Source organism: Parasteatoda tepidariorum, chromosome 9, assembly GCF_982258835.1.
Source record: "Parasteatoda tepidariorum strain Cologne lab strain chromosome 9, Ptep-v5.0, whole genome shotgun sequence".
NCBI lineage: Eukaryota > Metazoa > Arthropoda > Arachnida > Araneae > Theridiidae > Parasteatoda > Parasteatoda tepidariorum.
Window position 1 is genome coordinate 23,016,610 of NC_141763.1, and position 55,310 is coordinate 23,071,919.

The 55,310-nt window shown below is 29.2% G+C and overlaps 2 protein-coding genes across 6 annotated transcripts; one reads left to right on the forward strand and one right to left on the reverse strand.

Annotated features, from left to right (window-relative positions):
* Positions 1-13,268: 13,268 nt before the first annotated feature.
* LOC107442633 (uncharacterized) lies at positions 13,269-26,846 on the reverse strand. 2 transcript variants are annotated; one of them, XM_016056249.4, is made up of 3 exons: positions 25,955-26,844; positions 22,179-22,313; positions 13,269-17,694 (listed from the first exon to the last, which is right to left on the reverse strand). In XM_016056249.4, exon 3 carries the CDS (start codon positions 17,677-17,679, stop codon positions 16,423-16,425), a length of 1,257 nt encoding a protein of 418 aa, XP_015911735.3. In that variant the 5' UTR covers positions 17,680-17,694; positions 22,179-22,313; positions 25,955-26,844; the 3' UTR covers positions 13,269-16,422. The 2 variants fall into 2 exon arrangements, with proteins under 2 accessions (XP_015911735.3, XP_071043041.2); XM_071186940.2 differs by lacking the exon at positions 22,179-22,313 and having other exon boundaries at positions 25,955-26,846.
* Positions 26,847-42,898: 16,052 nt separating this feature from the next.
* Positions 42,899-51,452, forward strand: LOC107442632 (uncharacterized). 4 transcript variants are annotated; one of them, XM_043042305.2, is made up of 3 exons: positions 42,899-43,037; positions 46,371-46,517; positions 48,020-51,452. In XM_043042305.2, the coding sequence occupies exons 2-3, from the start codon at positions 46,395-46,397 to the stop codon at positions 49,190-49,192; spliced, it is 1,296 nt and encodes a 431-aa protein (XP_042898239.2). In that variant the 5' UTR covers positions 42,899-43,037; positions 46,371-46,394; the 3' UTR covers positions 49,193-51,452. The 4 variants fall into 4 exon arrangements, with proteins under 4 accessions (XP_042898239.2, XP_042898238.2, XP_015911734.3 ...); XM_043042304.3 differs by having other exon boundaries at positions 42,968-43,123; XM_016056248.4 differs by lacking the exon at positions 42,899-43,037 and adding an exon at positions 43,048-43,160.
* Positions 51,453-55,310: the final 3,858 nt, after the last annotated feature.

The window sequence follows — 55,310 nt, forward strand, 5'->3', positions numbered from 1 at the left end:
AATTCGAATCATTGATCCAAACGACATGATTTGAATGACAAATCTGAATCAACTCGAAAATTGATTCAAATCACATGATGCGAATCACTGATCTGAATCACTTGATTCGAATATTGATCCTAATCAAATTATTCGAATAGCGATCCAAATCTCGTGATTCGAATCAGTGATCTAAATCACTTATTCAAATCAAGTCGGTTATTCAAATCATTTGATTTGAATCTTTAATTTTAGTAAATTAATTCGAATCATTGACCAAAATGGCATGATTCGCATCACTGATCTGAATCACATGCTTTGAATCCTTGATCCGAATCACTTGATTAGAATACTGATCCCAATCACGTGATTCAAATCATTGATCTGAATCGCATAATTCGAATCACTGATCAGAATCTATTAATTCAAATTACGATCAAAATAGCGTGATTCGAATCGCGTGATTTGAATCACTGATCTCAACATCTTGCTTTGAATAGAGATTCAAATCGCATGATTCTAATCAGTAATCCGAATCATTGATCCAAATCACGTGATTCGAATCCATAATTTGAATAAATATTCGAATGATATGACTTTGATCAATATTCCAATCAAGTGATTGAAATCACTGATTCAAATCATGTGATTCAAATCATGTGATTCAGATAAATAATTCGAATCATGCAATTTGGATCAATATTCAAATATAGTGGTTCAAATTATGCAGTTCTGATCAATGATTCGAATCATGCCATTTGAATCACTGATTTCTAAAATGTGACCCAGTTCACTGATTTGAATTATGCGATTTGGATCACAATCCCAATCAAGCGGTTCATATCAACGATTCAGATCAAGTGATTCAAATCACTGTTTCAATTCTTGTAATTCGGATCACTTTTCGAATCAAATGTTTCAGATCAGTGATTCGAATCATGCCAGTTTAATCAATGATTAGAATTAAGTCATTCAAATCACTGATTCAAATCATATGATTCGAATAAAGTAGTGATTCACATCAATGATACGAATCATTCCATTCGGATCAGTATTTGAATCATGTGATTCAAATGACTGATTCGAATCATGTGATTCGGATCAGTGATTCAGATCTCATTTCGAATATAGTATTTTTGGGTCACTGATTCGAATAACATGACTAAAACGGCTTAATTTCAAATCACGTGAATCGAGTCAAATGCTTCAAAAAAAATTTGAAATTGCAAAAAAGTTGATAAAAGTTTACCTACCACTATTTTTCTTTTAACTATTCTCATTAGAAATTTTTTTTATCATTAATGAATTCTATTAAGTTAATAAATATTCTTATTATATCTTTCGTAATGTGTATTATAAGTATATTATGTATGTTGCTAATAGCTATGAAGACTTTTAGCTGTGGTAAATTTTAAGAAACTACAAAAAAAAAATGTTTTTTCTTTCTTCTGAAATCATCGAATTTTACAATTGGAAAATCTTAAGTCCTTAATAATGAATGCGTTATAATAGGACATAGCATCACTCTAAATCAAAACTACGTGAAATTTAAGAAACAATTATTCATTATAATTTAAATTTATTTCGATAAAAAAAACTTATTCGAATAATTGATTCATACCCACCAAAATAAAATGTTCCATTTATTTGAATTGCTTTAATGATTCGTTTTGCCCAACTCTATCCTGTTTCAGTTTCTTCCATTAACACTAGGTTTAAGGCCCGCGTCATTTTGACGCATTTCGAATTTTATAAGGAAAAGTGTTGAAATATTGAAATTCTCTTTGTGGTATACCTATCTCTACGGATATGCGTCAATTTGACGCGATCGTAATTTATTCAAAATTTTGAGTAAACATACAAACATCACATCAATAATAAATAGGAATGTACTGACAATACTTCGATCCGATATCGTTATCTCAAATGAAACAAGCTATAAATAACTGTTACTAATAAGCAATAATAGAAAGAACAAACGCAGAAAGTCACTTGATGTCAGATTTTGAAGGTTTCAGTTGCTTAGTTCTAGTAATGAAAAAATAAAATACTAGTGTATTTCATAAATATATGTCTGATATTTTCAATTTTTTTCTTATAGTGTATAATTACATTAATTTTTAAATGCAGAGATGCTAACTGCTCCATACACGCCAAAAAGTATTAAAAATTAAGGTATTTAACTATTAAGTAAATTTACCAATTAGAAATATTTAGAAATAGTAGTGGATAAAAATACACTAAATTTAATTTATTAAATCGAGAATCACAATTGATAAACTACCACTTTAAAATATATATTTTCAGTCTGAAGCAAAGTTGCAATCTTTGTAAGTGCTGTCATATGTATTCGTTCATGCTAGAGATGAGTCGAAAGTAACGTAACAGTGACTTGTCACAGTGACTGGAGCAGTCACTGTGACAGCCTGTTCCAACCAAAAAGTTGTCACAGTGACTGGAGCAGTCACTGTGACAAGTCACTGTTACTGTCACTGTGACAAAAATCACTGCTACTGTGACTGTGACAAAAATCACTGCTACTGTTACTGTGACAGATTTCACTGCTACTGTCACAGTGACAAATTTCACTGCTACTGTCACTGTGACAATTATCACTGCTACTCTAGCTGTTCCAAATGCCACAGGTATATTCACTGCTCCAAAAAACATACTGAAATACCAGTGAATATTGCCGGCCGATGCTCCAGCTCGTACCCTGCGAATGGAAGCATTTTCGTCGCTTCTAAATTCAAGCTGCTCCACTCTGAAAAATTTTGCTGTTATTTTTGATCAAATATCATAACGGAGTTCAGTCTCTATTTTAGTTTGAAGAAAAAAAGAAATTAAAAAAAGCCATGATTTCTATTTTTATTTTGATAATTTTTATAATTTAGTATTAGATAAATTGTTCGATAATAGAAAAATCTTAATAGTAATCTTAATACAATATTATATATTTGAACAAGATATAATTCGAATATATAATATTTTTGTATATATTCAACCGTAGCTTAGTTTATATTCATACTTGAAATCTAAAACAAATTATTATTTTTATTGATTTTTCTTCTTTAAAGGGAACTGAATTTTCGGTCATAAATATCAATTATGCAGCATATAAAAAAGTAGAAGAAGAAACAGATATTGTTTAAAGATTAGAATTTTTTACATCAAGTTTCCAGACATAGCAAACATTTTTATTTATATCTTAAGTCGTGAAAAAAAAAGGAAAAATGTTATCTTCTTTTTTCCCCCCTAAATCGAAAAATTAGTACAAGTTACTAAATATCAACAATGTAACAATTAACAATAAGTAAAAATTTCAAGAAATATCTATAAATATTTGAAAGTACGTAATAATAATTTAATTTTTATAAGCAATCTTTTATTCAGACGTAAAGTGTATAGTGGGTACAGTGCCGCGCTAGTGTATGAAAGGTCTGTGGTTCGATGCCTCGGGAAAGCAAGTGTCAATTTTTATTTATAGATTTATACCTATCAAAATTTTGCGGCTAATATTTTCTATTAAATTTATTCAAGCAACTAAATACAAGTCGATATCAGTTGCATATATAAAATTTTAATTTAAATATTTTTTTAATAAATTATTTTATGATTTTTTAAAAAATAAATGGTAAAATGTCAGGTTTAAGAAATCTTTTAAAATGTCTACTTTAATGGATGAAAAGTTTGTTTGAATATTATAAAAGAAAAAATAGATATCATTTCCGAAATTCTGCCAATAATTGTGCGTAGTTAGTTAATTTCTGTGAAATTTTGATCATAATTTTTTTTCCCATTTAAATTATTGTAATTCTGCCACAACTGGGTGAGAAAGACTGATGACATTTACTTTTTATCTTAATTTTTGTTTAATTTAAGAACTGTACAAATCGTGAAGAGAATAAAGACTGCTATCAATAAATGTCAAATTAAAAAATTAATCAACCTCTTTGAAAACAACTAAGTAAATTTAAATAAATTAAATTAAATTTATTTATTTCTATAATATTTGTTAAAAAGTTATTGAAATTTTAAGTAATTTTTTTAAATAATAAAATTTAAAAAAATAAATTCCGTTCTCGCCCATTTTGTAGAGAGAAAGTCTAAGATCGATATTTATAGCGATTAGAGCCATGGCAACGAAAAAAGCCAAAATATAAATTCAGTTAAGTTTTGGAGTTTTTAACGCTTTGGTGATAATTCACTTTTGAACTATTTTATTTGATTTTCTTATCCTTTTTTCTAGGGTATTCGTCTATAATACTCTAGTAGAGTTCAATTATTACTCATAGATTCTTAATCACACATCTATGCATGCCTAGAAACATATTGATAAATTGTAATTTACTGAAATAAATATAAATAACAATTGCATAAAGCAGTTGAATTTTTTATATCTATTAGAAAAATTAAAGCATAGTGTTTATTTCTCCTTTCCAAACAGCAAAATTTAAAAAAAAAAATGCTTAGTGGCGCCATCTGTTGGCTCTTATAACAGATCCTGGTGTACGAAATTAATGCTACCAGCCAAGGATAAAATAAACGCAAAATTATGAAAATATCTAAATTCATAACAATAATCATAACAAAAAAATTAAATAAATTTTTGTTTTCATACTACGCATTCTTTTCTTTTATAAAGGAGAAAAAATCTTCATAAAAGTTTGAAAAGCTATGAAGAATTTCATTAATACGGTGATATTTTTTGTTTGACAACATTACTAAAAATTTACTTGCGATTAAGTTTTCATTTTACTGTATATTTAATGAAGAAATCAGTATTCTATAATATAAAATATTGAATTAATCTCATCATTCATCGTTTTTAAATGCCAATAACTCAACTACAAAAATTTTGAGATCAGATTTTCACTGTAATATCATTATGAAAATATTAGTAACGAGAAGAATTATGAGTTTTAATTTAATATCTTATCTGAGATAAAAGCTTTGATTTTGTTATTTTAACATTTTACAAGAATTAAATAAGGTCCCATATTAGTTATTAAAAACCATACTACTAAATTGCGTACTGCGATATACATTATTAAAAATTATCTCTTTCCATAAGAATGACTCAGTATAAAGATTAATTTTTTTAATTGACTACATTAAAAATTGATGATATAGATTAATTTTACTAAAAACTAATTACAGCGATTAATTTTACAATAAAAATATTATATCGATTAAATTAACTAAAAACTAATCATATCGATTATTAACTAAAGCACTTATTCGATTAATTTATACCAAGTTTTTATGAATAAAAACGATTAATCGATATAAAATATCGATTAAATCGATATCGAAATAATAACAGTCACTGCTATTTGTCACTGTTACTTTTGGGTCCCAGTAGCAGAAGTAACAGTGACTGAAAAGTAGCAGTTTTGCCCATCTCTAGTTCATGCGTCAAACTGACGCGTGTTACATAGGATACGTCCATTAATCAAACATTGCAGTTTATAACATTTTCTTTATATTTCAGAAACTCTCACTTATTCTATAATCAAGAGTTTCCACAATCTATAATAAGTTCCTCGGAGGACTACAGAAGATAGTTAAACACAAAGTAAAATTAATCCTTAAATATTTACTTTTTAAAATAAAACGGTAGTTTAATTAAATAAACAGATTGAATTAATTTAAATCTTGCTTTGTGGCTGGGTGGCGCAGTTGGTTTGTCGTCGGCCTTTTGAGCCCAAGTCTGCGGGTTCGATCATGCAATTTGGATCAAAAAGTTTCAAGAGTGGTGACCTAGTTCATTTACTTATACCTGACTCTAACAACAAGCTTTATGCCTTCGAGTGGTCCTGGAAAAATCGTGAGTCTTATCCGGAGCCTGACCCGGAGAAAATAATAACTATGAACTGTCGAGGTCAATGCAGACTTAGTTGGACAACTTGTGTTAAAATTTATTTTATGACATATATTTTTTTTTATTAGAGACTCTAAGTGTTTATATGTTAATATTGAAATCTACTTGTGGATAAATTTAAAATAACAGATATGTGAGGTAGGTCAAATAGTAGGGCTGGGTACGGGCTTGTGGTCAAAAAAGACTGTACCACAGTGCCGACGGCCTCCACTAGAATTTCTGATAATGCTAGTGTCTTCCTGGCGGAGTTGATGGCTATTCGTGACGCATTTACATGGTTGCCAATAATAATTACCCGGATGAGGCTGTATTCACTGATTCGGATCCCTAACCGAAATATGACGTCGTTGAACACATAAAAAGATTATGGCGGAATAACATCCACTGTTTTTGTGTGAAAGCGCATATCGGCATTGCAGGTAATGAGGAGGCGGATCAAGCTGCAAAATCGGCCATCGATCTCCGTCAGGTTTCTGAGGTCCCGAGCTCCAAAAAAACAAATTAAGACAATCATTAGGGAGATAATTATGAAGAGCTGGAGGTCTGAGTGGCACGGTTCAGAGAAGGGTCGACAAACATTTCAATTTTTTAAGGACCCAAGTACTACAGGACTGCAAGCCAGATTTTACCTCAATCAATTTTTAACCGGGCACGGAGTGTTTGGTGTTTTTCAACAAAAAATGCTTGGGAAAAATCCAAATTGTAGATACTGTGGGAAAATCCAGACAATTGATCACCTTATTAAATTTTGCCCCCACTTCCAAACACTCCGTCAAACACACTTTATTAATCTAAGTCAACACCAATGCTTTTCCAAACTGGCCTGTAGAAATATTATCAAATTTATTATAAAAACCACCCTGGAGGACTTGATGTCAGACCTTTAGGCCCCGATCTGGACCTGACACTCATGTCGTCGACATGTTGCCGTTTTTTCTCTTTTATCCATTTTGACTTTTAGTTTTTTGATTATACCTATTTAAGATTGTTCTGACAGTGTTGTCAGGTGCTGATAACCGTTTACCCCCAGATGGCGTTGTAAAATCCCCTAAAAAATTTTTAAAAACTCTCAAAATTTTTAACTTAATGTATAAGTATTAAAAAATAGTACAAAAGTTAAATAATATATAGAAAACGTTGCTTTAATACTTTTTAATATTTTATTATCAACAAATTAATCTTTTTTACATTTCAATCGTTACATTATCTTTAATTTCTACTAAAATATTTAAGATATTTTCTTCAATGCTTTTTGACTTGGAAATTTTTTCATAAATATTTTATCGTCAACGATATAGTCTTTTTTAATATTTTAATTCTAACATTATGCTTAAATTTTTGATAAAATATCCAACATATTTTCGCCAATACTTTATGATTTGTATATCTTTTCGCCATTAAACATTTTTAACATAGAAGAAGTAGATACAAAATCCTTTACCCTTAAACCTTTAAACTGCTTTTCGTATTCCCAACCTTTCTTGTGCTTTTGTACGTACTTCTTTCTTTTTTTATCCTTTGGCATTATTTTTAAACCATGCACATTAAAAATTTTAAATAATTTGAATTCAAATTCTCCAAACGTACTGATTGATCGAGCTAAGTAATAACCTAGTACATTCAACATAGGGGTAAAGGTCTAAAATAATATCTTAATCTTTTTGTTTTGGTTTAACATATTGAATTTCATATTACCATCTCACACATTCAGTTATAGAATTTGACATTAGAAGGTAACCAAAATGAAACTAGTAAAATTCACAAATAACCCTAAAACAAACCCCTAAAAATCAATTCCTCTAAAATACCCACTGAAGATAAAAAAATCCCCCTAAATTTGGGGGGAAAACCCCTAATCTGGCATCACTGTAGTTCTGACTGCTTTTACATTTTGACCTTTTATTTATTTAGCTTCGTTCTTATCTTTGGGTTTTTATGTACTTTTGCTCTTGGATTTTAACTATTCTACGTGTTTTTTTTTTAATGTATTGTGTCGACTTTGTTTTATTTTAGTTTTTTCAATTTACCATTTCATACTTTTTCTTGAGATTGGTAATGTATTACTGCACTATACCTCTTTTTTTTTTAACTTGTATTATTTTACTTGCGTTCTGCTTTACTTTTGTCTTTCTTTTTGCTTTACTATTTTTATAAGGGTCAGTTGGCCTGATTTGTCATAATCTTCTGTTTTATTTTTTGTATCAGTTAGTTGTGTCACTACCATATTATATTAGCACTGGTTTAAATTTTTTATGGAATTTTTATAATTCTGTTTTTGTTTCCACCTCCTATTCTGATTTTTATTCTAGTTGTTTTTTTTAGTTTTATGTGTGTATAATGTATTATTTATGTATGTATAATGTTTCTATCTTCCCTCGTATGCCCTTAAATAGGGCGATTCGAGATCCAAATAAACATATGTAGTCGTAAAATCATACTCCCAAAGAAGGGAAATGATGAAGTTTAACATTTTTAGCCTGTTAAGTATTTTTTAAACATAAAAAATCTTGATCCTAGACATAGTGTTAGTTGAGGTAACAAATTTTAAAAGAAATGAAAGCTTGCATTATAATCGGCACCAATTACAACTAAGATTAAAATTTCTAAAAATAATATAAAAAAACCGCTAAAGATTGCTAGATTGCAAATTACCCAGGAAGTAAAGCACACCTAGTTATATACCTAGATTTTGCAATGAGATCTTGAATATAAATTTAAACTTTTCTACCACTTCTGCTATTCTCTCACACGACCAATCACACTTGCTACTTACTGCCATTATTTCAGTCACTCAAGGACACAAACACAGATTAAGAAGTGAGGTATACACTTCGTGGACAGGCACTTTGAATCCGAGTCAAAGCAAGGAAGATATAGTATTAATCTTAAAATAAAGTGAAATATGAAAATTAGATGTTTTGTTAGGTTTAAGTTAAAGGAAACTGTATGCTCGTTAGTTTAAATTATATTGGAAACCACTTTTTGATTTTCATATTACGTTGCGACCACTAAAACAGTTATAACCCAGAGATAGGAACTCTTTATGAGGGGAAGAAAAGAGCAGCAGAAAGAGTAGACCGCAACATTCTCAGTAATTATTTGACTTCTTTACGAATACTCTTTGTAATATCCTTTTTTTTTATAGTTATAAGAATAAAAGAGTTTGGAGAACGATACAAATACTATATAATTTATTTAGGCCGGGATAGTCTGGTTGGTAGAGCACTGAACCCATGTCCAAGACCATGAATTAGGTATTTTATGACCTAATTCAAGTAATTCTACTATTACCCTATATGTTTCGAACAAATGAGCAATTTATATTTCCTACCAATTAACACAGTGACTAGAAATTAAAATATTTTATATTCATCTTTTCGTGATAGCAAGCATGAACAAAAGCAATAGAGAGCTATAATTCTCGAATTGTTCCAGTTCTTAAAATTTTAACTATTTATAATTAGTAAATATTGTACAGTTTTCTGAAAAAATTAAATTCTATTTATTTCCACGAGCTGACTCACGTAATTCTACCATTACCATGTTATGTCACAATGTACCGTGTTGTATGAAATACAGTGCAAGGTTAAGTAGAAAGTAGGCGTTACTTTTCATCGCATACCCGATGCCAGATTTCGGCAGAGAAAAATGTTCACCGCATATACACACCCATGGTGTTTTTCATACAAGATGCTCCGCAATCTTCGTCCATAGCTCCATAATCATCGCTCTCAAAAATGCAATCAGCTTACAATTTAATATTTGAGCTAACAAAAAGCAAGAAGGTTATCGAATCTCTAATCAGGCAAGTAGGCCGAAATACGCCAAAGACAGTTTTAATTACCAGAAGTGACAGAGAGGAGCTGACAGGCGATTAATCAAACAAATCAAGAGATTTATCCAGGCAATCAAACTATTTTTGATATTGACTACTTCGCCTTCCTCAATGGCGATTCGATAAATTTTTGTAACGTTTTTGTTCCTTCCTCACTGACATGTTTATATATTTCCTTCCCTCCACTGTGCCTACCGTTTTTACTTTATTCTCGACAAGCATTTCAAAAATGTATATTAAGAGATGGGCTTACGAAACAGCTTTTACATAGTTTGTGAAAAGACTAACAGCACATCTTTAATGAGACTGTGGAACAATTTTTTGTCGCATTTATACAAGTACTAGATCTGACCTGATATGGTGTGGGAATTTCAAATCTTAAATTAGTTTTGTTCGGATAATTACAGATTTTTTTCAAGATCATATTTTTAGTTACTTTATTTTCTGTCTGGAGTTACAAGTTTATGAAAAACGTATGTGTATCTATGCACTTGCCTGTTCCTTTTAAAATAGCAGTTAAGAAAAAAAAACATAAGACAAGACTAGAGCGTATTACATCATAAACTCAAATGTATTATCGCCTTTCTACCACTCCCTAAGTTGCAGAAAAGTGGCAACATGTAGTAGTCACTCGCGTGAATTTTTAAAAAATCCGGGCTATGAATATATTAGTAAATTGCTCAAGTACTGTAACGTGTAGAGAGAAACCGATTGCAGATTTAAAATCAGCGAAGCAAAAATATTTAAGCCCGTACATAAATCTCATGCAATATATATATATATATATATATATATATATATATATATATATATATATATATATATATATATATATATATATATATATTCACAGTATACCGGCTCCAATGCTTAATACAGAAAATTCGCTGCGCGCAGTCGCGAGCTATTTCAAAAGCTGCATAATCATAATCGAACATATTCGTATTTTCAGTTACAGAACTTATACAGAAACTGTTCATCTGTAAAAAAAAGAGCAAGCTAATTATGTCAATACTTAAAACTAACATAAATTCATAAAGAAAATGAGTTATTGGATTCTTTCATTTTTTTCGGAAATTTGGCATCGTGTTTGAAAGTTAAACTCGAATATCAAAACTTGCTCCTTTTTTTAAACTTTTTTTGCAGCATAAGTGCAAAATAAAAATTAGAATTTCTTATAATTGTACATATAATTTTAAAAAAAAATCTGGAATCTCAACGAAACTTGCACTTTTGTTCTTACAGTAACTGTCAGATATAGCAGCTCTTAAATAAATGAAGCTTCTTCAATTAAAGCAATCTCTGACAGCTCAGCAACATCTTTTAACAATTAGATTTATATTACGCTTGCGCATACGCACATCATTGCAAATGAAGGCATCATAAACCGAGTCTTTCCTTTGTGGTTCTTTCTTCTCTTCCATTCACCAAAAGCTGAGTAAATATACCATTGCTTTCAGCGAATGTTTTATAAGACATTACGCATGCGCAAGTGAACAAAAGAATTGTATAAAAATTAAAAACTATATATTAAATTAATAGTGGTAGTGTTGTTCATTTACTAAATTTATATTAGATGTGTGATGTTTTGGTGCCTTTTATTGCCTATAAATGCATTCTAAGTTTTCACTTTTATAACCTGTATTTTAAATTATTTCTTTTATATATTTAAAAGGTAAAAATTTTTATAATAAACTCATTATAGTTTATTATAGTAAAAAACCAGTTAGTTTTGTAGTTACGCCTACCTTTGTAGAAATTACTCTTAGATGTTATGAGGAACTTCATATTTCATAATAATACATCTGAAGCAACTGCAACCACGATTAGTATGCACATTGCACATGAGGCATCATACCAGTGACCTTAATTGGTTCTTTTATTTTCTAATGTTCATTTACCAAAAGCAGAGAAAAAGTACTGTTTCTTTCAGCTAATATTTTTCAAGACTTTAAGCTGGGAAAAATAATTATAATAAACTCATCACAGATTTAGTTACGCCAGATGGCTTTGAAGTTACGCCTACTTTTATAGAAGCTTTCCTAAGAGCTTTATGGAAGAAAACACCAAGAAGAAAAAGAAGTGAGAAAACACCAAGAAGAAGAAGAAGTGAGAAAACGCCAAGAAGAAAGAGTAGAAAGAAAACGCCAAGAAGAAAATATATATATATATAATTAATTGATTTTAATTGGGCATTTGTGTAATTCCAGAACTTAAAATGATAAAAGGGCAGCTTAAAAAACGAAATTCTTGCTAGCATTAGCGTAAATTTACTATCACTGAAAAACTCTGTTAATATTGACCGGTGCATAGCCCCTAAGAGTAATTAGTTCGTTTAAACTCATTGTTGATTAAGTAAAGAAAGGTATATCTAAAGTGACTATTGTTGGGTTTACAAATTAGTTTGGTCTGTTTTCTTTTGTGGTCGAAAATACAGTTATTTCAGAACAAATGTATGAACAGATTAATCAAAGTATTGTCCATCGCTGGCTACTACTTTTTCTTATCTCTCGGGAAATTTTCAAATTCCATCTCGAAAAAATGTCTCGTCTTTTGAGGCGATCCAAGTTAGGAGTCAATTTTCGATTTATGCGAAAGAAGTGACCCAGTGATTTGCAAAATCATGCTGCATCCGTCGGAACAACCAGTAATCAGAAGGAGCAATGTCCGGTGAATACAGCGGGTGCGGTAAAATATCCCATTTGAGCATTTCCAAATGATTTTTTACGACTTTTGTGACATGAGGCCGACAGTTATCACGCAGATTAACTTTGTCATGTCTTTGCTCGGATTCCGGCCGTTTTTCACGTAATGCACGGCTCAAACGAATCAATTGTAGCCTATACCGATCGCCCGTAATGGAATCGCCAGGTTGTAGCAGCTCATAGTATGCAGCACCACTCTCCATTCTTAAAACCATTCCCTACATGATTTATCAGTTGGAGCATTGTCACCATAAACTTCTACAAGCATTCGATGCGCTTCAGCTGCACTTTTCTCAAAATTAAAGCAGAAACGTAAAACCTCCCGCAAATGCTGCTTAGTTACCACAAAATTTGACATATTCAACAAATTAAAATACAGTTGTATGAAAATCAAAGCGATATAAACTGAATATTATTGACAGATGTTTAACCTCTCTGAAACCACCTGTCACTATGAAATATTCATAACAGTCAGAGCTATTTTTTGAAAACGGACCGAACTAATTCGTACTCCAAATATGTAATAAGCGTTTTCATTCATGATGCAATATTTCCTTTTGTTTAAATGTCAAAAAATAGTAATTCATGCGAACAAAGTCTATCAAACATTTCAGATTTTTTTAAAATGTTTTCTGGTCCAAGACACATCATGGTATAAATTGGAAGTTAGGTAGGCCTCCATTGGCTTAGCCTAGCTCATAAGGCTTGAACCCATTAGAAGTCACTCCTTAATACCTTCGATAACATACATAATAATTTAATTTCATCAAAACTTGTAAGTTGATTGAATATGGATATTCCCACAATGTAAACTTATTTTTCTTGTAACTTGCATGAGATAAATAAATCGAATCAATCATAAACGTAATACCAAAAAATAATTTTATTGAAATATTTTGAAATTGCATAGTTTTAATAAGAAAATAATTTTAAGTTGCTATGAAGTTCTCCACTACTGAGGTTCACTACCACTATGTATATGCTGCCAAGACCTGTTGCACACACACACTTGAATGGACTGAAGTTACAATACGGAGATTGGTTCAATATAAAAACAAACTCACATTTATTTTAGGCTATACTAGATGCAGGATGATACGAAACATCTGTGGTCGCTAAGAGACACTCCACTTCTTCATCCCAGAAATGAGACCCACAGGCGAGCGGTTACGAAATGATGTTATAGGGAGCCCTAGGGTTCCATGGAAGGGTTAAAAAGGTTCCAAGAGCAATCGCTTTGTTTTTTTTTAAACTAGTACTAATTTTTGAAACTTGTACTTATAATTAGAGATGCAATCCATTATTTATTTAATACTTTGGTTGACTTTATAAAATAACTTAAATGAAAAATGCTAATTATAAAGATATTGAATTATGAAAAGAACAAGTCCGTCACGTTTTTAAAATTAAAAATAAATAAATTCGTTAGTAAAAATGTTTTCCAGGAAATTATTTTCAATGTTTACAGCAGCTCTTTTTTTTCTTTTTTTTGCCGTCATTTCAACGGAAGCTACATTCGGCTTGTTTCATTTACAGTCTATATGTCTACTCCAAAAACAAATTTCAGAACTTAAGTAAGATACAGCTTTAGGAGTACGAATTCATCTATCAGACATAAAACCCAATTTAATGTCATTACAGATAAAAAAGATGTAAAAATTTCATTCCTCTAATTAAATAATTAGTAATCTTTTATAGATAATACCCTCCCGATTGTCTTTATAAACTTTATTCAAAAGGTCATTGGTTCCACCGAAAGAAGACTTCCTTATGTAGAGTTCCTTAACCATTAAAAAAAAAAATTAGGATTGCTACCTTAGGCAACTAAAATAAGAAAACGTGTAAAGAGACTTAAAATTGTTAAATTCCACAGTAGAGCTGTTGTTTGCCTAGAGGGTAGAATGCTTATTTAATTTCGTAAAGTCTAAGGAAAAAAAATTTTTTTATAGAAAATGGTACTTTATTTTATAAAGAATGAAATTCTGGTACTTATCTACTAGACTTTACTTTCCAAAAATTTACTCAGCAACTGAGAAATCTCAAAAACGCAACTAAATAAGAAAACGTGTAAAGAGACTTAAAATTGTTAAATTCCACAGTAGAGCTGTTGTTTGCCTAGAGGGTAGAATGCTTATTTAATTTTGTTAAGTCTAAGGGAAAAAAATTTTTTTTATAGAAAATGGTACTTTATTTTATAAAGAATGAAATTCTGGTACTTATCTACTAGACTTTACATTCCAAAAATTTACTCAGCAACTGAGAAATCTCAAAAACGCAACTAAATAAGAAAACGTGTAAAGAGATTTAAAATTGTTAAATTCCACAGTAGAGCTGTTGTTTGCCTAGAGGGTAGAATGCTTATTTAATTTTGTTAAGTCTAAGGAAAAACAAATTTTTTATAGAAAATGGTACTTTATTTTATAAAGAATGAAATTCTGGTACTTATCTACTAGATTTTACTTTCCAAAAATCTACTCAGCAACTGAGAAATCTCAAAAACGTTCTCTAGCACGTGCTTGGAAAACGTGAAATTAGAGCCCCTGATTTAGACAGGCCGACTTATCAACTATTTTTGGAGCAAAGAGGTAACATAAGCACGATGCTAACATAACGTTAACTTGCGAACTTGTTTGCTCCAGTATTGCTTGATAGGTCAGCTCTGATAGTATAGGAGCCTTACGTGAAATGGTCACCAACACAGCCAATAGTATCTGACGTCACACATATTAACTACATATGATGAATGTAAAATTCTCCACTGGGTGGCGCAATTGATAACACTTGTCCAAGGTACAACTATCTTTCTTTACTAAGTTCAATGCAGGACTGTAGAGCTTTTTTTATTTGTAACAGAGTTAAAAAGCCTGATTTGCAAAGAGAAGTCGACACAGATAAAAGAAAAGGGGGGGGGCATTATAGCTCCTTCGTTCATTCTTGGATAAGATGTGCACATAAGATCAAAATTGTGTGACTCCTCCACCCCCCAAATATATACTTAGTTTGAGAATCTATTTCCGGTTCAAAAATTTTATCTTGCAAAGCATCGAAATATTCTTCAACTAACAAAATTAGTTTAATAAAAAACATATCTCTTCATCAGAGTATTAAATTGAGTATCCCATCGAATTTGATTTTCTTACAATATTGGCAAGTCCGTAGCAGAAAGCAGCTGCAATCAGACTGACCTCTTTGTTATTACACTGTTAACATGGAGAAGAGTGAGCACAAGCCCCTCTTAAGAAATAAAAAGTTTAAAAATAAATCATTTTCTAAAATACACTAGATCTAACACTGTTTGATAACCCACGATTTTGACAATATATAACTTAGGCGATATTAGACATATTCCGAATTTATACGATCCAATTCTTACGAAATAAAACTTGACAATAATTATGTACCCAAGTTATTATTTAAGTGTTAGATGACAAAAGATTTTTTTTTTTAAATTAGGCTATTTACTGTTTATTATAATTAGAACATTTGATTAGGTAATTAATAGATCCATGTCGCTGTAGATCAGCGGCAATGATTGAAAATCTAGAATATCAGGAGCCAACATCGAATGAAAAGCATTGGTCCTAGTATATAATTTGAAAAATGCCATTATACGTCCGTATTCCTACATATTGCCGTGTCATAGGTAAGCTTGGAGAAACTAAAAGATTGCAGAATTTTGTTAGCGAAGCTGTTTTTAACAACCTATTTTTTAAATAATTCCTTTTACATGGCTAACGCTTACAATTAAATAACACATAAATAAATTTATGCTGCATGATCTATTGTTGCTGCCGTGTCCAGGTACTGCAGAGGAATCAAATAGCATTCAAGGTATCCAAAACAGTCCAGGGAAATAAAATACCTTTCACGGATCAACAGGGTAGAAATCCAACCTTTTTGGTTCAGGCAAATCACAATTGCATGGATAGTGCAATTTTAGAATCGAGTTACGGCCTATTAATTTCTTAATTTAATTCTTAAATATGGACAAAAGGAACAAAACTAGTTCCACAAAATATTTACAAACTAAACAGTTTCCACTTTCCATTCTCATCTCGCTCATACATTTTATTCCCATTAGTATGCATATACATTGATATAGCAGTGTTCCCAAAGTGCTGATAGGCTCCAGCAGATGTAGCATCATCCGTTTTGTAGTATATGCAACACGTGAAAAAGAGGGTATTACGAATCATATCTGCCGCTCTTTTTACACTCATCTTGTCTCTGTAATCTCTAGTGTAACAACAAGTAACTCCTGTTGATGAAGCATATTCCGCATATCGACGGGAGAAATTCGTTGAACATTTAGCACTAATAATATCAATGTTATTAGGGTCTGTTACAATAGATTTTATTTTTTCCCAGGCTCTATCATGAACAGATAACTTATCAATAGAATTAATTTCAGTGTCGTTAAATAAAAGCCACTTTCCCACTGTGGTAGATGTCTTCCATCTTAGACGAGGAACTGATCCATACTCTGAATCACTTTCAGACTCATCTGAGTCAAAAGGTTCATGAGGACGTGCATTAGATGACACAGAATCTTCAACCGAAGAAGTCTTTGAGCTATCAGACGGTTCAAATGAGTCATCCTCAAATATTTTGCTTAATGTTTCTTGTGAAATATGGATTGAAGCATCTTCAGAAGTTTTTGCTGAAATTTGGATCGATGCATCTTTAAAATTTTCTGGTGAAATTTGGAGTGAAGTATATTCAAAAGTATCATTCCTTGGCTCTACTGAATTGCGCCTTCTCTTGGAAGGTTGAGATGGCAAAGTTTCTTCGAAAGTTTCGAATGAAGGATCTTCAAAAATTTTACTGATTGTTTCTTGAGAATACTGACTTGAAGTATATTGAGGAGATTTGTGAACTAGATCTTGCGAAAACTGACTTGAGGTTTCATCAAAAATTTGATCGATTGTTTCTTCTAAATATTGGCTTGGATCATTGTAAATAACTTCGTTAGTTTTTTCTTGTAAACACTTACTTGAATTACCTTGAGTGGTTTTATTAATTTTCTCTTGCGAATAACCCTTACGTGTGGCATTTTGGGAAGCTTTGTTAACTGTTTTTGGTTTTCGTTGCCTTGATTCATCTTCGGCAGTTTGGTTAAATGAATCTTTTGAGGACTCGCTAGAAACACAATGAGAGATTTTATTGACGAATTCTCCAGCTATACTATTTGTTGTATTCACTAGATTAGAAGACGTGACATGCAACCATCGTAGGTTGTCTACTCGGGATGGTACACCTGCATCACAAGCAAACATGATTGGTATTAAATCCTAAAGAAAAATAAACAATGCTATGAATAAAAGAGTATTGAAATGTGAAAATAAAATTTATAATCTAAATTGAAAAAACTTGTTTATCTAAAACTATTATAATCCTAAAGAATAATCAAATGATGATTAAATAAAAATTTTGAATAATTACAAAAACACTAATTATTCAATATTTTCTATTTTATATGGGGTTTTTTAAATCAGAGATTAAAGAATTTTAAAATAATTTTTGTCTATGAATATGAAAAATTAAAGAAAATAAAAGTTAGGTTATAATATTTAGTTAGGTAGTAGAGTATCTTATTCAATATAATTCCATTTTTGAGGTGATAAAAATTATACTTTACAATCATAAAACATATCACAAAAAAATTCTATAAGTCAAAAAAGTAATATTGCTAGAAAGTTTTGAAGTACTTGTAATAATGCAAACGTAAGCATGCATGTCAATTAAAAATATGCACATTTTCCATGCCACATATTCGTCACAGGTATGACAAATCCAACCCCATCATGAAATATATCTCATTAATACACATAACAAATATCAGTAGGCAATTTTCTTGGGAACTAGGTCATACATGGATATAAAAGCCAAAATTGTTCTTCATTATTAATTTGCTTAAAAAAATTATAAAAGTTATAAGTCATTTTTGAAACAGATAAACAACTTTTTAAGTTTTACTTAACACACTTTACCTATTTCAGCATCATTTTGCAAATGTGTATTAATTACCGTATCGTATTGTAATAAAAAATATAAGATATCGAATAGTAAATAATATTTAGTTATGTAATAAAAGACTACACCAATGCCAACTGCTCAAGACATGCCAAAATAATTTTTAAAAAAATGGTATATAACTACAAAGTAAATTTTGCAAATATTAGACTATTTTTGATTGCTTTTTAAAAGGTAGGGTGACCCGGGGTAATTCCCGATCACTCTGTTTCTGGGGTAAATAATAATCCCCTAAGTTTTATTTAAAAAAAAATTTTTTTTTTTTTTAAATTTGAGACATGGACAAGAATGCTTGTACACTTTACTAAAGTATAACTACATTTACTTAATAATAATTTTTTGTTTAATCTAACAAAATAAGTATCTTTTAAACTGCTTTCTGTATTTTCCATTTCAAAGATGGGTTTCAAAATGTGCATATTTCTGCAAAGATCCCCCTCATTCTCTTAATAATAAATATTTTGAGTTACTTTCTTTTTCTTTGATATAAAAGTAGTGTAAGCTTCTGTTTAATTGTTTCACATCAACTGTAAACATTATAATTGATTATAGGAAACTGTATCAAATGTTGCCCCCTACAGATGGGGCAATTATTGATCACTGGGGTAATTCCTAATCATTGTAATTTCTTCTTATAAATAGTATATAAAATAGCTTATAAATAGCTAATTGTCTTTTCTTAAATAACAGTTCATATTTATTAAGTGGAATTTTTGTTTTGAACAAAATTTGTTTTTAACTGTATACAAGACTATATTTTTGCACCAGTTCTGGTTTGTCTTACCTTGCTTCTATCTTAATTTTATGTGTGTACATCGTTATAATAATTTTTAAGTTTATAAATTAGCCTAGTATAAATATAGTGAGAAATTATAAGCCTAAAAAGGATACTAAGCTTCTAGAAAACAAAATTAGTGAATTTCTTTTAATGATTGAAAATTAAAATTTCAGTGTGAGAGCTGCTGCCAGAGCTGTTGGCAAACCTTACTTAACTTTACACTTTCCCTTAATGAAGTTAAAAAATCCAGCAAAAGTAACCCATGTGGGAACTCTCTTATATTTCAGAAGAATATGAGAATGAGTTGGCTGATTGCCTAAAATGTATGGCAAAATGCAAAGATTTTTGAAAATTTAAAGCGTTAATCGTTCTTCATGCTTTTAAATAAATTATTTTATTAGCTGCTTAAAGATATTTTTTTGGTTTATTTTTTTTATCTTGATGTCTAATTTGTTAATTACCATTATATAATTATTTTCAAACAGCCCCTTTACAATAAAAACTGGTGATCAGTTATTACCCCAGAAGTGATCAGGAATTTCCTCAGAAATGATCAAGACCAGGGGTAATTCCTGATCACTAAAAATTTAAAATATTTTAAATTCTAATTAGATTTTCAAACAAAAGAAGCTGGCATAGGACTCATCTCATATACCCTCAAACTTCCAGAAAATATTAAAATTCTATTTTGAATAGTTTTTTCATAAAATAGATGTTTGCGTTTTTTGATCAGGAATTACCCCAGGTCACCCTATAGCATGACAGTACACTAATACAATAAAGTGGTGAATTATATAAGCCTACGAATTATTTAGAAATAGTGGTGGATAAAAATCTACTAAATTGAATTTATTAAAGCAAGAATCACAATTGATAAACTACCACTTTAAAATATATATTTGCTGCCCGGAGCAAGTTGGCATCTCTGAGACTATTACCATTGGGTTTAATCTCAATTATCACTAAAAGTAGGATTTCTTTCTGCTTTATAAAATTTATTACAACAAAAGAAAAAAATAACAAATTTTACACTTGTTACTCTAAGAATTCAAGAACACATAAAAAGTACAATGAAAATGTAATCACTTCTAACAATTGTTACATGGTTTATTAAAAAAAAAAATTTTGTTGAAGTATTTTTCCTTATTTAGTTGTACCACTTCAATGTTGCAATGAATGAGTTTTTAATCTTTTTAAAGGCAAAACCATGAAAAAATTGCATTTTACAATTTTAAAATTAATAATTCTTCGAAATCAATTAGAGAATAAAGAGTTCAGTTAATAAATTTTTAATTACAAGTATTACCTTTGAACCAAAGTTAAATAATGAATTGGATCAACAAACAATTATTGAATTCTAGTGATAAGTATTTGAATTAAATTATTTCCGAAACTATTTGTAAGGAAAGGAATTTAATGTTACATGAAATTAACAAATGAATTTATGTAATAAGTCTTAATTTAATAAAAAGAATTTCTCATTTTCCAATAATTTTAGCACCCAAAAAATTGTACTGTACCTGATAGCAATTATACTGTATATTGTAATTGTTCAATTTACAATATACAGGGTATCCGCTACATTTTAGATTTTCAAATGCATGACTTTCCATGACTAATTCCAAAAATTTTTCATGACTTAACAAAGTTACTATTTTCTCTGACAAAAACACAACAATAAATTTAAAAAAGTATTATAATAACATTCATTGAAATGATAGGTATAACCTAAACTGTTATACTCTTCATCTTCATATTTAAAGATTTTAAATTTAAAAAACAGAGTTAAGAAAGATTTGTAGCAATAAAATAGCTGAAAAAAATACAAAGGCAAATAATTTTTTTTTCTGCCGAATTACATTCTACAGATACTTTTCGTGTTCATCGGAAAGGAAAGAAATACTCCTGTTCTTTCTGTTCTCATTTCGGAATTAAAAAGTTCGCCAATGACTGACTTGCTTCAGCTAAAATTTTAATTTGATAAAATAAAAAATAAATAAATAATAATAAAAATTCTGAAATCACAGAAGTTTCATTTTTCCATTAATCAAATATGACTGTGACTGGGGATTTTGTTACAAATTCAGATATTCTGAACACTATGAAATTGGGGGGGGGAGGGGGTAAATTCCATTTTAAAAAATAGTTAAAATCACAACATTTCATAAAAATTTTTGTTCCATACACAAATTCATGACTTTCCAGGTGCGCAGATACCCTGAATATAAGTTATAAAAGTAAAATTATTTAAAATATTTAAAGAATTAGTGCAACATTAAAAATCCATTTCATTTATTAAAATAAACAAAAGTTATAAATCAACAAGAGTCCATTTAGATTTTGTGTCTCTTTCATATAACTGACTATCCAGTGAATGTTTGTACATTGAAACAGCTTTGTTGCCTTGATTTCTGTACGCACCAGCATATGTAGCTTCATCGGTTTTATAAAACATATTACACGGATATGAATAAACTTTACGAATAGCATCAGCAGCTCTCTTAACACTTGCCTTGTCTCTGTAATCAGCTGTATAGCAGCAGATAACTCCATTGGGAGTGGCGCCACCTGCATAACTACCTTGCCAATTTGTAGAAGACTTAGCACTAATAATATCTGTATTAGAAGGATCTATAACCAAAGCTTGTATACTTTGCCAAGCTTTATCATGAGGTGATAATTTCTCACCAACTTCAACTTGAGTTTTATGAAATAATAACCATTTCCCAACTGTATCTAAGTCACACACTGTTTTGTCATCAGAATCGCTACTAGATTTATGTGGAGTTGACACATAAAGCCATGGATGAGTTAGAACTTCAGAAGGAACTAATTTACTGTTCTGTAGCATTATGAATGATTTCTTAAGAGTTATGTTCGGCTAAAGAATCAATCCAACTATTTAATCAGATTCTATTTTTTAGTTTTATTAAAACAGTACTAAACTTTCTGTAATACACAAACCTCAATGTCCTTCAGCAAAGTTAATAGAAATATCTGCCTTCAGTCACAGGACTTGGGAGAGAATTGGAAAAGGAATCTTTACAAAAGAACCAAATATCAAGTTGCAAGTTTTTATCACTTTACACAATTTTTAATCTATAAAAAAAAATAGACAAGTTGACATAAAATGGCATATAAAAATCAGGATTGGCTTTTTGCCGGCAGAAACTGGTTATAATCGGTAAAAACTGGCAGAAACTAAAAAAACGTTTATACTAGTTCTAGTAATTGCTTAATGACATTGTGTTTAAGTAAACTGAAAAATGTAACTCCAAGTAACTGTAACAAACTTTTTAATTCATTGTTTGTAAATACATATTATTTTGTTTATATTAAATTTAAAGAGTGCAGTATATCAAATATTTATATGAAATAAAGAATAAAGTAATGTAATAATAAATATAAATACTAGATTTTAGTTTATTACATTAAACTCTGAAATTCAATAATTATTATCATTTAACTCATAACATAACTGAATAGAGCTATTTTCAAATATTTTTTTTTTCTTTTCAAGACATAATTTGCATGGCAACAATCCAATTATTATAACAGTAACAGTTTTAGTCTTTGCTGAATGTAAGAGGCAATATTATTGGTTAGACTGCTACATGGTGGTCCAGTTTTAAAAAATATGCAATAGATGAAAGTTTCATAAATCTTGCTGGTTCCTTGATGGCAATGCCTGCTAGTTCTGCTGAACTTGAGAGAATCTTCTCAAATTTCTCGTTTGTGCATAGCAAATTGAGAAATTGTTTAGGTTTAGAAACTGCATAAAAACTTGTCTTTTGTTATAGATTACTGCAGAGTGCAAACAATGTAATACAGTAGGGAACCGATTATCCGGAATGATCAGGACCATCGCTATTCCGGATAACTGATTTTTCCGGTTTTCTGAATCGCTACAAAAAGCCGTTTTTTTATTGTTAAACCCAACTAAAGAAAAAAAAATATTTGGAAATAATCTTGAAAAAACAAAGTAATACACTAATGATTATTTCCAAAATGATGGTAAGGTAAACATCTTTCAAAAACGAAAGAAAAATCCTAAAATCTTATGAGGAAACAAACATTTTTTTAAAAAAAAAATGGCGGGAAAATTTAACGAATTTCGTTCCGGTTTTTTGGTTTTCCGGTTTACTGATTTCCGGGTAACGGGTTCTGTACTGTATTTGATTTTGAATGGTGATAATTTTTTAAATAAATTGAACTTTGTATAACATTTAATTGTTTTTTCTATGAATTATACATTGTATGTCAATCCACAAATGTGGCAGAAATGGGTTTCTCCCATGCCAGTTCTAACCGGTTTCTACCAGTGGTTTTAACCACCTCGGCAGAAACTTGCCAACCTTGATAAAAATACAGTGCAATGAAGTAATTTTAGGAAAATTGAAACAACTAGTAATAGCAAAATTACAACATTAGTCAAAAATACATTTTTGAATTTTTCAAAATACAAATGAAAAACAAAGTAAAAATTGATTATTGCGCATTGATTTTCTCTTCTTTTTGTGTGCCAAGAACATGATTATAATTAAAATCCCTTCTGGGTTAAAAATGCAATTTTAGAAACAAAATTTTATTTTAATGATCCAAATGCATTCCTAAATCTTAAAATATGTACAGTTTTAATAGAAAATTTACACAAAATAAAAAAAAAGTAGTTTAAAGATAAATTCTGATTGCCATTTCATAGAGTTTGATTTATTTTTAATAAGCGGGTAATTTAAGTTATTGCATGTTTAAATATTTGTGAAGTTACAATTGATGTTTAAGGCTTTAGATAATTTATTTCATCATTTCAATATAATTTTGAAGAAAAGATTTGCAAAATTAATTTTGTAAATTCATTTTAGCCTGTTGACAGTACTTAATAACGATAAATTTCTACTCCGTTTTCATTAATTTTGAAGCCTGCATTTGCATGCATTATGCATAACTGTTTTCTACAAAAAAAAATTTTTCACCGTAATATAGCTTCAAATGTATTGTTGTGATTCATTTTTAATAATATTTTAAATATAATTATGAATGTAAAATTTAACTAATTACAAAATTTCTTGAATTATCTTTAAAATAATTTTTAAAAAATTGATTTAAATAAATCTGATTTAAATCAAAGTAATCAGTTATTTTACTTATTTTTTTCTTAGAAAAATACATATAAAAAAATTAACCCTGATCCCTATGACCATGTATTACTGCTTGAAATAAGATTTATATTAGGTTAAAAAAGAACTTTTTTTTCAGATATTATTAACTAAGTTGACAAATTTTTGACATGTGTCAGTTGAGAGATTTAACCATGGGAGGCCTCATAGTGAGACAGAGAAAAAATCAAAACATATTAACAGTTCACATATCGCAGACTACTTTTAAAAAGGGAAAATGACAAACTAAAAAAAATAAATATTTGCTGCCTATAAGTATAATAAAGGAAAAATTTATTGCAAAATAATTATAAAGTATAGGTACTGTTTCTAATTTCAGAATTATTTAGTTTATTAATGAAAGTTGTGATAGTTACCAGAGATGACTATTTGCTTTGGATAGCGGATAAATATTTTCAAGTTGTGGTCTTTTAAAGTCTGATCCTTGATTAAATGAACTCGATTTATAGGGCTTTTACTCACAACTACCTACTTCTAAATAATTTAAAGTCTTATATAAAACACCTCTCTTTTTCAGTTAAGCCATGTTGAGCCTTGTATAAAGTTGGCAAAAGTAACTGAAAATATGAAAATGCTAGTCTATTATTCTCGACCGTTTTTTGAAATATTTTGTCCAATCTGAAGCAGTAGGCATCTATGAGTTATCAGTACAATTTTAATATAGAACTCCTGAATTCATAATAGTATGAGAACAATTATGAGAAAACCTATATATAACTTTTGCATTAAAAAAATTACCTCTATCAATAAGTCATTAATCTCGAAACAAAACATGGTAAATATAATGTACCACTTATCATTTTTGTATTAAAGTACAAAAGTGGATTATCTCTCAATTCACCATTTATAAAATTAAATGGTAGGTATAAGTGGTATATTGACTTTTGCTTGTTGTGTGGAATTGGATCATTTTTCAAATCAGATGAATGTCTGCTACAGTTGAACTTTAAGCACTATAGATCAGCGGTCCAGATTCAGGGAACTCTATGGTTCTGTTGAAGGGCAAAGCCTTGGGGTGCCTACAAGTTATACCCTTCTAGATGGCCCTTTCTGTGATTTAAAAAAAAAAAATTAAGATTCTTGCAGGCGCTGCCCAGAAGTTGCCATGACTTGGCAATTCTTCTGCCACAGATCACGATACAGGAATCTTCCCTTTAAAGGAATAGTTCCATATCCAATTGCCAAGATGCAAAAGAGATTACAAACTTTGATTAATAGAAATTATGTCAACTATCATCTATCAAAAGGTACCTCATGAGAGAATCAAGTTAACATGTGTTATATACTAGGGAATTGGTATTTAACATTTATAGTGGTAGTTACGCCACAAATTTAGACATAGCTTGTGAAAATTAAAAATTATATTAAAAAATCAACACAAAAATATGATACAAATATTAATTTATCGTTTCTTAAGGTATACAAAACTAAAATTTTAAGAAAAAGTTTTTTGTGAAACTACCGTTTTCCTAAAGTTGAATTTGCGAAGATACCACTGAACGGTAGTAAATTTGGCCTGGACAGACCCCTATAGGATCACAAAATATTGTCATATCAACTTACTTGAAGACACAATGTAGTTACTGGTCCCCAGTCATTTGCAAATCACTTTTTTACTAAATGATTAGTGTTTATTTTGATAATAGAGACTTTGAAATTTGAAAGGTAGTGTATAGCGTGAGGATGCCTGTGAATCCTCAGGAAACAGGATGACCCTTCCAGGCATGTTTTCAAGCATGCGCAGTATACTAATCATAATGAGTAACGCCTCCTCCCTGTCCTTCTTACAGACGTCTACAGAACAGAAAATGGCGCGCTCATTTCCAGAATCAAAGCTCATTTCAAATCAAAGCTTATCAAGAAATAATAAAAGATTATTAAAAGGGTATGTAATTATATTTTATTCGAAGTATTGATTTTCTGCCTTTTCATTAGAAATATGTATTTCCTTAATTGTTGAATGATCATCTTTTTTAATTAATTAATGAACGTTGAATAAATAAAAAGCTTTGCAAGAATCTATGTTCAGTTTCTTTCCTATTTTCTTTATTTGATGTTAAATGTACAATGTAATGACTGGTGATTAAGACGTTAAAATGCAAAAATTGCGAACAGAAATCCGAATAAATTATTTATAGTTTGTAAGTGCAAATATATTTATACAATCCTTAGTATTTAACGATCATTCAATGTAAAGAAAAGGCAGCATTTCATGTATTGAATAAAATATATTTACTGCTCATAATAAGATCTCTTTTGTTCACTCGTTTTTCATTGACTCAAGAGTCTTCACATGATTATTTAATAAAAAATACAAAAGAAATATTTCATAATCATAACAAAATGTGACCCAAGCATACTCGTGATACAATTGGTGTGACTAATATAAAGCATGTTTCCTTAATTAGACTAAGCAATAATGTAAAATTTGAGGCACTTATTTATTGAGTGTAGGTAAATTTGAGGGGAGTATGAGTTCATGACAAAGTAATGAATTTAAAAAGTTTGGGCCAATATTTTTAACTTCAATGCGAAATAGAATAGACTTGATTAAAATCATCGACAAAATAAGGAAATTTTTGCATTAAATTGACTAACATAATTCGAATTAATTAGCACATAATTTTTGTATTCTTTTCCCAAACTCAATGTATTTAATTACAAATTTACACAAATCATTTTAAAAATTTCTTATATTTCAATAACGCTTCTGTAGATGGCACCACCACTATCTTTCTATCTAAACTTTTTTTTAACTGATGCTTCCCTTCCCTTCACCAACCTTTTGAGAAAGGATACGCATGAACGAAAAACTTACAAAATAGGCTGTTTACTCGACAGCTGGTAGCAATAAATTATGAAAGATAAGATGATTGAGAGGATCCTAAATATTTCAGATTAGAGTTAAAAAAATTAAACTTATAAGCATTCAAAAATGAAAAGTATTTAGGTGCACCTAAAAAAAGCAATCACAGGACGTAGCATAAATAATTTATGTAGTTTCATTATAAATATGTTTTGTGATAAAAAATTTTTAAGATTTTTGCCCTATTGTTCAAGTAAACAGCTGAGTTTGAAAATTGAAATGAAATACATGAACAGTAAGAATAATTAATAAGTTCGAAAATAGGTACAACAGTTGCAGTTGAAATATCAATATTAAGTTTTATTGTGATAAAAATGTTGTTCGACTAACATATTTATTCTTTAAACTAGATTGTATTTAATAATTATTTGCATTTTTTTCCACGTTTTATTCATTAAAAGTGATTAATTCTTACACAGTTGAAAATTCAAATGTAACGTAATCTTTAAAAAAAAAAAATTCCAATACAAATTTCACAATTTGTTTGAACCTTCAGAAATTCCATTTCCATCCATCTGTACACATGCCACATTTATATCAAAAATAATTTTTCCATTAAGTTTTGTTTTACTGATCAAAAAAAAATTCCTATTGTCCATATTTTCTTGCTTCTCAATTACATTCATTATTTTAAAGTTTTGATGTGAAAAAATTCAAAATTGATATACTTTTCTAACAGGTATTTTTGTAATGGAAATGTTTACATCCTGGCTTAAAGACTGAGAATTAATATTATTTGATTATGCTTTAGACTTAGGTGCGCCCCCCCCCCCACAGCAAAAATTATAAATGCACTCAATCTTAGACTAAACACAATTTTTTGAAAAATATATTATATGAGACAAGAACACTGTGAAGAGATAATCGGGAATTTATAGTCATTCATTTTATTTTTAATTTATAATCATTCATTTTATTCTAATTTATAAAAATTTATAGATTTTAATTTAAATTATTTTTATATGAATTAGCAAAGAATTAATAATCGCGACGAAAAGGCGAAATTTAGAAAAGTACATTGTTACTGAGTAACAACATTGAATTCATCTATAGTAGAGTGCACTACCATTCTGAATGAAGGGCTACGTTCCAAGTATTTGAATAGATTAGATATAATTTTAATGTAAACATAAGTGTTTTACACACAGCTCTTTTCATCAGTCACTAAGTGATAAATTTCTATTAAATTAAATTCTTTTAAATAATTATAATTCTTTTTTATTATCTTAATTCATTCAACTAATTCTTTCTTTTTTATCAGTTAGCTTTGTAATATATTTGCATAAAATTAAATTCTCTTAAGCATTAACAACTGAAGAAAACCAAAATAATACTCTCATAAATAAAAATATTTCCTTTTTATCAAAAATAAATGAATAAATAGATAGATTTATCGAAAAATATAAAGATGGGGAAAAAGTGACGGTTTTATATCGCATCAAGTAACATAAAAGTATAATTTAAAATCAATTAACTGTAATGTTCTTGAATGAAAGTAAAAAATAAAGAGATAAATATTTTTTGAGAACATAACTGCAAAGTAAATATTTTAAGTAAAGAAATCGTATGGGGTAATTTAAATTTTAAAATAAAATTTAAAAAAAAAAACACGCATAATTGCTCAAAATAAGATTTAATATTAATTTAGGATTAAGTTCTATATATTCTTAACCTTAGGACATTGCTAATTAGTGAATTATAAGAGATTTCATGAATATTAAATCATAAAAGTTTTTTCTTCTTATTTTTTAAACTACCAAAAATTAGAAATTAAGCTCAAAAAATTAAAAACGCATTAAATCCTACAGTCGAATTTTGCGTTTTGTAATAATGTTATTGTATTGAAAAAATCAAAAAAGGGAAATAATGGCTATTTTAAAAGAAAAAAAAAAGATTGTAAAATAACATGCTGGATGGACGATGAAATCGGCAGTAGTAAAACACATCAAAATTAATGATTAAAATGCCTCGAAAGTTGCAAGTCGTTTTATTGCCGGATTAAAAATAACAGGATTTTTGAAACCCTGTGGAGAAGCCTAGCAATAACAGTTGAAAGAACAATAAAAAATCTCTTAGATTTTTGATGAATTTGGCACAAATCAAGTGCATATTCGCGATTTAGTGTCGTGTTAATATATATTAAAAGTATGGTATTTTCAAAACCATGAGAAAATGCGTATTGCCGAAAACAAGCAATGGAAAAATAGCCTGTTTTTACGATAAGACTGACATAAATAACGTACTTCAAAAGAGATTATTACTTGCCCGATTTGAAAGTCTCGAGCCGTTATAATATTGCATTTAAGAGATCGGACAAGAAACATTTGGAAATCCGACTCAGGGGGGTGGGGTAGCTCTTGAAAATTTTACTTCCGATAAAACGCGATCGAAAATAACTTGTATTAACTTTGAAATGGACTGAAATAAAGAGCTTTAAAAGCATTACTAAAATTCGAAATTCACGCATTAATTCTGCCGAGGTAAAATTATCGGGATTTTAAAAACTATGAAAATTTGTAGTAAAAAACAACGAAAAGAGCTATAAAAAAAACTACAATGATTTAGATTTGGCGCGTTCAAAGACTCATTTGCAATTTAAAATTCCTAATCTTTTTTTCTTCCTTATTTTTTTCTTCCTTTTTTGTGAAAAAAATGTATAGTTTTTATTTTATTCATGTTTTTATTTTATTTATATGTTTAAGAAAGACCGCAGGCCGTAGAAGGCTCATCAATATAGATGAAATTTATTAATTCTGGAATCGTGCGTCCTTTAAACCTCGTGTATTCTCCCCCCCCCCCCGCACCGCGGTGGTAGATGAGGTGTTATTAGTTAAAATAATTAGTATTTAAGAACATTTGTTATTTTATTTCATTTACTGAAGTGTGTATTTGCATAAAACAAAAACGGTGGTTTATTTTTTTAAAGATTTGACAGCTGCAAAGAAAATGCCATTTAGAATGCTTTAGAATATACAAGAGCATTTCATGTACTTTTATTTCTTCTTCTTTTTTAAATTCTCTTTGGCGCCTGGGGTCCCAGGCAATCAGGGGGGGGGGGGATTAGCTCTTGAAAATTTGAGTTCCAATTAATTGTATTAAAACAAAAATCTACGAAGAAACACATTGTCTTGTAAATCTTTTAAAATAAATATATTATACTGAATAATTAGTATATAAATTTTTTTCTTTTTTCAAATTGTGATACTCAAAAAGTGACCGGAAACCAAATTCTCTACATTTCAATGAGGTGTTTAGGCACTCAACTTTCATTTCCTTTTCAATTTGCTCCCCTCTTTTCCTTTGATTGTTCGCACTTCCAAAAACATCATGAAATCCCAGGGGCGCCCTTGGGCAAGTAAAAGGAACACGGACCATAAATTTTACTAGTCTAAAAGGCTATTTATAGAAAAGCGTGTCTAATTAAAAGAGTTTTATTCGATTGGTTTCTGTTAGTTGATTTAAGACTGTTGGCATCGTGTTTAGCTATAATCTACATCCATGTTAGTTTATGGGAGAAGTAATTTTCACTTTTTCTCAAAAACTTATTACCGTCTGACATCTTAATATACGTATCATATTAAAAGATCTCATTAAAACTTAATCACCTAATGTTTCAAATTATTTTAAATTGTTATTGTAAATTTTTAGAGCAATATCCATGATGTGTTTATGAAGTTATTTTTTTAGCTATTCATGAACTTGAAAAAAAAACATAACACAAAAAAACATAAATACATAATTGATTTCTGTTGCCTACAATAAGAAAAAAAAAAAAAAACTTCTGTGACTGAAAATTACCACATGAGCACTTAGGGTGCCTTGGGTGAAGTAACTTTGGGATATCTAATTTATAGTTTTAAAATCAACTAAAATACATTCAATTCTAGAGCATAGCAAATTTTTTTGATATCAAATATAGACAAAAATTTTAAAAACATCCCTAGAGATTTCTGATAGAAATTATTTCTGAAAAAAATTTTTAGAAGGGGAATAAAAAAAATCTGAAATCAATTCTTTAGCTATACTATATAGAAATTTCTAGCTACAACTTATAATAGTCTAGCTATATTAAGTTCTAGTTATAACAGTTATAACTCAGATTCGCTGATTATTATAAAAAATGGGGACTTTAATGAGATATTTAATTCTTTTGCAGTGTCATTTTATGTATTTTTATGAAATATTTTCTTTAACATTTCTTGCAACGCAAATCATTTTAACGATAAATTTTACAATATAATAATTACTTATTTTAGTTTGGGCATTTTAATTTATCGTTTTAGTTATGTTCTAATATATTAAATGACATTAAAAATATTAAATAATGCATGAGATAATTTTAAACTATTTTGTAATAATATATTGATCAATATTTTACTTTATTCTAAATTTAATATTTGTTTTAGTTTAATTTTTATGAAATTTATTTTGCGTACAAAGTTTACTTTAGCTATAGAACGAATAGTTCAAAATTCTCAATCATGTATAAAAAAAACTACTCTTGGCGTTTACTTATTCACTCTTTTTGCTTCGCTATATAGGGGCTATCTGAAGACATTAGATACATTTTTCGATCTAGTTTTTCATGCTTAATTGCATGAGATAAAATTCAAGTGTGTGGCATAATTGGTTTTAAAGCTGTAAGAAGTTTCTTTTAAATAAATATACTTTATAAAAAAAAACGCATTTTAAATATTAGTCCATTAGAATAAGCAAGAAAAAATGCATTGGGAACAATATTTATAATTAAATACGATTAGGAATAAGCAATGTAAAATGCATGAATAAAAACTTAAAACCCTCTATTCGATTCCTGTTACATATCTCATTCTATTCAACACACATAGGAGGGGACATCCTTTTTTTTTCTTAGAAAACTGTTAGTTTATTTTAAGTATTTATGCATATACGTATGCATACGCATTCATATTTGTATATCTATACACATGTATACATATTTATGGATACGTAATATGTTTACGAACGTAATATGTATACGTATGTATATTTATATATAAATGTATTTATAAAACTTAAAGTAGACAAACAGTTTTCTAGAAACAAAAAGTGTGTAAAAATTTCTTTAAAAAAAAGGTCGATAGATTACTTTAACAATTACATTTTTACCTTTTACAATTAATATTTTCGGAGATATCAATAGTTCCTTCTCAATGTAAATATTTTTTAACTTCTAAATAACTATTTTTTAATATAATTTAAAATCAAAGATCAGGAACAGATAAATTCTAAAAAAGAAAAAGCGAAACGAATGACGCCAACCGTTACCAAAAATTCTAATTAAATAGCATTACATAAGCTGAAACGTAATTTGCCTTTTTCAGGCAGACACTGCAATTGTCTATCCATCGACGTTGATCATTTATGTTTTGACGTATAATGCGGTTTTCGGAATTTTATGTTATGCAATATTTTATTTAATTATGAGCATACGATTATTTTAAGAAATTTCATATTTAAAATTTTTTATAGTATGTAATTTTTTAATATTTTAGAATTTATACAAGCAGAAATTCAAATTTGAACCATTCGAATTCGTGGCTTCAAAAATTCATCATTTTACAGCTAATATTTTCACGTTCAAAGCAAATAAAAAAATAAATTTAGAGTTAAAATAACTCTTATAAAACTTATTTCCGCATCAATAACACTTTCAGAATATTCCTGACATATTTCACTAAAATGGGCAAATTTTCCTATTTTACTATACCCTTGTTTCTCTACGGGGGCGGTGGGAGTATGCTGAGGGGCAGGGAACTTGTTTTGGGCTGTAGGGGGACGTTGGATATGTTATGGGCGGTAGGGGGGCAATGAGCATGGTTAGTCATTCAAATTTAGTTTTAAAACTCCCAAATAAAATTATTAAATTAAGATTAATTTAATAAGTAAAATAAATCTTAAATTAATATTAAATGAAAAAATAAGAATATTCGATACATCATTTGCACCAGCAATAAGACGAACTTGTACGACACCTTTTCTCCGTTTCGAAACAGTATTGCACAGCGCATGAGTCATTTATTTTTGCCTCTGACTTTTTCAAACCATTTGGCGTATGGTTCAAACTCATTTAAGCCGTTTGGCGAAAATTTGATTCATAAATTTCTTATTTCTGGGAACGGCTTATTTATTTTGAATAAAACTTTTTTTTTTTTTTTTTTTTTTTTTTTTTTTTACTATCGAGCAATAAATTTGCGGTTTTATTTTCATCAAATTTTAGACTGGCACAGACCTTCGAGAGTTACATATTCATTAGATCTATTTTTAGATTTTAGTGCGGAGTGACTACTGTGTTCTGAACTATTGGACGGATAGGCGTCAATTTGATATTCATATTTGCTTAATAACTTTAAATCGAAAGTGCTATGCTGTTTAGTTTTTTTTTAGAGTAAAATCATTATTAGAACGAGAGGAAATTATTATTATTTTTTTAAAATTCGAGTGTATTCCATTTTTGCTTTATTAGGATCCTCAAAAATATTAGGGGGGTTATTAATTCACAATTAAGATTTTGGCAGACAGCTGCCGTTACTGTTATCGGATTTTCTAAGACTGTCTCCTATAGCTCTGACTCATTCAAGCCATTTGGCGAAATTGAAGTGCATGCTCTTTTAGTAAGAATGTTTGATTTGATCAGTATTTCTTATGATCGTTTTCATTCACTCCTTTCAGTTTTTTCCCAGGTTTCAATTCGATTTCATTATTTCTTTGGCCAGGTACGTGTGTGAATTAGTTTTTCATAGTATATTATTCATTAATTTTAAGAAATAGTTTTTTTTTTTCATCGTTTGCATTTTGTTGCCGCCAACAATGTCATTTAACAAAAAGAAGTGTCGTCAATACAATGCCACTTACTGGAAGTTTGGATTTGTTTAATCACCGTCGAACTCTCAACTACCTATGTGTTTACTTTGTAACAAAGTTTTATCGAATGAGGCCATGAAACCCTCTCGTTTGCAGGAGCATTTGCAAAAAAATCACCCTGACAAACAGAATAAAGACTTGTCATTTTTAAAGAACATCAAGGACAAGTTTCTGAAGGCACCTTCGGTCTCGGACTTACTAGCAGGGTTGGGTTTTTGCCGTCAAAAACTGGTTTTTGACATGACAGTGGTAAAAACCGTGTTTTTACCGGTAAAAACTGTCAAAAACCTACTGTTTTGTTTTATTTATGGCATATGGTGGACAATATATTATTTTCACATAATTGCCTTTATAAATTAATGTTGTAAATGACTGCTATTGATTTTGCAACTACATACACGTATTCTTATGGAAGGATATACATTCATACAGAAATATTGTAATATACTTATTGAAAATAGTGATACTTACTTTTATCATTATAGCTTGATTTGCAAAGGATTCAAAATTTTGCACTTCTTAATTGTTAGAAATAAACAAACAAACAAAAAAGCTTGGAACTATTAATAAATTCAGGAACTAAAATGAAGAATTTAAAATTTGGCATTTCTTAAATATTAGAAATAAAGCTAAACAAAACTACTAACAAACTCTATGTCAAGAATTACTGCTATTTTGTCAAGTTAAAAGCTTTTATTCAGTTGAAAAAGCACATTAAACAAAACTTAATTACAAACAAAATTATATGTTCAGTAGTTGGGGTCACTGTGCCGAAGCATACGATAGCAAGTGACTAATTTTGCACATTTTTCATTGCCCAGTCGATTTCTGAGTTTAGTATGAAGGAGTCTGAAATTCAAGAATAATGAGGATTCGAGATCATTGAGGATAATGATAACAAAAGGTTATTGCAATGTTGCAAGGAAACTCTAAAAGGATTTCCCAGGCTTTTTCATGTCTCATTTCTGTGTAAAATATTGAAAACAAAAATGATAAGAAAAGTTTTTTTTTGATGAGACTTTCTTTTTATGTGTACATGTGTTTCTCACAGCAAGATTTTATGAATGAAAGTAATCAATCTTGACATTCTTCAGTAACGTAATATGCCAAACAAAATGATGCTTGGAAATGTTGAAAATTTTGATTAGTATCCTAATATTTTACTTCAAATAGTATGTTTTGATATAATCATGTTGGGGAAAATGCAGAAATCTGTTCTTAAATATCTTTTAGCAACTTTGTTTTAAATTTTATTGCCAAAAAAATGAATTAATTTTAAATTATAAGCAGTTAAACCCAAATAAAAATACAGTTTTATCCAAACTATGGGTTTTTGACAGAGGGGTTTTTGACATGACGGTAAAAACCATGGTAATAACCGGTAAAAACCGTCATGTGTCAAAAACTTGCCAACCCTGCTTACTAGCAACCTCGTCCCAAAAATGCGACGATGGTCTGATAGCCTCTTATAATATATCAAAATTAATTGCCAAATCTGGCCAAGGCTCATACCATAGGCGAAGAGTTGATACTTCCATCTATTAAGGAAGTCTTAGAAACAGTTTTACATCATCCAGCCGCATCTAATGTAATAAAAAATATCCCATTAAGCAACGATACAGTGCGGCGACGAATTGATGAGATGGCGGAAGACGTTGAGGATTCCTTATGCAAACTTTTGATATCGAATGAATTTTCCCTGCAAGTTGATGAATCAACTTTGCCAAGTAATGAGGCTTTATTGTTGGCGTATGTCCGGTTTGTTGAGGAAGGAGAATTTTTTCTAGATAGGCTCTTTGCACGAAGCTTGATTATAGATACCAAAGGAGAATCTATTTTTAACACTGTCAAAGATTATTTTAAAGAGAAAAACATTACTTTTACGAATATTATGTCTGTTGCCACTGATGGAACTCCAGCAATGGTGGGTCGACATGGTGGGTTTATCGCCTTTTTGAAGAGGGAGGTACCAGATATTTTAGCTGTTCACTGCGTGATTCACAGACAGCATTTAGTTGGAAAAAATCTCAGTGACCGCTTGCATCAGTCACTGCAATACGTTATCTCTGCTGTGAACAAAATTCGCAGTAATGATCTTAAAGATCGATTATTCAGACAGCTATGACCTGTCTCAATAGGTTTTGAAATCTTTTCGACTCTGTGCTTGAGTTCCTGGAAGACAAAGATGTTGTAGCTCTGAGAGACAGATTGCTAGAATTTAAGATAGACGTTGCCTACATGACGGATTTATTTGCAAAATTTAATGGTGTTAATTTAAAATTTCAAGGCAACGAACTCAATTTGATCACTTCAAAATCAGTTATTTCTGCCTTTCTAAAAAAACTCATTTTGTGGAAGCAGAATTTTGGTAGGAATGAGTTTAGTCAATTTCCGATCTTATCGGATCTTAAAAAGAATGGTGAAATTTCCTCTGGTGATATACAGGAATATTGTCAACATCTTGAGTCTTTTTACATGGGCTTTTCTAATCGTTTTAAAGATGTGTTGACCCTGGAAGTCCCTCAATGGGTTATGAACCCTTACGTGAATATTGAAGCAGCAGAGGTTCATATTCAGGAGGAATTGGTCGAACTTTCAACTTATGAAACTTTGAAAGCTAGCTTCCAGAATGGTGATCGTCTCACAGAATTTTGGCTTCAAGATAACATAAGTCGTCTCTACCCTGGACTGTGCTGTGACGGATCTAGTCACAAAAAAGAGAAATCGACTCGAAATCGTGCAACGAGGGGACTTGCGTCTTCACCTCGCTGAAAATATTGAACCGAATGTTAAGAAACTAGCTCTGAACCATCAAGCAAAATCATCCCACTGACATAGTTACTTGATTGCTTGGTTGATACCACGTTTCAGAGTAAAAAATTATTTTTGATGTTTTTTTAATTATCTAATTAAGTTTAAATAACTCTCTTTAGCATAGATTTCTTTGTTTGTTTTCTCATTACCGTATTTATTTTGATTATAATAAATAGATTACCTGTCGGGAGAAAAGTATCGAGTTAACGTTCACACTATTTTTTTTTAAAAAACCAAACAATGTTAACGCGTAAGAATATTGCTTAAAAATGTTACCTTTTATAATTCAGCTCACCCTATGCTCCAAATAACTGAATTTTCACAAAAGGAGCGTTTAAACTTTTTTTTTGCTCCTTATGGGGGCGGCAGCGTTAAAAAGGTTGAGAACCTATGTACTATACCATAGTTTATTGCTTTTGACATGAAGAAGAGTTAGATATTCCTCTATGGGCTGTCGCGCCACTGAGTTCAGTTTTTAGTACATCGTGTAACATATCATGTAAACAAGAAAAAGAAAAAAAACCGAGAGCAATATTATTTTTTACCAGATAACGGCCTAATTGCGAGGACGTTATGGTCATGGATATAGATCCATAATGTTCGTTGCGACTCAGTCTTCATATTTCCCTTCTACAAAACAAGCATGAATTTAATGATGGAGCCTAAGTGGAGTAATAGTTATTTAAAAAAGCAGTTAGTAAGTAAAATTATATGCAATTTTTTAAGTAATAGTAATTATTGAAAAATAATAGAGTAATAGTTAATCACAATTTAATTAAAAAGCAATAGTTAGTAGTTATTTAAAATTTTTATAGAAATATTTAAGGTTGTCAGGAAAAAAGGAGAATGTAATACATTATAAAACATCCCTTTCTGTGACCTTGCTTTTTATTGATCATAAAATGAAAATAGTGGAGATAATGATCATGAGAGTAACAATTTTCTCGCTTTTTCGCTGCATTAATTTGAATTTATTCAACCACTAACTGAAAATACTGTGGAATGACTCTTCCAGGTGACAATACTGAATACAAGCAATATCTTTGCTGTGCAATCAATATTTTGCTTACACCATAATTAACAAGCATTTTAGCTGACTAATTTATTGTGCTTATTCACATACTTTAAAAGAGCTAAATAAAATAACTTTTTTAATTCAGTTTCAATAAACGCTTTTTCGTTATATAAACATTGCTGTTCTATATTTAAATTTGCAGATTTCATTTACAATAGGAATTTTAAATTACATTTGAACAAACCAGTTATTAAAGAATAATAATGAAATTGAAAAAAAAATATTTTGCTGGAACTTTCCAAAGATATCATTCAATTTTGTAAGCAATACAAAATAGATAACAAAAGAAACACGGAAATGCAAAAGAGATAATATTCCACGGCAGATAACAATCAGGTGAAGAGTAGAAGGTTAAACCCTTTGACGCACAATTTTCATTCAAAATATTTTTTATTATTTTAAGTAATAATTAAAGTCAAAATAAGTAAAAAACTTAATATTTTGAATTATAATAATTTATGATTATGAAATAGAGAAAACTAAATGTAGATAAGGATACAAGTGTCCATTGCGAAGCATGGACTGACGGCGCACTTCCAAACAATGCCTTTCCAAATTTGCACTTATTTGTAATCATTTAAACATAAGGGAACATAAATAATTCAACATGTAAATTTCTTTAATTTTCAAAATTAATTATTGATAAATTTTTGAATGTAAATGAAAAAACATTTTTTCAAACTACTTTTTTTTGGATTTTAATAGAAATATAATTCCGATAATCTAACAGATTTTTTTAGTAACTATTAGACGGTTTCTTATGTATTTAAAAAATAAAAAGACCATGTTTCTATTAGTAATTAAACTGTCTGAAAAAATATATAAAAGGGACGTCGCTCTTTTTTTTAAACTGTGTGCATCTTTGACGACAAATGAAGAATCATAACTTAAAAAGTGTATTTAAAAACCAACAAAAAACATATTTATAACAAGATAACATGCTAGCAATTAAGTAACAAAAGATTAGCTGTAAACATCTATTAGTAAAGTCTTTATAAGGGAACATAAGTAAAGTCTGGATCGGTGAGGCAGCGCCGCTGTTCGACTGTCGTCATTGATTTGTTCAGAGCCGTTTTTATGTTTTTCGGAGCCCTGGGCCTGTCGTTATTTGGGAGTCCTTTATGATTAATTTTAGTATAAAAATTTTTTAGCTTAAATCATTTTTAAAAAATTATTTTACTTTAAGGTTGAAAAACAAATACATTATTATAAAAGCGTTAATACATAATTATGAAAGTTTAAGGTAACAGTACTTTTCATGGTTTTTGAGAGTCTTCTGTCACATCATTAAAATTCATTTCCTGCCAGACATCATATTCAATGCTCATGATTGACAAATAATTAAATATTTTTTAAATAAAAAAAAGAAGTGTATGAAGAAGAAAATATAAAGGGATAATAGCTCAATGCCCTGAAACCTTTTGTTTTCGAAGCACTACTCAAGTATTTCGTTCAAGCACTTTTTTCACATTGAAAATGAAAATTTAAAAACTAATTGTACTACTGAACTCCAAATTATCTTTTTCAGTTAAAAGTAGAGAGAGTGAGAAAGAGAAGCTAGATGATTTTTCGTGGGAAAATTAAAAAAAAAAAAATGAAGAATTTGAATCAAGATTGAAGCTTTAATTTTTTATAAAGGATAGGTTGGGATAGAATTTTTGTTGTTTACAATACAAAATTACTTCATAATTTTCTTACAAAAACTAGTTTTTCATTCACCTGTTATACCATCTATTTACATGGAAGTATTTGTTTAAAAATTTTTTTTAGTGTTTCAGTCTCATAATTCCTTCATTATTATTCTTTGAATTTACACTAGGGAGAATTTCATTTAACAATAATAATAATAATATATTTTCTAAGCAAACAATGTCATCGTAAAGGAATTTTTTTTATTTAATAATAATATATTTATTAGTAGCTATGAATTTTGATTTCATAAATGAATTTTTGCAATATAAATTTAGAATTATCGTTAATATTTTTTTATTCGCTAAATTTAAAAATTTTAAATTTATAATTACATATTCATAATAATTATTTTAATTGTACAAATAATAATTTTGTATTATTTTTATATAAAAGAAAAATATCAATTTACTAATTTCGTTTTTTAAACTTGCTTCTCAAAAAACAGGTGTGGTCAATACATTTAAGAAAACAAGTATTATTAGAAACACATAATTCAAATTTTCTGTCATATAAAAATTTTAATTTTTTAAAAATAAAAAGAAACATAAAGTATGTTCTAGTATGTATGTATAGAAAGAAACATTTGTATTGTTCTACTGTTGTTGGCTGGCATACAAAAATCCCCTTTCCAAGAATTGTATAGCTGGTGCAGTAATTGAGTAAAACAAACCACCCCTTTAGAAATCAAGTTTCGAGTCCCCTTCTACAAGAACGTATTAATTCAATCATTTGCCACATGCCTTGGGCCAGGCCCATCCTTAAAAACGGCTCTGGATTTGTTAATAATGACGGAAAGTGGCGTCGGCTGGCATCACTACAGCTTCGCCAGCGCCAGAGGGCCAGAGGGTTAATGATTTCTCTCTTGATGGGGAATTAGGGAAACAGAGAGCATCTCTGAATTATCCATATTTCAAGCAAGAACCATATTTCAAGTTTCAATATTATATGTGCAGTTGATTTTTATATATATAAAAAAATAATAAATAAATAAAACGTTATAATATAAAATTTTTTTAACAGTTTGAAATACGTTTTACTGTTAAAGTTACAATGAGTACTATAGATAATGAAAAGAGTAAGCAAAACATTTATCCAAAGTTCCTAAATCAGATTTTTTTCTCAGTTTGCATTATTATAATAGTAAAAAGTAAAATTATGGAAATAAAATCACTATAGACTATTTTAAGAAATTTTTTTCGTGACTCATCGAATTTCAGTAGAAGAAAGAACGCAAAAAAAAAAAAAAAAAACGAAAAAATAATAATAATAATAATGAATAAATAATAAATGAAAGTACTACGTGCAACATCAAATGTTTTCAATTGGAGAAAATTGTGAAATATTTTTTTAAATAAAATAAACAAAGGTTTTAACTCTACGATGAATATTTATGATACACTGATGTGAAACAAACATTTGCTGTGGGTGGACTAATTCTCATGCATGTTAATTAAAAAAGTATAACAAACATAAAGAATAATTTTATTAATAAAAGGTTCATTTTCCAGTTAATGATCCTTTACATCATTATCTATTAATTTTATAACCAAAAGATAATATGCTAGTGCTTTTATTAATGAAAAATCATAGCAAAAATCTAAGGACAGAAACATGTGAAATGAGACATCTTAAAAATTTAGATACAAAAAGTACGAGAAATCATTCTTATATCCTTGCTTAGTGTTCCGAAAGGAGTAAGAGGGAAAAACGGAGAGAAAAAAAAAGAAGAAAAAACTATTCCCACTAATTTAGGAGCATTCGTCAAACATCCCCTCCCCTCCCACTAGATTTGACAGTCCAAACAAAAAGTAAAATTTCAATGTATCTCAGTGCCATCTTTTGGCGATATACGTCTCCACTAACTAAAAAGAAACTATTATTATTTATTTTAAATAACTGGTGCAGCCATCTATTAACAGAATAAAAAATATATAATCCACACTAGCAAAGACTCTGTTTTATGATTTAATTCAACTAAATCTTTATATTGTAACATATTTTGTTATCAACTGAATGAAAGAGTATAAAAACAAAATATGAAATGAAATTGATAAATTTGAGTAAAAAACAAATGCATTATGAAGATTGAAACATTTTTAAGTACTTGAATTAAAATTTCAAATGTCTCTTAAGAAGTTATATTTTTAGATTAAGGTAAAAATAAAAGGTATTTTTTTTCAATATTTATTTGGATTTTTTGTTTTCGGAATGCTTTTAGTAATAAAGAATGGGAACGTCACCTTAATTGTAATAGCAATAAAAAAAATTGAAGTTTAAAGTAAAAATTTTAAAGACATCAATTTGCATATTTTAAAGTTTTATGAAGTAAAATTAATGAAAAAAAACCCCTATATTTTTATATATAAATATTTAATTTCAAACGAATTTTTGGGAATAAGAAATAAACTCTGAAAATTTAATGTTTTTTATAAGAAAATAAAGTATTTTTTTATAACAGTGAGTAGAAGTTCATTATTGCTTAAATAATATATTGCTTTGATGAAATGTCATTTATGGCAATCTTATGAATATTCTATTGAGTCAATGAGTGAACAAAAGGGAACACAGTATTATGAGTAGTAAATATATTTTATTCTATATATTTATTGCTGCCTTTTCTCTATATATTATTAAATGCTCGTTAAATACTATTACAAAGGATTGCCTAAACATATTTAAATTTAAAAATCATTCTCTAATCCTCTGGTAATCCACCAGTCATTGCACATTTTGACATCAAATAAAGATTTTCGTTAGTCAAATATTTTAAAGAAATGATCATTCAACTCTTAAGGAAGTATAAATTTCTAGTGAAAAGGCAGATAATAAATATTTTGAATAAAGTATAGTCACATACCCTTTATGTAATCCTTGATTAGTTTTGGATAAATTTGAAGTAGTCACATTTTTGAAATGCCATTTCTCGCCATTTTCTATCGCGTAGTCATCTGACTCTATCTGACTAGGAAGGACAGAGAGTATTACTCATTATGATTAGTATACTGCGCATGCTTGAAAACATGCCTTGAGGGATCATCCTGTTTCCTGAGGATTCACAGGCATCCTCACGCTATACACTACCAATTTGAAAACGTGCGATTGTTTGAATTGACACGTCTTTTGCTGCCTATTTTTGCGTTTTAAAGAACCTCAAATTAATTCATACTTTAAAAGAAAATTCCTTTTATTCAGTACCAAACAATGACAATTGAAATGCTTAGCAGAAATTGTCTTCTTAAAACGTTCCATGTTGATAAAATTCAAATTTAAAGTAAACTAATGCTGATTTAACATTTTTAATTTTCCAAGTTTTTTAGGTCGATAATCGTATTGATTATAAACTGATTAAAACATATTGTAAATTTTAAAAAATAGTTGCTTATTTTCTGTGAAAAAACTATAGGTTTGTGGCGACATTTATTTTGTCAGGATTTTTCAAAGTGATTATATTATTAAACAAATATTGACTTTTGTATATAGATTGTTATGTTACCAAAATTTAAATCTCTATTTATATATCGTCTCTAGTATTTCCTGAGGATGCTAGTAGCCTTGGACAATAAATCTATCTGATGTTTACATTAAATAACAATAAATTTTGACGGCACTAAAAATATTTTATACAATGAAATTCCAAGTGATCTATCTACAAGGAATTGAGGAATATAAGAGACAATTGAAATTTTCTACCATTTCATTCATCTTTGTTTACAAACCATCTTCAAATATCTGGGAGGGAAACAAAAAAAAAATAAAAGCTTATATGTGACTTGAGTTAATAACTGGAAGGAAAAAAAAAAAACCTAGGGTGACCCGGGGTAATTCATGATCAGTCTGTTTCTGGGGTAAATAATGATAATCTAAGTTTTATTTTAAAAAAATAATTTTTTTCTAAATTTGAGACATGAACAAGAAATGCTTGTACACTTTACTAAGGTATAACTACATTTACTTAATAATAGTTTCTTGTTTAATCTAACAAAATAAGTATCTTTAAACTGCTTTCTGTATTTTCCATTTCAAAGATGGGTTTCAAAATGTGCATATTTCTGCAAAGATCCCCCTCATTCTCTTAATAATAAATATTTTGAGTTACTTTCTTTTTCTTTGATCTGAAAATAGTGTAAGCTCTTGTTTAATTGTTTCACATCTACTGTAAACATTATAATTGATTATAGGAAACTGTATCAAATGTTGCCCCCTGCAGATGGGGTAATTATTGATCACTGGGGTAATTCCTGATCATTGTCATTTCTTTTCATAAATAGCTAATTGTCTTTTCTTAAGTAACAGTTCATATTTTTCAAGTGGAACGACTATAAAATATATTTTAACTCAATTTAATCACTAAATTTGTTTTGAACCGTATGCTAGACAAATGTGTACCAATTTGTCTTACCTTGCTATATCTTAATTTTATGTGTGTACATTGTTAGAATAATTTTTAAGTTTATAAATTAGCCTAATATAAATATGGTGAGAAATTATAAGCCTAAAAAGGATACTAAGCTTCTAGAAAGCAAAATTAGTTCTAGTAATTAAAATTTCTTAATTAGTAAATTTCTTTTAATGATTGAAAATCAAAATTTCAGCGCGAGAGCTGCTGCCAGAGCTGTTGACATACCTTACTTAACTTTACACTCTCCCTCAATGAAGTTACAAAATCCAGCAAAAGTAACCCATGTGGGAACTCTTTCTCATATTCCAGCAGAACATGAGAAGGAGTTGGCTGCTTGCCTAAAATGTATAGCACGATACAAAGATTTTTGGAAAATTGAAAGTGCTAACCTTTATTTTTGCTTTTTAAATAAATTGTTTTATTAGCTGCTTAAACATGTATTTTTGGTTTATTTGTTTGATCTTGATGTCTTATTTGTTAATGACCACTGTATAATTATTTTTAAACAGCCCCTTTATGATTAAAACTGGTGATCAGTAATTACCCCAGAAAGGATCAAGAGAAGGGGTAATTCCTGATCACTAAAAATTTAAAATATTTTAAATTCTAATTAGATTTTCAAACAAAACAAAGTAGCCTAAGACTCATCTCATATGGCCTCAAACTTCCAGTAAATATTATAATTCTATCTTGAATAGTTTTCTTACAAAAAAAATGTTTGCATTTTTTGATCAGGAATTACCCTAGGTCACCCTACTTTTAAATAGTACAAATTGGGATTCCATCATTTCAAGTGACACAGCGAAACCTGAACCAAATTACCAAATGTTTATATAGTTACAAAGTTTAAATATTAAAGCATTCAAACAGAGCTTGAGAATGACATGAAAGATGTAATTTTCAATTTATATACCAAAGAATTTACTTATAGAGTTAGACTTTTGAATGGGAAACGTTTTAATAGAAATAGACTGATCTAAAAATTGCTATGTATAATTCTATGCTATATAATTTTCATGTCAGTAACTGCACTAAAATAGGTATCAAAGTTTGGGGATTAAAGAGCAGTTCCAGTAGAAAGCTAAAAATGAGCCTAACATTTTTTATATTTGTAATTAACCAATTTGTTTTACTCAATTCTGTATTTCTCTTTTCATTTTTATTTATTTATTTTTAATCTATCACGTGCCCTTGTCTAGCTTTCTCTAAAATTTGGTGACTACCTGATGCAAAAATCGTTCTGAAAATATGTATGCCGATTCTTTATGCATTAAAGGCAATAACATATAGAAATAAATTTTATTTCTGTATTTAAAATGAAATACTGTCCTAACTTATTTAAATTGCAAGCAGAAACAGCATTGTTCATCATCTGCCTTTTCAATGAAACTGATACCCATCAATTAAAAGTTTTGGTCTTTCTATTCTAGTTTATATATTGCTCTAATTATCTTAAGAATTAGTTTATGATTGAATAAATAAATTTTCTTTTGCTTGAGTCCTTTGTATTTTTAGTTTTTGTTGTAGTTCATTAGCTGCATAATGGGCTTTAGGTACACAATTTAATAATTTTGTAATTGAAGAAGCAGATGTACTAAAGCATTGTAATACAAATTTTAAGTAAATAAAAAAATATGCATAAAACAAATTAATCGTGTTTTAAATAACAAACTGAAACGTTAAAAATAAATAAACAAAATTATATTTTTGTCTTCAACTTTGTTTAATATCTACTTTTGTACTTATGATCACCGTGTAAAAAAATCAGGATATATTTTAATTGAAAAGAAATGAAATTTTTTCATTATAGTTTTGGGGTAAAATCAATTTTTTTTCTTCTTTTCGTTAACTGAATAATTTAATTAAAACTTCAAGGATTGGAGTTATTTTTCCTATGTAGCATTCTAAAAGATTTTTAATTGTTTATTTTTTATGATTACAAAATTACTTATTGTTTAACTGGAAGAATAATGGAAATGGAAACATACGCTGTTTTATATCATTTCTGTAAATGATTATGTTGAAAATAACTTTTAAGTTGTAAAATACGATGTTGGAAAGAAAAATTATTTTTTGTTAATACAAAAATATTTTTTCAGTAAACACGAGTTTTTTTTTTAAGTTTCCACTTTTTCAAATCTATTGAAAAGAAAGAAAATTTTTTTATAATTGCTTAAACTTACCACTAGCTTCAATCAATTGATTTTGATGTTTTTATTTAATTCATTGACAGCTTGATTTTGTTTTCCAGTGTGTGCCTACTGTTGAAAACACTATGGCTAGGATAAAACATACTTCAAGAAAGAAGACAACAAAACGACTTCCATTAGCAGTAATGCCTCATAAGAGCTCAAAAAACTCAGATGTTAAAATTGAAAAGGGAAGCAATTCGAAAGAGGTAAATATTTTTAAACTTTTGTGCCATGCAACTAAATGGTATTTACAAGTAAAATTAAAACTTAACAACCTCAAATAGTAACTTGGCTCCAATGCTCCCATTATGGGAACAAACACTATTTATTTATTTTCTCCTTTTTTGTTATTTAATTAAATTTTATTAATTTATGGTAGAATATAGATTAGAACTTTTATGATAATTAGAAATATTTACAAATATGATGAAAATAGGCATAATAAGATAAATTAATAACTCTTTTCTATATTATTTACACATGAACATAATTTTATTCTTATAAATAAGTAAATCATTTTAAATACTTGTCAAAGGCTTATTAAAAAAAATTATTACTAAATTGTTAACAATGACTATCTTTTCTTCTCTCTTTGAATGAATACAATTTCAAAAGAGCAGGAAAAATGTAGGGTAATATATTTTTTCAATTAAAAAATATTTGAAAATTGTGGACGAATGAAAAGGACAAAAAATATCAAATGAACTACATAAATATTTTTGTAGTTTACAAAATAGTAACGGAAAATAGTTTTTTGCACTGAATTCCATGCATATAAAAATAATTTGTTCTACTAATTTTATTGTTCTATGTGTGGTATGAAATTTAACTGTGTGATATTCAAATTGAAAAACTGAAAGTGTCTGCACAAGAAAACTTTAATTTAAGTCTTGAATTATCACATTTATATAATTTATGTTGGGCAGTTTTACTGATTGCGTAATTCTTTATCAATAAAATAATAATTTTTACCCTTTCAGAGTTTTTTCAAAATTTAATAATTCTGGAAAAATTAATTTTTAATATAATTTTTTAGTTCTTACTTTCTCTGCTTTCCTCATTTATTTACTAATATTATTTTGGCTTATTTTCACTTAATTTTAATAAATACTATTCTTTATTCATTATGGGGTAATCAACATAATTAATCTTTGTCTTTAATTTACTTAGTGAAGAGGATTGTATATTTATCATAAGAACAACATAGCATATTATGAAAAAAAAATTCCCTTTTTTAGCATTGAAATGTAACCGAGTGTAAAATTTCCATTTGTTAACTTGCCATTGGCAATTAAATATTTAAGACTGGTGTATAAGTTTAATCTTTTTAAAAAATTGAGTTTGAAATTAAACTATGTACGATTGAGTTAAGGTCTCAAGATCGAAGTGTTGTAATACAGCGAGGGCCTTTTTCTTCTGTTAAGAAAAATTTATGAGTTACTCACTTTGTGCATATAATATTGTTGCTTTTGGAAACACTGAAACCACAAAACAAACTTATTTTGATTTTTATATAATTATTTTTGCAATGAATATGTTTTGATTTATAAGTTTCTACATTTTTATATGCTTTCAGTCACTATCTTTGTACTACATCTGTTAATGTTTTAAAATTAGGTGAAATTTTTCATGATTTTGAAATAGTAACAACTTTACTTTTTAGCTATGTTTATTTAATTTATTAATTAAATAATTATTTAATATTAAGGTAAAAGAAACATTGACTGAGGTTGCTCGTCCAAGTTCTTCATTGAGTTCCCCATGCCATATGCAGTATTATTTTACAACAACTGACCCACTGAATAGTAAAGTGAAGGTAGCTGGAATTAGATTCATTGAAGAGCAGACTGATAAAATGCAAGGCTTACCAGAAAATGCAGGGAAGTGGCTTCTGTTTTCCAACACTGAACATTGTGATTTAGGTGGTCCATCACATCATAACTATGCTTGGAATGTTGCCAAAGCTTTAGTAAAAGATTTCAAAAATACAGGTATCATTAGTGCTAAGTTCTCACATTTTGAGGATAGTGAAGATTCTGAACATGGTGCACTAGGGACCGTTTGCTGTTACACATCAAATTACAAAGATAAACTTGCTGTGAAACGTGCTGCAGATGCAATTTTTAAAGCTTATCCTTATCCTTTAAGTATGTATTATAAAACTGAGAAAAATGTCCTAGGTAATGTGTGTGATAGGTACAAAAAAAAGGTTGTTGCCATTTATAAATATACAATTGAAAATAAATTTTATGAAAGGTGTGCCTCAGACAGCTATAACTGGCAACTTGTTGAATTTGAAAATGAAGTTGCACCGGGAGTCAAAGAAAATGTTCCACAAGTTTCATATAGGGAGGTCATGCCATGTATAATCACAACACATCAGTGGCTTTATATTTCTTCATTAGAACAAAACTGTGAAAGATTTGTTGTGAGTTCTACAAACTATGTTGAAAATTTACCAGACACTGCCGGAAAATGGCTTTTGTTTAATAGTTTCAGTGATGTGTGTCCTCTTGCTGGCGTGTCACATCATGATTTTGCATGGAAATCTCTAAAACATTTAGTCATTAATTATAAAAATAGTAAAGTTATTGCAGTCAAATGTTCGACCAATAGAATTGATGCGACTAATCCGAATAAAGGTGTTACATGTTGTTATACTCCACATTTTTATGATAAGTTATCCATTGAGATAGCTGCTAAAGCTATACGTAATGCCTTCCATTATCCTGATATTATGTATTATAAAACAGAGGAAGATTCGGAATCAGGAATATGCAGTCAGCCTGGGAATACACACGTATCTATTTTCAGGCACACACCAGATGGTAAATTATATGAGAGAGAAGGAGATCAATTGAGTTGGAAACTTCTAGATTGATTTAAAAGTGGTATTATTATTAAAACAGATTTTTTTAATTTTGATAAAAAGAAAATTTATATAATTTTATACAGCTTTTTAGACTGAAAACATATTTAGAAATTATAGAGTATGTGAATAAATAATCGTATAAAAAGCATGAAAATCACTTAATTTTTTATGTAATTTTATATATAATTTTCATTATCTTTTTTCACTCTGACAGTGTTTATTAGAAAATGTAAGGATATATAAAATTAAGGTTTAAAAGGTTCAGAATTATATCTATATATTCAAGAAAAATTTTTTACACTGAAAGTTTTTTATTACTCTTGTGTTTTTGATGATCTGATGTTTGAATATTAGAAAAATCACCTTTTTTACTAAAGTATTAAAAAAGTTTGAATTGGAAAATGTGTTTATTTAAATAATTTATTTTTTTAAAGTTTAGTCTCAATTTTAGATAGTATTTGTTTCTTTTTTTTTTCATTTCTATACTTTAAGTAGCATTTTGCCTTTGAATGTATAATTTTTCAAATGACTATTATAAAAAAAATAGTCGTATAATTAATCGTTAATCAAGAGCCTCTCATTTTTCATCAATAATTATTTCCTGCATTATATTAAAAACATAAAGTTTTTTTACTTTGAATACTCCATGCAGTTTGTCTGTATTACTAATTGTAATTTGACAATGTTTCTTTTTTTTTTTTTTCTTGTTTATGTTTCTACTATTTAAAACTGTCTTTTGTTTTTAAAATAATTTTTAAATTAGTGTTAATGATTGAAAAAATAATATTAATGGTTCATTGATATATTTATCGATTTCTGATTCTTTCCTAAATTATAAGGAAAAGGTTTTTTTACAATCATCTAAAAAAAATTTATTGTTTATTTTAGCTGTTTTACTTTGAATTTTGAAATTGCTTTTCTCAATCTGTGTATGAAAAAAATAATCGTTAAGAATATTTTGTGTTTTATTAATAAATATTTTATTGAGGGAAGTTTTTTGTTAAACTTCTGGCATTTCAAATTTTAAACATTACTTCTTTTTGAAGCTTAATAAAATAGCTACCTTTAACAATTCAGTGTTAACCCTGTACTATCAAATTTAGATTGAAAAAGTAATATTGAAAACTTCATGTTTTCATCCCCTGTCTAAGGGTTGAAATGCTATGGTCAATATGTTGTTTTGTCTTAAAAAATATACGACTGATTATTATGTTGTACTAACTATAAAATACTAATTTTTTCATGAATGATAGTGTTATTATTTTTATTCTTTTTGAAAGCACAGGATCTCACTTTAAAACTCTTTTAAAAAAATGAAAGAAAGAGATTTGGCATTATTCACAAGATTTTATATTCTAAATTTTTGAAGTATTCTTCCCAATGTTTGAATGATCGTTTTATTTTTCTTTCAAATGGTATTTTTTATAAATGTTTTATTTTTTTATAAATTGCTGTATACAAATGTATGTTTTTTTAGTGAATAAACTGTATTAATAGTTCTTTCTTCTTGAAAAATACCTTTACTTTAAAATTATTATTTCTGTTAAAGTGTTTGAATGGAATGTTGTTAATAATAAAGCAATTCTTCAGCACTATTTCCTACTGTTATGATCATTAATTCTTCCTTAAATGAAATTAAATATGCTTTGTTTTTCTTGCTGCAGAAGTATTACTGACTTGGCTGTAAATTTTCTTTAATTGAAGAAAAATAACATAATCTTCACAAAGCATACTGATCGTTGAATATTTTCCTAAAAGTAGGGATATTCCACTTTCAATCCAACAAAAAAAAAAAAAATTCCATAAGGAAATTTATATTTTTTCATCAAACTTATTTCAACAATTTTATAAAAAAGCATGTGTGTTTGTTTAAACTATGAATGGGGATTTTCTCCCTCAATGTTTTATTGTTGTTTCTTCCAAAATAATTTTTCTCTTAACATGTTTAAAACTATTATTTATTAAGAGAAGATTCATCAAGTATTTTTTTCCATGTTATATTTTATGCTACAAACACTACTTTAAATTACATCAGTGATTTCAATTCCATTTATAAACCATTTGAAAAAATGTAATGAGATTTATAAAATCATTAATAGTTATGTTTGTGCTTATTTTTTGTCTTCAATTTCTGTAGAGTGTTATTTCTATGTCTAGCTGTAGCTTCTGAAAGAAAAAAAGTTGTGTGATGTTGTAAAAGCAAAAAAAAAAAAAAAAAAATGGTGCTGATATTTCTTATACTTGATATTAAAAGATATGTTATTAAGAATATGTTGTTTTTTATTATTTTACCTTCGGTTATTAAGAGTTTTGGTTTATTTTAATATGACATGTATAAATTAGCTCAATATTTTAAATGTTAAGCTATACAAATTTAGTATAAGTAAGAAAATTATATATGACTTTTAAATTTAGTTTCTCCGAAACCATTAGACCGATTTCATCTAAATTTTATATTTTGCCATATAAAATTACTTTCTTTAAAATTATCTAAAAATGTGTATCATTTATTATTCAAAATTTTTTCCACTATTAAATAAAATATATAATTTTTTTTTTGCATGGTATCATCTTTGAATAAGCGAATCTTATAATTACGTATATCTATAAGTTTTTCGATTCACTTGAAAAGTTCTCTTAGATATGGCAAAATATGCAAAAAGTAAAATTGATACTAAGGGTTCCAAACTTTGGACTGCTCTCATGACCAAACTATTGAGAAAATATTTCCCAGATTATGGTTTGATGACCAGGATTCCAAATCCGTAAGAAAGTAAGTTTTACGGTCTGATTTCATAACTTAAAATATAGTTTACTCTTGTTAATTGGCTTATTTGAGGTCACCCTATAAACCATTAAGTTCTATTTTCTTTAGCAAAGCAATTTATTTGGTAATTGCTATCCAGACCTTTTTTTGTAAATTTAACTGAAATATAATAATACACAATGCAAATGGAGCAGAGTCTCTTAAATGTTTCGGTTTGAATGTTTATGTTTACCTCATATTTAGGTGATCTCCAAAGCAAGGAAAAAAGTTCAAATGGTTCTGTCACTTAACAAACTCTGCTTTGTGTATATTTGAGAAAGGAGAACCTTTTTGCACGATTCAGAAACCGTTTATGTTCAAAACAAAGATAAGGTCTTAATGAGGAAAATATTTACGTTTTGACTGTCAGCTTTGTTAACAGTTAACTTATCTTCAATGAAAATTTTATTCGTCTATTTACTAGAAATTTTTTTTCATTGAAGTAAACCTTGGTGATTTTATAAAAATGTTAATAATTTTTTTTAAGCTTTAAAATACTATAACGAAAAATATTGAGCCTATAAAATTAAAAATCTCGAGACCTAAATTTTCCGTGGTACTTTTCTGTTATCCGAACGCAAGGAATTTCTATTTTTATGTGTTTAAAAGAAATATCTATATATATATTACTCTTACACGGCGATAAAAAAAAGCCTCATTACAACTCCCCGAATGGCAACGTTAGAAACCCGACCAATGATTGCTGCTAAAAATGTCACATGAGGTGGCTCAACATATAGCGCTTTTAAAAACGGAAACAATAACCAGAGTGAGCATTATCAGGTTGTTCAATTCAGATTCATGCCCTAAAAACATGATAATATTTAATTTAAACTGGCTCAAGATATAGCTCTTTATTTTTGAGAAAATCAGTTTAGTATTGACTAAACAAGTTTTTAGTTATGGACAATGTAGCGTGCTCTATGTTCCCTCTTTAATTTAATTTCCAATCTCTTGTATATATATATTTGTTTTGTGGTGAGTGGCATCATGTTTTTGTTGCTGTTCCAAAAAGTGTAAAATAAATTGTTTGTGTTATTTCCTTATTCCTGTCATCATTTATTTTACTTGCTAAAGATTGAAAAATATTGAAGGGAAATATATCGCCATAAAAGACAGACTCATTTCTATCTTCGCGGAAACTGAAACTCAAAAAACCCGCAAATTATTAACGGAAGTGGAATTGGGTGATAATAAACCTTCTCAGCTATTATGTGAGATGAGGAATTTGGCTTCCGATAAAGTAAGTGAAACTTTTCTTAAAACTCTCTGGCTGCAAAGATTACCAACGGCGATGTCAAGTATTTTATCAATCAGCGGTGACGATTTGTCGAAATTGGCGACAATGGCTGATAAAATCTGGGAAATAAAAGCCACACCGCTTCAAAATGCTGCTTTAGCTAGCTCTAGGGACGACAGTATTTTAGTTAAACTACAAGAACAGATATCAGAGTTATCACTGCAAGTTAGCGAACTGAATAAAAAGCAACTTACAGGGCATCAACAGTTCAGATACCGTTCCAGAAGCAATTCTAGAAGAAGGGGTAATAGTGCAGAAAGCAGTATATGTTATTACCATTCAAAGTTTGGCGAAAGAGCTTTTAAATGTAATAAACCTTGCGACTGGCCAAACGAGACCAACTTCCACCAACGGGAAAACTAGATCCCCGGCTCTCGCGGACGACAGAGAACCAAGGGGTGGAGCTGTGTCGTCTTTTTGTTCGCGACAAGGAGAGTGCGACTCAATTTTTAATCGATACAGGTGCTGAAATTTCCGTGATTCCACCACAACCAAAAGAAAAGCGGTCTGTTGCGAAGCTGGAACTTTTCGCTGCAAATGGAACCAAAATTAAGACTTATGGACAAAAATTACTAAATTTGGATTTAGGACTAAGAAGATCATTCAATTGGCCTTTCGTGATAGCTGACGTAAATAAACCAATAATAGGTATTGACTTTTTGTCTCACTTTCACCTTTTGGTTGACAGTAAAAATCGTAAATTAATCGATGGAATCACTTCATTGTCCTCTATTGGTGACCCGGGCTACGGTGCGGTTTCGCCAACATTAAACACAGTACAAAATCAGTACGAAGCCATCCTCAAAGAATTTCCAGACCTCTTGCGCCCAACACTCGCCAATAATAAAATCAAGAGTCACAACATCGCGCATTTCATTGAGACTAAAGGTGCACCTGTTACAGCCAGAGCCAGAAGGCTATCAGCAGAAAAACTAAAAGCAGCAAAAGCTGAATTCGATTTTATGTTGCAACAAGGTCTTTGCAGACCATCCAAAAGTAGTTGGGCCAGTCCTCTCCATCTTACCCTAAAGAAATCAGGTGATTGGAGGCCATGTGGGGACTATAGGGCCCTTAATAATATCACCATTCCCGATCGTTATCCTTTACCATTTCTCACTGACTGTGGTTCTATTCTGCATGGAAAGAGAATTTTTTCGTCCATTGATTTAATTAGAGCCTATCAACAAATCCCAGTGCACGAAGCAGATATCCCAAAGACGGCCATTATAACTCCTTTCGGGCTGTTTGAATTTCCATTCATGACATTTGGTTTGCGCAATGCGGCACAATCATTTCAACGTTTCATGAATATGGTGTTATCAGGATTAGATTTCACTTTCTGCTACTTAGATGACATACTAATTGCTTCGCCAGATGAAAAATCACATCGTGAACACTTATACGCAGTTTTTCGAAGATTAAACGACTATGGTTTATGTATCAACATTGCAAAAAGTGTTTTTGGAGCTTCCAAACTTAAATATCTGGGATATGAAATAACAACCGAAGGAATAAGACCTCTCCCGATGAAGGTTGATGCCATACAAAACGTACCTGAGCCCACATCATCCACCAGCTTGCGCAGATTCTTAGGGATGATAAATTTTTACCATCGTTTCATCCCAAATTGCGCCAAGCTTCAGCAGCCTCTGACCTCATTACTCAGCGGAAAATGCAAAAATAGCAAAATACCTCTAGTATGGACCGAAGATTCCCGCAATGCGTTCAGAAAGCTCAAGGAAGCGCTTTGTCATGCTACAATGCTTGTTCATCCCTCTACTGATGCTAATATATCTCTGACATGTGACGCTTCAGATACAGCCATTGGGGCCGTCATACATCAAATCGAACATAGAGAATTGCGCCCATTAAGCTTCTTTTCACGCTCCTTAACCGACGCTCAGAAAAAATACAGCGCTTATGACAGGGAACTGTTGTCAATCTACACTGCTATTAAGCATTTTAGACACATTTTGGAAGGAAGGTCTTTCACCATCTACACAGACCACAAACCTATCATC

Excerpts from the sequence above, each read along its gene's own strand:
- LOC107442633 (XM_071186940.2), bottom strand. The coding sequence starts at position 17,679 with ATGTTTGCTTGTGATGCAGGTGTACCATCCCGAGTAGACAACCTACGA.
- LOC107442632 (XM_043042301.2), top strand. The coding sequence starts at position 43,636 with ATGCTTGTACACTTTACTAAG. Across the intron at positions 43,657-46,370 it reads TGCTTGTACACTTTACTAAG|TGTGTGCCTACTGTTGAAAA; the intron begins GTATAACTACAT and ends TTTGTTTTCCAG. Across the intron at positions 46,518-48,019 it reads AGGGAAGCAATTCGAAAGAG|GTAAAAGAAACATTGACTGA; the intron begins GTAAATATTTTT and ends TTTAATATTAAG.